At 38.2% G+C, this 70,943-nt stretch overlaps 5 protein-coding genes and 1 long non-coding RNA gene across 9 annotated transcripts in view; 2 read left to right on the forward strand and 4 right to left on the reverse strand.

Moving 5' to 3' along the window:
* Positions 1-3,042: 3,042 nt before the first annotated feature.
* LOC143877614 (Thioredoxin superfamily protein) lies at positions 3,043-6,976 on the reverse strand. The gene is made up of 2 exons (XM_077379762.1): positions 6,214-6,976; positions 3,043-3,467 (listed from the first exon to the last, which is right to left on the reverse strand). The coding sequence occupies exon 1, from the start codon at positions 6,850-6,852 to the stop codon at positions 6,229-6,231; it is 624 nt and encodes a 207-aa protein (XP_077235877.1). The 5' UTR covers positions 6,853-6,976; the 3' UTR covers positions 3,043-3,467; positions 6,214-6,228.
* A 5,215-nt stretch (positions 6,977-12,191) lies between these two features.
* On the forward strand, positions 12,192-13,015 carry LOC143876959 (uncharacterized). The gene is made up of 3 exons (XR_013250495.1): positions 12,192-12,242; positions 12,797-12,870; positions 12,975-13,015. It is a non-coding gene; the product is annotated as an uncharacterized LOC143876959 (long non-coding RNA).
* An 11,821-nt stretch (positions 13,016-24,836) lies between these two features.
* On the reverse strand, positions 24,837-30,977 carry LOC143877615 (pentatricopeptide (PPR) repeat-containing protein). 3 transcript variants are annotated; one of them, XM_077379764.1, is made up of 4 exons: positions 30,049-30,977; positions 27,883-29,509; positions 25,537-26,271; positions 24,837-25,207 (listed from the first exon to the last, which is right to left on the reverse strand). In XM_077379764.1, exons 1-2 carry the CDS (start codon positions 30,872-30,874, stop codon positions 27,894-27,896), a joined length of 2,442 nt encoding a protein of 813 aa, XP_077235879.1. In that variant the 5' UTR covers positions 30,875-30,977; the 3' UTR covers positions 24,837-25,207; positions 25,537-26,271; positions 27,883-27,893. The 3 variants fall into 3 exon arrangements, with proteins under 3 accessions (XP_077235879.1, XP_077235878.1, XP_077235880.1); XM_077379763.1 differs by having other exon boundaries at positions 27,879-29,509; XM_077379765.1 differs by having other exon boundaries at positions 24,837-25,210; positions 27,879-29,509.
* A 10,079-nt stretch (positions 30,978-41,056) lies between these two features.
* LOC143877617 (glucomannan 4-beta-mannosyltransferase 9-like) lies at positions 41,057-49,185 on the forward strand. The gene is made up of 9 exons (XM_077379766.1): positions 41,057-41,683; positions 41,789-41,887; positions 42,567-42,819; positions 45,544-45,654; positions 46,416-46,552; positions 46,713-46,826; positions 47,299-47,498; positions 47,659-47,853; positions 48,590-49,185. Exons 1-9 carry the CDS (start codon positions 41,372-41,374, stop codon positions 48,750-48,752), a joined length of 1,584 nt encoding a protein of 527 aa, XP_077235881.1. The 5' UTR covers positions 41,057-41,371; the 3' UTR covers positions 48,753-49,185.
* Positions 49,186-53,035: 3,850 nt separating this feature from the next.
* On the reverse strand, positions 53,036-57,014 carry LOC143876377 (putative FCP1 homology domain-containing protein C1271.03c). Its single transcript, XM_077378084.1, has 6 exons — positions 56,654-57,014; positions 56,469-56,550; positions 56,285-56,351; positions 55,576-55,761; positions 55,368-55,428; positions 53,036-53,106 (listed from the first exon to the last, which is right to left on the reverse strand). Exons 1-6 carry the CDS (start codon positions 56,895-56,897, stop codon positions 53,036-53,038), a joined length of 711 nt encoding a protein of 236 aa, XP_077234199.1. The 5' UTR covers positions 56,898-57,014.
* Positions 57,015-59,716: 2,702 nt separating this feature from the next.
* Positions 59,717-70,943, reverse strand: part of RAD5 (DNA/RNA helicase protein) — a 16,615-nt gene continuing 5,388 nt past the window's right edge. For both annotated transcript variants that reach the window (XM_077379768.1, XM_077379769.1), the window contains exons 11-21: positions 70,470-70,625; positions 66,048-66,115; positions 64,600-64,722; positions 64,430-64,529; positions 64,113-64,225; positions 63,480-63,758; positions 62,995-63,195; positions 61,898-61,991; positions 61,702-61,773; positions 60,909-61,007; positions 59,717-60,204 (exon numbers count right to left, since the gene is read on the reverse strand). In XM_077379768.1, the coding sequence (XP_077235883.1) occupies positions 60,082-60,204; positions 60,909-61,007; positions 61,702-61,773; positions 61,898-61,991; positions 62,995-63,195; positions 63,480-63,758; positions 64,113-64,225; positions 64,430-64,529; positions 64,600-64,722; positions 66,048-66,115; positions 70,470-70,625 (1,428 nt within the window). In that variant the 3' untranslated portion in view covers positions 59,717-60,081. The remainder of the gene's footprint in view (positions 60,205-60,908; positions 61,008-61,701; positions 61,774-61,897; positions 61,992-62,994; positions 63,196-63,479; positions 63,759-64,112; positions 64,226-64,429; positions 64,530-64,599; positions 64,723-66,047; positions 66,116-70,469; positions 70,626-70,943) is intronic.

The following is a 70,943-nucleotide window of genomic DNA, read 5'->3' on the forward strand; positions in this document are numbered from 1 at the left end:
TTTCGATGGTATGGAGTTGGAAAGAAGTACTGGCGCCACTTTTCTTGCTCTTTTGCCCAAAGTTAAAGGTGCTGTGAAAGTTTCTGACTTCAAGCCTATCAGTCTTGTGGGTTGTCTTTATAAGGTGTTGTCAAAAGTTTTGGCAGATCGTATAAAGGTGGTCCTTCCTCTTATTATCTCCGAGATTCAGTGTGCTTTTGTTAGTCAGAGACAAATTTTGGATTGCTCGTTGGTGGCAAATAAGATGGTGGATTGGATGGCAAAATCAGGTAAGGAAGGTGTTATTTGCAAGTTGGATATGGAAAAAGCTTATGACAAAGTGGAATGGCCCTGTTTAGATTATTTTCTTGAAAGGATGGGTGTCGGTATGAAGTGGCGGGGTTGGATTAGAAGTTGTTTATCTTCGGCATGGTTCTCCATTCTTATTAATAGCTCTCCAAAAGATTTTTTCAAATCTTCGCGAGGTTTACGCCAAGGGGATCCTTTATCTCCCTTTCTATTTGTGATTGTAGCTGAAACTTTGAGTCTGCTGATGATGAAAGGAAGATCGTTGGGTCTGGTATCAGGGGTTAAATGTAGCCAGAATGGGATCGAGGTGTCGCATTTACAATTCGCGGACGGTACTTTACTTTTTAGCCCCCTCAGGTCTCGAAGATTCTCAACCTTAAGGCGATTCTCCGATGTTATGAAGTAGTGACAGGGCAAAGATCAAATTTCTCAAAATCAAGGTTGTATGCTGTGAATGTCGAAGAGACAAAAGCCTCTACCCTAGCCAATCTCATGGGTTGCCCATTGGAAAGGCTTCCTTCTTCTTATTTGGGCCTTCCTTTGGGGATGGGAAGACCTCTCAAATGTGCATGGGATCCCATTGTGGAAAGAATTGAAAGAAGACTTGATACTTGGAAAAGGAATTTGGTCTATAAAGGAGGAACGTTAACCTTGATTAAGGCTGTTTTGTCTAATATTCTCATTTATCAGTTATCTTTATTTAAATGTCCTGCGAATGTTGTTAAGCGTATTGAACAGATTCAGAGAAGATTTTTGTGGGGGAGGGGGGGGGGGTCGGAGTCGAAGAGGTCTTTGGCTTTAGTCAGTTGAGAAAATGTTTGCAAGCAAGTCAAAGGAATAGGCCTCAATATTAGAAGGATAAAGCAGATTAATCAAGCTTTAATGGGAAAATGGTTGTGGAGGTTCGGGGAGGAGCAATCGAGACTATGGGCTAAAGTGATATCAGGAAAATATGGTGCTGCACCAGGTAACTGGGTTTCTTTAAACAGTTTTTGTAAACTTGGAGTGACAATTTGGAGGGATATTCTCCGTTTAAGCTCTAGTTTCGATCGCGGTGTCAATTATAGAGTGTATTCTGGCGATAGGATTTCTTTTTGGTCCATGTGATGGTGCTCTATTTCCCCTTTAAAAGTTTTATTCCCTGATCTTTTTTTAGTTGCTGGTGATAAGTTAGCATTAGTGAAAAATTATTTTGAGAGAATAGCTGGTAAAGTTATTTGGAAACCTCTGTTTAGGACGAATTTCTTTGAGAGAGAAATGCCTTCGGTTCTCAGTTTCTTCCAGGTCCTAGAACAGACTTACATCAGTTTATCAGGGGTGGATAAAAGGCTTTGGGTCTTAGATTCCTTATCAGGAAAATCCAATGGCAGCAAGGGTGTGGAAAATCAAGGCTCCTCCAAGAGTTTGCTTCTTCGGCTGGTCAGCGATATGCTAATTATTGATCATTGTGCTTTGTGTATTGCATCAGGGGAGACGGTGGATCACATTTTCATTCACTGCAAAGTTGCTCGTGAGGTATGGAGCCGGATGTTAGCAAGATTTGGAATGGAATGAGTTTTTCCTTCCACTCTTAAAGATTTATTTGAAGGCTGGCCCTGTAATCAATGGAGGAAAAAAATGAAAGGCTTTATGGTGGCTTTCATTGATGGCCACATTGTGGGTTCTGTGGATCGAAAGGAATAATAGAGTTTTCGAAGGTAAAGCTAAATCTTCTTATTTTTTGTTTATCAAGGCCATTGCGTTAACTATCTCATGGGCTAGGGCTCTTCCGCTTTTCTAATTTGTCTCGGCTTTCGATCTGTGGGAGGGTTGGAGAGTAATCTGTAATAGTAAGGAAAATGCTGATGTTATTATTCAGGCCTGGCGTCCTCCCCCTTATGGGCTCTTCAAGTTAAATTTCGATGGCTCTAGTTTGGGTAATCCTGGCCCAGCTGGGATAGGAGATGTCCTGAGAGACTGCACCAGAGAGGTCTTTAAAGCTTATTCTGGTCCGATCGGAACAGCAGATTCGAGTGAAGCAGAGGTAAGGGCAGTTCATCAAGGCTTTTTGTGTATGGAAAGGAATAGGTTAGGTAGTTGCATTGTAGAGGGTGATTCGCTTAATGTTATACGATGGCTCAGGGGCTCTTTGATTCCGCCATGGAGATTTCTTCGTTTATTTGATGAGATAAAAGACATATCGGAAGGGCTTTCGGTGTTATATCAGCATGCGAGAAGATCTGCAAATGCTATGGCAGATAAGTTGGCAAAAGATGGAGTTTCTAAGCAGGTTTTAGAGCTTTTTGATTTTTTACCGCCTTAATTGTATAAATGCGGGGTTGTCTCTGCCTTTCTTGGTTTGTATCTTTGTACTTGTTGGGGGACCTTCTCAGTCTTCTTTTAATGAATTCTGTCACCATTCAAAAAAAAAAAAAGAATATATTTTCCCAAGAAAATTCTTGTATTTCAAGGATTTAGAGGGAAATGATGAATTAAAGTGAGATAATTCTAAATTAAATGTCACTGTAAATAAAAATCGATTTGAGTGGTTCAATACTTACTCTTGTTTTTTCACGTGTAATCAAACAATGGAAAAGTAAGATATTCTTAAGTTTTTTCAGACACAACCTCATTATTTCATCCCCCAAGCAACCCTTAGGTTCTGCTCTCATTCTAAATCTTGAGAGTACTCAAGAACTCTCTGAACTAGAAGAGTCTATCTGCATGTGTGTATAGAATCAAAGGAATACTGCTCGTCAATTTCAAGGGAGCAAATTTGTGATGTTTGAATAATTAATCTACGAGTTAAAAAACGCTTGATCAACTTTAGATTATACAACAACTGTCAGGGCTTCAAGTAAGAGGAAAGAAGATAAAGATAGTTGTAACCCTTCCATGCACAACTTCAATTACCACCCCAGCAAAAATCACGATGCCTTCAAAGGGTAGCAGAAAAGAAAAAGATCAATAGTCCTAGTTGAAATTGAAACTACTTCAAACTTTCGAACTCGGTGCTCAAGGATCAGAAAGCTCAAAGACACGACTTAAGTGTTGCATCACATTTTTTTTGAGAATTTTCAGAAATGGGGCACATTGAACTTCCAGGGCCTAAGAGGTCAGTAGAAGCAAACAAAACGGATAGTCCTATGTATTGTTCATACCATAAGATGCTCAATCACACTATGGAAGACTGCTTTGTCCTGAAAGACAAAAATCATGCACTAATTGATGAAAGTTTCATATCCACTAAAAATAAAGTATGCGTCTGAATTTTACATCAAATGCACTCACAATAAAGAAAAAACCAAAGAAATTTACAAGGGCCAACATTTCTCTAATAATTGGTAAAAAAGGAATATGTGTAGAAGCCTAGATCTTAAGTTTCATTTGAAGAATTCCTTCTAATCTCTCTAAGAGAATCTCGCAGATGAAGAAGATTGAACTTCTAACAATCACTATATGGTTCATGAAGAATCTATATGGTTCATCATGAATATATATGTTTCAAGCACAATCTATAGTCAACACCAATTATGATTAAGGTCTTAAAAATATAAATATCATAATACTCCAAACTAAAAAGTAAAAAGTGGGGTGGAATAAGATTTGATGTCCGATCAAGCTTCGAATACCAAATGCTTTCGGTGGATTTCAACAGTGACGATTCAGAAGGCCAGCCACTACCTCCACACCCATATAGTGTCACTCATTCAGTAACTCAAATCCAGCCTTTTGGATCCGGTTACAGATGAAAAGAGACCCAAAACTCCCATCCTGAGAATGATCCTAACCCTTCACCTTGCACCCTCTAGATGGGCATAAAACAATGATCCACATTCATCAACACAGTACCAAACAGATCAAGGGTTAGGCATGGCCCAACCGTATATGAATGTACCATTCAAATCAACATGCCACTCCTGTATCTTTGCCCTCTCAAGTACTTGAACAGAAAAAAAGGCTGATGTAAAATAAAAAGTAGAGTCGGTCCCAGCTATTTGGACAATCTTACGCACACATTCCTTGGTACCAGCTGTAGATTGGACCTGATCTAAAACTCTAAACCATAGGATGATCGTGGCCCTTCAATATATTTGGGGGCACAGCATATCTAATGCAGGGAACACAAAATGACAAATGAACGGTTTAGATCATCCAAATATGTGAGCCACTAGTTTTTCTCCGTATATTAACACCTCATAATCGTGTAAATATGTTTTCCTTTTTCATTTTATCTGTCACAGAGGAAGCGCACCTCCCATTTCTCAAACAACTTTGCCATTTCTAATAACTTCCACCCATGGCCAAAACAGGGACTATAAAATATCATGAGCACATGGTGAGCAACTGGATTAGGAACAGAAAACCCAAAAAGATGCTCAAAGATTTATGTTTGTTTTTTGAATGGTATTCAAAGATTTATGCTAGAGTGGATAATAAAAAAAGGGAAATGATTTCAGCACAACTATGTTTTGATACATGCGCTCATGTATCTTGTCTTTTAGCATTTAATTGTTAGGAAAGTGCTTTTTGGGGACAGTAAAAACCCTTTGACAGCTCTTTAAATATAAAAGACAAGAATCTCTGAAAAATGTAACATTAGTAGCAAAGACATTTTCACAGCGAATTGCATGAGTAATTTCTGAGAGGATAAATAATCATGGGAGGATAAATTTCTACAAAGTTCTCTATTCATGGGAGGATAAATAATCCTTGAAGTTCACTCTTTATAACCACACAAAAGACATGGTTAGAAAAGAATATAATGGAGAAGAATTTAAATAAGTACACCTTCCATTAGCCGACCCCAACTAGCTTAGTTGAGTTGAGTTGAGTTTTGGAGTGGAAAGAGACAAGGCAACAGGCCCCAGACTACATCTCCATGGTATGATATCAAGATTTGAGGCAGGTGGTTAAAGGTGATGTTTTGCATATGACGAATGAGTTCTTTGCAAGACGGTGACTTAATAAAGAAACTATCATCATCTTCATTACTTTAATCCCTAAGAAAGATGGAGCAGTTGAAAGACCAATGATTTCCAACCCAATAGCCTCATAGAATGTCTCTAGGGGATTCTTGCTAAGAGGAATTCAATTAAAACTTGGAAGTGCATTGGAGATGGTTATTTCCCTTTTTCATGGTGCTTTTGTGCTTGATATAAAAATATTGGATGGCATTCTAATAGCAAATGAGCGTTAAGGTTCAAGACATAGGTTAAGAAGAAATTTTTGTAAGATCAACATGGAGACAACTTATGACTGCTAATTGGGGATTTCTTGATTACTTATTGGTAAGGATAAGGCTCGAAGACAAGTGTGGGACGCATTTCACCTTATGCAAAGTTTGTCATAGACTCCAACCAAGATGTATTGCACATTCAAATGATCATACAAAAAACACCAAGAAGCAATCCTAAGATAAACAACAGAACTCAAATCAATAAACCAAAATTTAAACATTTCGACATTTCACCTTTCTTCTTTATGCAGGTTTATCATAGACTCCAACCAAAATGTATTGCACATCATGGTTGAAAATTTCAGCCAAAATATGTCCTTTTGGCTAAAACATTACGGTTTCGGCCCTGAAAACAAAACACACATTGAATCGTTTTTTTACCAAATTTCGAACAAAATTTTCGTTTTCACGCCTATTTACAAGATTTCGACCAAAATTTCCACTGAAATTTTAGAGAGACTGAAAATTTCCACTGAATTTTATGAGATTTCGGCCGAAATTTCCACCTAAACCAAAATATTTTGATTTCAGTCGTGGCCTAAACCGAAATTTAAAACCTTGTTGCACATTCCAATGATTATACGAATAAAATCAATAAGCAATCCCAAGATAACGATCAGAACTTAATTCAAAAACCCAAAATCCAAACCACAGAAAAACAGAACATAAGAAACAACAAAAGAAACGAGATTGGGCAAGAACCCAACCTGTTCCACCAAAAATCAAAGCAATTTGAGCATATCCTCTGCACTGCTGAACGTAAAAGCCCCGCCCTCCTCCAAATTCAAAACCTTAACAACCCCATCATCTGCAAGCAGTGCATACCTCCTCGACCTAACCCCAAGCCCCACAGGCTTATCACTAAGATCAAGCTCAACCCCAATCGCCCTCGTAAAATCCCCATTCCCATCAGACAACAAAAGAACCTCATCCTCAATATTCAAATCCTTCTTCCAAGCTTTCATCACAAAAGCATCATTAACTGAAATACACGCAATTGTATCAATTCCTTTCGATTTAAGCTCGCCGGATTTAGAAACAAATCCAGGGAGGTGTTTTTGGGAACAAGTGGGAGTGAAAGCGCCGGGGACGGCGAAGAAAATGGCCTTTTTGCCCTTGGTGAGGTCGGAGACGGTGGTGGTTTGGAGTTCTTCGGCGGCGTCGAAGAAGGAAAAGGTGGACTCCGGGAGCTTATCTCCGACGGAGATTGTGGCGGAGATTGAGAAATATTTTGAACGGGGTTTGAAGCGGAGGGAGGAAGGGAGGGGTGAGATTTTAGTTGGGGATAATCGGACGGAGGAGAGAGCGAAGGCTGTGGTTAGAGAAGATGAGATTGCTCTTGCCATTTTTTCCTAGGGTTTTGATGTTAGAGGGAAATGCAAGTTGGGAGTGAAAGAAGAACAGGGTTTTTAGGGTTTTTAAAGAGAGGAGGAAAAGGTCTTATCTGGTTGGGTATGTTTGGACGGAGGAGACGAGGAAGGGAGGGTACGTGTCACGTGAGATTTATTCTCAATCTTTTATTGCCTAGACCAGCGCCTTCTAGTGTATTGATGACTACTGTTTTACACTAAATGGGGTGGATGGAGAAGAAAAAGGGGGAGAATATATTATTTCTTTGTTTTTTGTCCCTAAAATGCGGAGGGTTTGTTTTGGGTAGCGGATTTTTCTATATAAATCCGAGGGCTAAGATCATCTTATGAATTTAGGGCACTCCCTATGTATTTTTTTTTTGGGCTGCACATACAGTGGGTAAAACCACTCTACAGGATGATCCAAACCATTCATTTGTCGGGGCCCAACATAAATAGGTTGTGCTCCAAAAATCATCTCCATAGATGAACATAACCTTCCCATCTGTTCAGCATTCTATAGTGTGCCATCAGTAAATAATTACTGTGGGCCCCATTCCGCAGGATGATCCAGACCATTCATATGAAGGGCACCAACATAAATAGGCACTGCTCCAAAATTCATCTCGGATGTTCCCAACCCTCCGGTTTGTTGAGTTTTCTATAATGTGCTACCATATGTAAACATAATAGGAGGGTTAGGATAATCCTAAGCAGATGTTTCTTTTTCGGGGCAGATCTTATTTCGGAAAATGATAAATGCGCCGGTTTTCATTACTTCGGACACCCGGCTGCAGTGTACCAGGTCGGTTGAATCCTTCCCATGTCAAGTCCATCAGCCCTTCTCCAGTCATAGATACTGCATCCAGGTGTCCGGAGTAATGAATAGGGGCACATTTATACGTTGGGGTCTACCAAATGAATGTTTTGGATCATCCATCCTACCAAATGGGTTGGGGGTGGGGCCTTACAAGTAACAACCACACTCTACACAGCGATTTTCTTTTTAAAAAAGAAATAAAAAAAAAGTAGATGCGTGCAACATGGTTCTCATCTATGCTTGAAGGGATTTGGTAGGCAGTTTTTCGCGAAAAGCCATTTTGAGGCTCACTTTCGCAGAAGAGAAGAGCCACCTCAGATGAGTTAAGTGAGTAAGAAAAAAATATGTTAAAAAGTGAGGATGTGGGGCTGCTCCTCTGCAAAAGTGAGCGGCAAAATGGCTTTCCAAAAAATTGAATAGCAAATCCCATGATTGAAATCTTTGAAATATAAACTTTTTAATTCCTTGTGCATGTATCACGCAGAGGTTTGGCATGAGAGTTGGAGAGCGGGTTTGCCTAGTGTGCCACCTAAACTATTTTTAATCTCAAATCATTTGAGACCTCTAGACACTAATTTTAATTAAATTTTGCTTAAGTAAACCCCATCACATTAAAATATAATTGTGGGCCCACAACAGGCCTACTAATAATAGATTCATTCTCTGATCAAAACTTCGCACAAGGTATTGATGAGATCTACATGATATAAAATGGACGGTTAGGATCAAACTCAAATTAGAGAGATCTCCTCAGAAAAAAAGGAAACGTCTATGGGCACGATGATTCAACTCAACAAAGCCTTTGTCCCAAACTAGTTGGGGTGATGTGATAATTTAGGTCATAGATGGAAAGCAAATTGAATGATCTTGACAATTGGGCCCGCATGATCTAAAATGGACAATCAAGATTAATCCACAAAACTTAAGACTAATAGTATAATGACCATGCAGTCATGTATGTTGTCTTGGATGATGATTTGCATGAGGCTTTCCATCTTGGAGAAGAAAACTACTATCACATGACGAGGTCTTAGAAAATAGCTCACTTCCCATGAGACAAAAATGAATTTCATGTGACTAATAGTGTTATAAATATCAAACCACTCTTTTTTATAGGGCCTCGCTCAAACCACTATATTCTTGTTTTCATTGTAAAGATGAGAATGTTACATTTTTTAATCAAATTTTCTAAACTTTTTTTTGATTGGATAAGCTGCATCAAGACTTCTAGTAATTAACACTTGTGTCAATTCTTTTGATTTCTACTCAGATTGATGAATTTTACAACTTTGATGGATAATATTTCGGAAGATTTTTGGGATGGATTGGAAAATAATCTGGTTGGTTGATCTATTGATTGATTGGTGAGTAATATGTTGGCAGATAGACCTGGCAAAATGGGACCCGTACCCGCAGGGTACACCCGGCCCGCAGGGGTATGGGTACCAATTTCATTACCATCGAAAAAAAAATACCTGCACCCTACCTGTACCCGTGACCCACGGGTGGGTCTGGGTCAGGCGTTGGTGCCCGCGGGTTACCCGCCATTCAGTTTTCAACTTTTTATTCTTAAGGCCTAAACACTAAACAATAAAAAATAGACTATGTGGGTGGGCCAACAAAACAAGTCAAAGCAATCAGACTATGTAACTGGTATCTTTGGTTGTACCAAAACAAATACTTGTTAAAGTAAATGAAAAATTGTATGATGAATGAGCGTATAAACATGTACTCATCATCCCATCCTTGATATTTGATCCAACAACAACCGACTTGTTAAGAAGCTGCTGTTGGATTAAATATCAAGGCGTGTACATCCATCGTTCCGCCTTTTTGTGTTCATACACCCATTCATCATATAATTTCTTTTGGTAAATATATATATATATATATATATATATATATATATAATTTCTTCTTTAAATTTGCCGGGTTACCAACGGGTATACCTGTACCTGCCCGAGTGGGTTCCGGATTCATGAAAGGCTACCCATACCTGCGCTGGTATTTCTTACCCATACCCGCCGGTACCCGTACCTGCGCAGGTTACCCGTTTGCCAGGTCTATTGGCAGATGAGTAATATGTTGGCAGGTATATGATATAAAAGACATATTGACATACTACAAGGGACGAGCAGGAGGAGAAAAAAAGGTGAAAGATAAGATAAGGCTCAGGTCATGACTTCCTGCCGTCCAAGAGAGATCTACCCCGAGGCCGACTCATATAAATAACAAGACCAAAAAGAAATAATGCATGAAGTGGAGTGTGTGCATGCCTTTGTTTTAAGCACTTACTTGGTGCTAGGGGTGTAAATGGATATTCGAAAATTCGATTTCCGTCCGCATCCGAATCCGTTTAAAGCGAATATTATCCGAATCCGTTTCAAGCGGATATTATCCGAATCTGTTTAGGAGATATCTGGATCTTAGCGGATGCGAATCTGGTAAATGGTACATCCGATCCGTTTAACATCCGAATCCGAGAAGTATATCTGTTTATTCCGAATATCCGCATCCGTATCCGTATATCCGAATTCGTATATGTATCCGGATATCCGGATTTGAATTTAAATTTGATATGTATTCAAATTCGGATATCCTGATTCATTTATTATTTTTTACATAATTTTTAAAGGGTATTACATTTCCTGAAATACTCCTAAAAACTGAGTAGAAGAAGTAGGGTCCACGTATTTGACGCTCACAAGTAGGCGGCCTCCTGTTGAAGGGTCTAGATCATGCTAATACAGGGAACAAAAGTCTACTTATACTTTGAAAAATTTTCTCTCTATAACAGCAGATGAAATCTACATTTCTTTTTCTCCTTCATTTTTATTAGAATTAATTTAAGAGAAAGCCAACTTGAAATACCAGAGAAATTATCTGATACCCGACCGTGATGTCACGTCAAGGTGGTACGCCAGAGGTATCACCCTTGATATTTGATCCAACAACAGCCTCTTAAAAAGTGAACTGCTGTTGGATCAAATATCAAGGGTGGCACCGCTTTGACGTTACTTCACGGTCGGGCATCATATAAAAACTCGGAATACCATATGGGTTTTCAATTTTCTAATAGGGAAATGTTATCAGCACTATGTATTTTGATGAGGGCACTCCTCACTTTATTAGAAGTATGGTATGGACAGCACTATAGGATGATCCAAACAGTCCATTAGATGGGCCACAGCCTAAATAGGTTGTGCCCCAAAAATCATTTCCATAGGTTATAACCCTCCTATCTCAATGTTATAGTGTTGATCCTAACCCTCTGTAGATCGGAGGGTTAGGATCAACCTATGGAAATAATTTTTGGGGCACATTCTATTTAGGCTGTGGCCCATCTAATGGACGGTTTGGATCATCCTATTTTGTGGGCCACACCGTACTTCTAATAAAGTGAGGAGTGCCCTCATCAAAATACAGTAGTGCGGATAACATTTCACGAAAAATAATCTATCACATTGGACAATGTAAAATAATATCTAATTTCTTAGATGTGAAGGGGCATTTTGGTTAATTTCAATGGCAAACCCTAAGTTGGCAGTTAGAAAGTTTTGGTTGATGGGTGGGAATATATTGGAAAATGAGTCTTCCTCATTTGGCTAGTTCATTTTCATGGATTTTTTTTTTCAAAATTAAAATTTTCCTTATTTTCTAAGAAAACACATTCCTATAAAACTCTATATTTTCTTCATGGAATTATTTCCCATAATTTTTATGACTTTCTTGCATTTGGCTAATTCATTTTCATGGATTTTTTTTTTCAAAATAAAAAATTTCCCTGTTTTCTAAGAAAACCGGATTCCTATTTAAGTTCTAAAGTTTTTATTTTTCATGTAATTATTTTTTCCATGTATTTTTTTCTATAATTTTTTCCTTAGATCCAAACGACAACTTTGTAGAAGATCCTAGGGCCGATTTGGCTTTTGAACTGGGGTTCTTTGATGATCCAAAACCGTTAATCATAGCCATTGAGGGTTTCACACTTTCACTCAAATGAATGACTCAGATCATTTCTCTCATTTAGGGTTGCATAAAAGTTAAAACCGTAAAATGAGTTTGCTTTTCATTTGGTCCCTCATTTATGATTTTTGCTGCTGCTAGGGTTTCCAATGAAGATGAAGAAAATGAGCGATCGTGGAGAGAAGAAAAAGGGGTTGGAGAGTAGAGGGCAAAGAAAATTTTCTTCTTCTTCTCCGTCGGAATAACCGGAATCCGGCACCATCGGCCTCATGAACAGCACCACCACCTCATCCTTTCCCTAACTCCTTCCTAGATCTAAGTCTAACATATCTTAAACCAAAACCCATGGATCCCATCTCCATCTTCTACTCCATCAGATCCAAAACTCCTTCTCTTCTTCAAACCCTCTTCATAAAACCCTTCTGCAAAACCTTAGAACATGACATGTTCAACCCTAGCTAACTTTGGTTAGTTTCCATCCAGATCTAGACAAGCTAGTCTCGAATCCATCATTTCTGAGCATCGATTTGAGCTTTTGGGGCCAAGATCTCAAGGATCTTCTTCTCCAAACCGATCTGAGCTTTTGGGGCAATTTCAAGAGGTAATTTTGACATCATTTGACACATGTACATCTTTTACATTGATGATTGAAAGTTTTCTTAAATTTGTGGCATCTTGACAGATACTGAATTGTAGCTCTTATTTTACAACCATCTACTACTAGTTCTGCATTTCACCATTCCAAGCTCCAAAGCAGTGATTGAGTTTGTATTTGACCACGCGATATCAAGTAGTTCTTGGATGTGTAGGTACACATGCTATTTATCATTTTGTGAAGCTTAAAATTTTGCAATTAGATGCTAATGATAAAATGTCTTTTCAACTTGGACGTTCTCATCATAGAGCAGCTGTAACTAAATTTTTCTATCACAATCTGATTGGTTGCAGATTGGAATTAGTAAAAGCATTGTTTCCTTGCTTCACATGATTATAGTTTTGAAATATTCCTGATTTATCCTTCATTAACTCAAACTACTTAAGCATTAATCTATTGGTTAACCGGCGTTGCAATTTCAGCACTTCTTCCTGTGTGCAGCATATGTCGGTAATGTATTAATTTTGTTCTCAATGCACATGTCTCATTTTTGTTTACAGATTCTTGTAGCAACAACATCTACGGATGGAAAATGCAGAATTTTTTCCACTTTCATCAAGGGTGTTGATTCAAGGTATGTCGAAATAAACTGTGTGGGCATTTTAATTTGAATCTGACTGAATATTTTCATTATATATTTTGTAATCCAAGCATCTAATATTGGTCCTATTGATTCAGGGATTCAGGAACAAGCCTGCCTTCTGATTTGAAATTTGGAGAGGTACCATTATAAATAACCTTTCCTTTTTGCTATTATAAATGTTGTGTTCCTGTTCATTATTTTGAATAAGACATCGAAACATGTGATCCTTCTTTATGAATTATGTATAGTTTATATAGAATGTCTTCCTTTATAAACTGATTGCATATTTGGAGTTGTGTTTTTTGAAACTTAACGAACAAAGGCAACGAGTATGAAAATAGTAACTCAAGGAATGCATGAACCTGTCCTTGTCTATTAGGTCTGTCCATAGATGGTTTGTCTCTATTATCTTAATTAGTTTCTCATTATCTTTAAGAGTGGTAATAATTGTGTTGATGGTAGTGCAATTATTAAAACAGGGTGTAGACACCCCATTTTGACCGGACCCAAGTTCGCTATGCTTGGGAGAAACCCCATCCGATCATTTCCGCCATGTTTCGCATTTTTCCGTGAGAGGTTGAGAGAGATTATTCATAAGAATCCAAGCGAGGGAGAATTTGGACCCGTTTGGTGGGCCCGCATTGAACATTTGTTTAAAATTCGAATCAACCGAGGGCCCACATTGTGGGGCCCGCGTTGTGGGGCCCGCGTTGTGGGGCCCGCGTTGTGGGGCCCACATTGTGGGGCCTCAGTAGGGCCTCTTGTGAGGCCTCTTATGAAGAACAATAATGATGGATTCTCCACTAAAGAAACATGATGGGCCCTCCACTAAGAAGAATGATGATGGATTCTCCACTAAGAAACATGATGGGCCCTCCACTAAGAAGAATGATGATGGATTCTCCACTAAGAAACATGATGGGCCCTCCACTAAGAAGAATGATGATGGATTCTCCACTAAGAAACATGATGGGCCCTCCACTAAGAAGAATGATGATGGATTCTCCACTAAGAGGGACAACATGATGAGCTCTCCACCAACACATCTCTCTCTCTCTCTTTCTCTCCCTATATATATATATCTTCCTTCCCATCCATAAAAGAGGAGGAGAAAAAAAAGGAGATTTACCTTCCATTATCTCTTTCTCTTCCATTATCTCTTTCAATCACTCCCTCAAATCCCTTTCCCTATATTCTTCTTCCATTATCTCTCCCAATCACCTCCCAATCCTTCCCTCTAAGAGAAAGCGAAAGACGGCGGATCGGATCGGCGGCGGCAAGATCTTCACCACAGGTAGGTGCATTTTTCTCAAAATATTTCTGTATTTTTCCGAATTTTTCTGATTTTTTCCGCAAATTGTGTTTTAAAAATAGAAAACTCTTCAAAAAAACATCTTTTGACGAAGAAAAATTAAATTATATACCAAACAGATTCCAAATTTAATGCAATTTCGTGGGAAATTAATATGGTACTGATTCATTTTACCATGAATTTTTAAGGATTTTTGGAGTTTATTTGGTATATTATTTAATTCTTTCTTTGAAAATTATCAGATTTTGTGAGACTTGTTACTGACATCAAATCACCCTTAAAATTCTTAAAATTTTTACAGTAGTCTTATCTTCCATATTTCTTGTTACTGTAAAATTTTCGAGTGATTTGGATCTGTTTTCATATGGGATGTAGTGTTAATTCTTAATCTGGTCTGAAAATTGTAAAATCCGAAATCGGTAGTAAATAGTCTTTATAATTTATGAAATTCTCACCGCATGCTCATTTTATTGATATCTTATTTCTGTAGAAATTTCATAGAATTTATATGTCTATTTCTTGTAGTTTCTGTGTTAATTTGGCAATCTGGTCATTTAATTGTTAAATCAAGATTAAATATGAATTTAATGTAAAAATCTGCAAAACTCATCTATTAAGCTACATACATTCCCATCTTGCTGCTGTAGAAATTTCAACTCATTTCGAATTCGTTTGCAATAATTTCACTTGTAAAATCATTCATATGCTTAAAATTGATACAATCCATTGAAAATTCGAAATTAATTACTACCAAGTGATTTTCAACATTCGAAATTCGAAATTAAAATTGATAAAATCCATTGATAAAATCACATTTACTCAAACTTAATCTAACAAAACCTGAAGGCATCATAGATTGCGCGAACTTATTGCACACACTTACATCACTTGCATCTAAACCCCTGCATCTCACATGCACACACGTCCTATTTTAGGAACCCGGAGTGTTATCTAGCATGGTTGACTGGGATTTCATCACCTGGTGCCTCTGTGCTAGAGAAGCATTCCACCCTTAGCCTAGTACCTTTATGGTACGTAAACGGATCTCTTGTTCACGTACTGATACGCCGGACACTGGTACAGTATATCGAACATGGATTCGCGCTAAGGGAACTCTTGGCCTTACCCCTAGATTAACCCACACATGCATGTAGTATACGAACACATGTGCATCACGTGTGTGAGCCTAGTTTAGGATATCCTACCCATTTGTGTCTAGATTAGGCCGTAGTCAATCTTCCAATGGCTACGATCGGTCCTAGGTACACAAACAAAGTCATGAGTCGAGATCCTCTCTCCACTCCGCTAGATTAGGGTTAGGGTTGATGCCTTCAGGTAACACTGATAAAATGTGTGAAGATTAAAAAACTTTTCCTTTGGGGTTAGGATGTAAATCCCATTCATTTCCAAAGATCTCATAGGATTAGTCATTCATGATCCATCCGTTGAAAGCAATCTTATGCTATCTCATCTCATCTTGATCACAGATTTTCAATCTTCTATTATATGATTCGATCGCGTTTCCATATCTTTTAGAGAGTCTTTTGACTCATCTGTCTTTAGCTGTTGTCAGTGGAGTCTTTGACTCGTGTTTTCTTTTCCTTTAGAGAATCTTTGACTCATATATCCTTTAGTTGGTGTTAGTGGAGTCTTTGACTCGTGTTTTCATCTCTTTTAGAGAGTCTTTGACTCATTTATCCTTTAGTTGGTGTTAGTGGAGTCTTTGACTCATGTTTCTTTTCTTTTAGAGAGTCTTTGACTCATTTATCTTTTAGTTGGTATTGTTGGAGTCTTTGACTCGTGTTTCCATTTCTTTTCGAGAGTCTTTGACTCACTTCGTTTTCTTAGTTGGTATCATTAGAGAGTCTTTGACTCATTTGTTCTTTTGTGATATTACCAGGGAGTCTTTGACTCGTTGGTTCTTCCGTTGGTGTTATTTGGGAGTCTTTGACTCATTCCTCCTCTAAGTTGTAGTATTAGAGAGTCTCTGACTCATTTGTTCCCCTCTTTAGTGTTGTTAGTTCGGAGTTTCTCCTTTAGAGTTGTTGATTACTTCGCTTTTGATTAGAGGCTAACTCAGTCTTATTAGAGCTTTGCTTGCTTGGGATCTTGGATCGTTTTCTCTCTTCTTGGGACGCTATCTTTCTTGTTGTGGTTTGTCTCTTTGAGACGCTAATTGCTTATTCGGGGTTTCCCCTTTTGCTTTAGGGCTTTGCCCTAGTTTGTGGTATTACTAGCGTGTTCCCTTTAAGATTAAAAATATTTTAAGGTCCTGAGCATTGGAAAAGCTTTAAAATCCAAAAAAAATTAGAAATTTAAAACTCAAAAAACATTTGAAAACATCAAAAACCTTAAAAAATCTAAAGTGTTGAGTGTTTTCTTTTATAAGCGTAGTTTGAGAGTTCGTTTCGAACTACGTTGGCTTGATCCTCTTCCACGAGGTACGTAGTGCAGCTTGGGATCCACATCCCAAGTCCAGCCAAACCTTTAAAAATAAAAATTTTAAATCTTTCAAAGTTACAAAAATATTCAAACCATTTTCAAAAAGATCTTCCTCTAGAGTTAGGAGTATGTCCTAGCTGTTTAGGTAGTGTTCTAGAGTTAGGAGTTTGTCTTGATTTGTATTGATATGGTATGTCCTGTCGTGTGAGTGTCCCTAGAGTTAGGAGGCCTCGAGTCGATCGGTTAGACATTTAGTCGAACCGATGGCTAGACTAGGCATATAGTCATCCCGTAGTTTTCATTAGGTTGCACGGCCTAGTTACACATAGGATTGTAGGAACCACCTGCATTAGCTTAAGGCTAATCAATCTGCATTTAGTTAGGGCATATAGGATGTCCTAAAATCCACCATTCATTGGAATTTAAATAATAGTTCAAGAAGCTTTAATAACTAGTCCGGTCTTTTAGATCGAGTCTAGGATAGAGGTCTAGGTGTCTTAGGCATCATAATTTTGAATAGGGCATCGAACTACGTGGGCTCCGATTCTTCCCGAGGCCGGGATACGTAGTGCAGCTAGGATGGATGGCCATTCTGGTCCGAGTCCAGTCCTGCATTAGAGTTAGGACTTGTCTTGTCCCGTCATACATAGCATAGATTTGTGTCTCATGTTTTGATATGTTTTCTTACTTTCTTGTACTGATACTATACCTTTGGTTGTACCTTGCATGTGCGTGTCCACCAGAAACTTAGACACCCATTAGGCATGTCACTCATAACCTAGCTTTGCTTAGGTGACACATTTTTCATTTCATTTTACGTGTTTATTTCTCCATTCTCAGGAAATGCATGCTTAGGTAGACGATTCCTGAGGATTGTTCCCATTTCACATGATTTTTACTCAAACTTCTTTGGAATTAATGAAAATGGCATAAGAGACCAAGTGCTTGCACTCGGGCGAATTGGGGGTGCTCTCAGACCTTCCCCATTCGTAACCAGGCACGAACCCATATATATTTCTGGTTATCCATTGCACAGAGGATTTGATTTTAGGGTTCCATGGCCTATCCATGGATGGCGACTCTGAGTTATTATAGGTATGTCTCGGTTTCGAACCCCGGTTCCGGATCAAGACATATCTCATTCGTTTTGTATCGCCACTCGTGCTATGCTGTGAGGGTGGCATCTGTTTCGAGAGTTCCTTGGCAGAGCTCTCCTTCACATTGTGGAGATCTTAGAGGATTGCTGTGGGGACCTCGCGTCCCTCGCCGCACTCGTCCTCTCCGGATCGGGGTCCACACAGGGTAGTGCTCAACTCTGTGCCTTTTAGGCCGCTAAGAACGACCTTACCCAGCATAACAATGTCTGATCCTCAGAATTTGGCTACTCCTGTGTCTAGTAGTGCTGATGCTACGACCCCTAGTAGAAGTGTTCCCCCACCTGCCACTGATGATTCTGATCCCAATCCTGAAAATGAACTAAAGCGTCAAAAGACTACATCAGTTGTATGGACAGAATTTACTAGGGAAGTAAAGGGTGGTGGAGTTATTGATGCCATTTGCATGCATTGCAAGAAAAAATTTGATGGGTCAAGTTCAAAAGGAACAACTCATTTGAAGAATCATCTCAAAACGTGTACTAAAAAGAAGCAAATGAACGACCTTACCCAATATTATCTTGGAAAGACTAGCAGTAGTAATGACCCATCTCCCAAATTAGCAGTACATAAATTTGACCCAGCAGTTGAGAGGGCCTTGTATGCTAAGATGATTGCGAAACATGACTTTCCTTTTCTTATGGCGGAGTATGAGTACTTTCGGCTTTGGATTTCATATTGCATGCCTTCTTATAAATTTCGTTCAAGAAATACTGTAAAAACTGATTTGGTGGGTGTTTATAATGATGAGAAGGCAAGAATTTATAAAGAGATTGAAAACACATCCTCTAGAGTTAGTCTCACTATTGATGGGTGGAAAGTGAACATCAAAATCGTGGGTATTTTTGTGTGACTTTTCATTATATTGATGAGGAATGGAAGTTGCATAAAAAATTAATTTCTATTCATGTTGTTGAATACCCACATCGTGGTGACCGATTATGTGATTGGTTGAAGAATCGTATTTTGGAATGGAACATTGACAAGAAGTTATTTAGCATTGTAGTGGATAATGCTAGTGCGAATGGAGGGATGTTGGATGATGTTAGAGCATGGTTGAATGGCAAGGGATTACTTGTACACTATGGTGACATGTTCCATATTCGGTGTTCGGCCCATATCGTGAATTTGATTGTGAAGAAGGGGATGGAGGTTATTCATGGGTTAATTGAGGAAATTCGAAAAATTGTCAAATATATAAATCACTCCCCATACAGAGATGAAAATTTTTGTCTTGCATTGAGTCAAACTCGGTTAACTACCAAAAAACGTGTGGGTTTGGATGTTGAGACAAGATGGAACTCTACATATGAGATGCTACGAGATGCTTTGGAGCTCAAAGAGGCATTTGAGCGTCTAGCTGACTTAGATAATGAGTATATCCAACTGCTAACTTTTACTTCATTGAGGTGTGCAAAATTCGATTAACATTGAAGGAGTGGCAATTGAGTGATGTTGACTCCATTCGCAGGATGGCATTTTTGATGCAAGATAAGTTTGATAAATATTGGGATGAATGTAGTTTGGTGCTAACAATTGCAATCATTCTTGATCCTCGGTATAAGATGCATATTGTTGAATATTTTTATGAGAAAATCTATGGTAGTTGTTTTGAAGTGTACAAAAATAAAGTCCGTAATGTCCTCCTTGAACTTTATTCAGAATATGAGGACTCTTCACTTGAAGCTCCTTTTGGTTGTGGGGTTGGGGATCAAGTTGAACCTTCATCTGGTATAGTTGAAGCTTCTACTCAATCAAGCTTGGATTTTGGAGATTTAGGAGGTTTGTTAGAGAGCGTTACACTTTGTCATCTTTTGCTAAAAAGACAGAATTGGAGCAATACCTAGAAGAATCTTTGTTTCCATTCAACGAGGACGAAGCTCTTTCATTTGATATATTACAGTGGTGGAGGCACTATGGAAAAAATTTCCAACACTTTCAAAGCTAGCTCGAGATGTTTTGGCAATCCCAGCTTCCACAGTTGCATCGGAGTCAACTTTCAGTAAAGCACGTAGAGTAATTGAGGATACACCTGCCTCATTAAATTCTGAAACGGTGGAAAGCTTACTTTGTACGAAAGATTGGTTGCCACAACTAGACGGGCAAGTAAGTAAAGTACTAATTTAGTTTTTTGTTCTTAGTTTATAAGATAATTTTAACAATGATTGATTTTTTTTCTATTTTATAAACCAGTTTCAGGCTCTCAATCTTGATTGATGTTTTGGTCCATGCTTTTGCAAGTGAATTTGGACAGGTATATTCTACATTTCTACCTTTACTTGTTATTTTATAAAATTGCTACAATGTGTTATATTCTACTGTAACACATGATGCTTGCATCTCGATTAAAGAGATTGTATACTTTGGAACATGATTCATTTTATGTGTTAGGTGTTTGTTTGGTCTTGATCTCTTAGGTGAAATTTAAAGGATGAAGAGGTTTTATATCTATTTTCCAGGAGGATAGGATGGTGGGCTTGTGATTCATATTGCTTCTTTTCAATCAAGTCCCTTTTCATATCAATGGTGGTCTCTCTCTCTCTCTCTCTCTCTCTCTCTCTCACACACACACACACACACACACACACTCACAACTTAGCTGCTCTGTCCTTTTTTTTTCATTTCATATATAAGTAACTCTGTTCCTTCTTCATGGCTATTGTGATTTGTCTTCATTCATTGAAAAAGTTCTATTTATTTTACCCATTGATCTTTCTAATGATGGGATCTGATAATTTTTGCAGTGGAAGAAAAAGCACATGAGGAGGCTCAAGAGGAAGCGACGTAAGATAAGGGCCATGAGGCAAAGATCCAAGTAGTTTGACATGAGCATGTTTTGCAACTTTATGTGTTTTGGGAGTGGACCCTTTGAGTTTTGATGGTTGAACACTTGAACTGCTACTTTTTTTTGTTATATTGATTTGATGATTTCCATAGAGGATTACTGGATTAGAATGCAATGTTGTACTAAAGGAAGTGATGGGCGTAGGGGTGTAATCTCTTCTTCTTTTTTTAGAGTGGTTGAATCCTCCTCTTTTATTAATTTCTTCTTGAACTGAATGTTTGTAATTTCTTTTAAATGATTTCAGAGTGGTATCTGTAAACACTTGAACTGGATGTTTCTAATTTCTTCTTTATAATAGGTGTTCAGATTCGGATAATATGAATCCGGTTATTCGAATTCGAATTCGGATACAAATTCGGACATTGGATATGATTTATCCGGATATGAATTCGGATAAGAATTCAGACATTCAGATATGGATTTGGACACTGAATTCGAATTCGGATATCCGTTTATGAATTCGAATTCGGATTTGAATCCGGATAAACGGATACGTTCGAATTCGGATTTAGATTCGGATATCCGTTTATGAATTCAAATTCAGATTTGAATCCGAATAAACGGATACGGATAATATCTGAATTCGAATAATATCCGTCGGATGCGAATTCGGTAACAAATTTTAATCATCTGTCGAATTCGGATATGGATACGGATATTGAATTTTGTAAACGAATTCGAATTCGGATATAGCACTATCCGATTCGAATTCGATCCGTTTACACCCCTACTTGGTGCCATGGATTCTAACAATAAGGTTTCTATTTTTATGATTTTCACCCAAATTCCTTCAAAATTAATAATAATGGCATTTTTTTACAGACAATATTATGAGAAATCCCCAGCAGTCGCCAGCCTGTAGAACCCGATCCAGAGGCTGCTGCTCGAGGGGCCTCTCGATCTCCCATACTCGGAGAGCTCCGTTGTGGCTCTCTCATAGCATAAGTCATGGCGGGTGCGATACTTATTGATTCTACTCAGAACTAAGACGTACATAAATATAAAGAAGAGTCGTCATCCAGGGATTAAGGCCTGGAACCCATAAAATATGCTCTGTGCAACAGATAACCAGAGAAGAATATGTCCGCGCCTTGTTGCGAGTGGGGAAGGTGTTAGGCACGCCACTCACCCGAGCGAACTCGGTCTCTTATGCCATTTTTATTAATTTCGAAGAATTTTGGGTGAAAGTTTATCTCTTTTATCTCCCTATCTTTATCTCTTCTTATCTCATCAAAACTCCTCTTTCTCTCTCTGTCTCCACTACATTCAGGATTTTGAGGAAATCCAAGATTCTAAAATTGTATATCCAAAATAGCCCTTTAAAGTAATGTATGTAATGGATATAGTGAAGACGATTTTTGGGATGATATTTAGGCGATATACAATAAATTCTAAGAAGGTAATATCTTTCGGTTTTAATGAATTTACAATTGAATATTTAATTTTCCTTCGGCGAATAGAACTCTGAGATGAGGCCTTCATCATTCACCCAATCGCTTTTGAGTTTAGAATTTTGATTTTTTATCTATCCTATAGAAATGAGTCTGGACAGTGGAGATCAATTCCTATGTAGAGAACTAGAAAATTAACTTGCAAGTTTGAATAACAAGAACTGGGATAAGTTCTAGTAACTAGAAGATTCATATGACGATCAAACAAGTTGCACCCAATCGCTTTTTAGTTTAGAATTTTGATTTTTTTATCTATGCTTTTTAGTTTAGAATTTTGATTTTTTATCTATCCTATAGAAATGAGAGTCTGGACAGTGTAGATCAATTCCTATGTAGAGAACTAGAAAACTAACTTGCAAGTTTGAATAACAAAAATTGGGATTAGTTCTAGTAACTAGAACGATCAAACAAGTTGGAACGTCCAAGAAACATTAGCAATAAGTACTAGTAACTAGAAGATTCAATCAAACAAGTTGGAGAGTCAAAGAAACATTGGCAACACCAAAACAAGATAAATAAAAACTTGAAGGGAATTGATATTCCCCCTAAACCGATAAAAATCCGCCCTTTTAAAAGTTTTTGTGATAATGGTTCACTGCTTCAGGATAATTTCACCCCATTTAACTCTTTTATTTTTTTATGCCTTTAAAACTGAACAAATAACGTTACAGGTGGAAAACTTAACTAATAACGTTAGAGGGGGGATTTTTTTGTCAGGAGGGGAAATTATCATCTTCCAAACTTGAAATATAGAGAAGGGCAGTGATAAATCGACTCCCCATATATCTATCTCTCTCCTCTTTCTCTCTCTAACCCAGAGGAGAGAGAAAGACACATGGGGAGTCGATTTATCATGTTTGGGAGCCGATTTATCACTCACCTATTGAAAATAGTCTTAGAAATCATACTACCAAAAAAGGGTGAGGATTACCGTCCAGGATAATGCGCCCCCTTTAAAGTGATTTGAGATTTAACGTCAAAAAGCGTCAAGTGCACCTACAATGCACGGGGTCGCATTATCGTAGAGGAGCGAAAAAATCATCTCTTACGTTAAAATTTCATGAAAAGCTCAACTAGAACTTCAATGTACTCAGTAGCCATGGTTGCAAACAAGAAAAGTTATTCAATAAATACTCGTGGGCCCAATTGTGTGACAGGGGGAAGGAGAGAAATGATTGGGCAGGACTGGATAGAGCATAACAAATTCCTAAAAAACTAGGGAAAATTACCTATAAAAATCAGTTTTTTAGGATCTTTTTAATGCTCCCCAACTCCCTGTGTCAAGTCTCTAACTCTCCCGCCTATCTCTCACAAATAGTCCACAAATATTCCATCCGCCCGTCTCTCACAAATAGTTCTCAATTATTCCATGGAATATTTTTTCATGGTTGCCCAAAATTGCCTAATTCTTCTCAAAAATTTAAACGAACCTCAATTTAGTAACTAAAAACTTCTCAAAATCTTTGAACCTCCCTCGTGGATGTCTTTCTTTTATATTGAATTGTTCAATACCAGAAGTTGTAAGTTTATGGAAATTTGGAAACAAAGTCCTTATGCACCTACAATTTAATAAAAATCCTATAATTATTAGGGATTTGCTAGGGACCATACCACAAGGCATTTCACAAACAGTTTGTCGCATGTCAAACCAGCCACCTCTAGAATGATGACAAAATCTGTTGAAAAGTGAGTCTCTGTGGCTGGTCTGACCTGCGACAGACCATCTGCGAAATGCCTTATGTGATGGTCCCTAGCAAATCCCTAAATATTATGACAGACAACAATGAGATTCCATGAATTTAATGGAATTTGGGCATGGTGGGGGCTACTTAAAGATGTTAGCAGAGTGCCTAGCATGAAGTCACACTGAAGTCCTAGATGGATACGGTTTTTGGCCAGTTCCCGGCCATTCTCTTTTCATTCATATGTCAGTTCTTACTGTTTGAGAAAATCCGCTGGACAATCCGATCCAATCGTGCACAAATTAAACGAAAAGTAAAATAAACCAAGCCACAAGATGAACACCAAGATTTCCGTAGTTCGGCCAAGCCTACTCTACCGGTGAGAAACACAATCTTCCACCATGAGAAAAAACAATATACAATGATTACAATGGATTAATCTCAAACCCACAAACACGCAACCCTTTCCTTGCTTCTCAAACCCAAGATCGTACGCCGAGAGAAATCCGAGAGAAACCCAAGAGAATAACCCAAATAGAAAACCCTCTATTCTTCTTCTCCCTTTATCTCTCTCATCCCTTCTTTTTTTTTTTCTCTCCACACTCTTCACAAGAGGCAGCCGGCACACCCCTTTTTTTTTCCTTACCGCACGAGAGAAAAACCTCTCTTTTACATATTTAGGTTTTCCCCGAACCTAAGAAAAAGACACCGTTTCTAACTTTGCCTCCCATAGTGCCGTGGGAAACAAAGTTGGAAATAAGGCAACTTTGCAACACTTACTGTGTATATTGGGGTGTACATTGGCATTAGAATATGGAAAGGATTGGGAAAATTTTGGGAAAAAGTAATTATTTTTAAAATTAAAACATAAATGGTTTAGTTATATACATATTTTTGTGCCAATACAACTAGAGTTCATGGTACATTGCTTAACCATCAACCTCCCAACAGGGCCTAAGTTTTTTCTTTTCTGCAAAATTAAACGTGAATTATTTGTAAAATTAGTGATTAGTTCAGTAAATTCAGTTTTTTTTCCTAGAAATCTGCTAATAATTCAATTATTCACGAACATTTCATAAAAACTCTACTTAAAAAAATGCAAAAGAAACAAGAATTTTTAGAACCTTGTATATACATTCACAATTGCAGTGGGCGACAATCCAACTAGAGAACATCTTTAGAACATGGGATGGGAGAGAGGAAGCCAATTAACAAACTTCACTTGTTCCGTCTTTCAACGGTTTTTGTCCCCAAATAGGAGATGGTCTTTAGAAGATTCGTACCTCTAGGGAAGTCAGCATTCGAAATTATGTATATCCATCTAGTCGGAGATGAACAGGTGACTGAATCCACAGAGCCTATAACATCTTCCTCTTACTTTCTTGTTCCTTTTGTTGGTTGCTTCCTTCAAGAAGCATCTTTCTCCATTTTTTCGAAGACGCCTGCTTATGAGAGAGGCAAAAAAAAGAGTAGAAAATAAGCTACTTTATTAAGGAATTGATCATAGAAGATTCATGAGATTACAAAAACAAAATCAGAACCCCGAGTACAAGATTTCTGCAAATGCGAGTACCCACCCATAATTGACAGCATGAAATAAAAAAAAGTAAGCTACTAAGGCCCAGTTTGTTTAAGATTGTGCCAACCGATTGTGCACCCCAAACCTATTATTGGAGTCCAATAATAGGTTTGGGTTGCACAATCGGTTGGCACAATCTCAAACAAACAGGGCCTAAGATTTGTAAGTAAGTCATGCCTAGTAAAAACTTACACAACTGCACGCCTGAATCAGCTAATTAAGATCTCAATAACTTGGAAACATGATCTTAAACCTCACATTGCATCTTGAGAAAGAAAAAAAATTCAACAGTGCAGTAGCGCAGATCATCACTTCCCAGACATTTTGGATCTTCCTGATCCAAGGAGCTGCAATCAATTCACTGTCCAATCTCCAGTCATAACGGATCCCTGTTTCTTGGGGTCCACAGGCTCTTGGATGGTGAAATTTAAATTTTATGGAGCAATGTGGAGTGATATGAATCAAGCTGGAGGTAGATGATCTGGAATTGAATGGGGAATTTGTGGCTGCAACAGATATCCACTGAGCCAGTGGAAGTTGCTTCAATGCTGAATACCTCACTCTTTGGAAGGGCCTAGCCAACCCAGTGCAGGGGACAGTAAAGGGAAAATGACGGGGGAATCGAGATCAAGACCAAGGGAGAAACCAACAATTAGCATGTGCCACGTGGTTAGGAAGAATCAGCTTCCTGATTTTCGATTTTGTTTTTATATTTAAATCCAAGCTCAAACATAAAAATGAAAACAGCGTGAATTGCTGGACTGTTTTCCATAGCCAGATGGCGAGCAGGGATTGTAGGGTCCGAATCTCGGTCATAGCCTTGGTTTCCCTAGAAGGACTCTTCTTTAAGTTCTTCCCTCAGAGATTCTTCCCCTGAATTCTATGGAGGCATTGGGTCATCATCTTCTCAGTCTATCCAGCATGTTCCTAAATACCAATCAGATCAAAGAATGGATCAAACTGAATTGCAAAATTGACTCATTGATTGTAAGTTTGTAACATCTATTACAAATATCATAAAATTAATAAAAAAAACTAAGAAGAGGAAACGTAAGATGTGAATGAAACATCCATATTGTAGCACTCCATGTTAAATCTGAACAATTCATATCATTCCCTGCCATTCCTATTTAGTATATGAAAGATATAGAGCATGCACATCAAATAGAAATAGGAAATAAATAAATTCTAGTATCATGTGATTCCACTTCATGACCCTTCATGTATAGTACAAACTAATCTTCTTCCCATTGGAGCGTGGGGTGGGGTAAACTTTAGTACTTTACTATATCAGTAAACCCAACTTCAATAACAATCACAGAATCCTACCTAGTTTTGAGCGACTGCAAGTCTGCAATGATTTATTTTGATTTTATGTGAAATAAAATTCAAGTTGAATCATGAATTGCTTCATCATATTCCAAGCACATTAAAAAGAGTAAAGAAAAAATAGGAAGGCTTCCACAGTGCCAACTTCATGGTATTCCAAGCACATTAAAAAGAGTCAAGAAAAAAAAGGAAGGCTTTCACGGTGCCAACTTCATGGTATTCCAAGCACATTAAAAAGAGTTGAGAAAAATAGGAAAGCTTTCATAGTGTCGATAAAAACAATTAATTTTTTTTTAATGGCATAAAAGCAATGACATAATACACATGTTTGCAGCATAGAGGTCGTGACAAACCTATCTTATACAAAATTCGAATACATTATAGGGTCGGCTTGAACTTGCATCCTTTGTATTTTATTTTATTGAGACATTCTATTGGCTTATAGCGCCAAATGTATGATGCCAAGTATGCTAATCTTAATAGCTTCTTTAGAATTGCAAGAAGTTGGGATTCAATGTTAAGAGAAACCAAACAGCTCCATGTTTGGCAACAATGATTTTTTTTTTTTTCATGATAAATTAGTTTCTCAAGTGGTGAGAGAGGGTCAGGAAGGGTGGGAGGAGAGACTTGATAGGTCATGAATGAGCAGAGGGTGAGAAGTGGCTAAAAAACAAGGATAAATTAAATCATATTTTGGGTGGACTTTTGTTTCCTTGTTTTTCAGGCTTGTCCTACCCTCTCCTCACCATGCCCTACATAAGTGTTGCTAGCTCCTAAGATATAGTATCCATTTATACTGAAACCTGGGGTTTGCCCAATGTAACTGTCATAGTGCTACTGCAACAGGTGCCCATTTCTGCAACTTGTCAGGCAAGTTTAACTGATCAAGAAGTGACCCATGATATTAAGAGTGGGCACACGCACATTTTAGATTGAGAAACTGATGTTAAGAGTCATGATTGCAGTCGGCAAATAAGAAAGGGTTAAATACCTAAAATTACAAGCAACTCAAAGAAATATGCCCCACAGAATCTTGCAGAATATAAAACTATAAAGAGATATACATTAGATGCATGAAAATAAATAAATTGCATGTGTTCTTTCAACGAATGACCAAATAAAATGGTATCTCAAATAGCATACCTGTTCCTTTGGCGTATCACTAGATTTATTAACACTATATACGCAAGGAGAGAAGAACATACCTACCCTGTAACTTCTTAACAATGGGAGACTGGAACTGAATGTAGCTTCATTGCCCCATTTTCCCTCATTTCATAGAAGAGAATCTCAGCCTCTTCTAACTTACCCTCGATTCTGAGGCCATTTAACAGTTCATTGCAAGTATAAACACCGGGAAAGAAACCCTTCTTAACCATTTCCCTGTAAAATTCATATGCTCCATCATAATCATTCAACTTGCAGTGACCGTCAATCAGCACACTATAAGTAACAGTGCTAGGAACCAATCCCTTCACCTTCATATCAACAAAGAGATCGTCTGCTTCTCTCAACTTCCCTTCTCTACAGTGACCCATAACCAAACTTGTATAGGTCATCTCATCAGTTGCCGTTCCCCGCTCTATCATCTCTCGGTGTAGATAAAATGCCTTTCGGACATCTCCAAAATTGGCATGACATCGGATCAATGCATTATAGATAACCCGATCTGGAAGAAGATTCTTCTCTAGCATTTCTTTGTACAGCTCATCTACTACTTGAACCCCTCTTTCCTCGACAACCCTGCTCATTAGTGCGTGATATGTAAATAATGTAGGTTTGATACCCAACTTTCCCATCTCTTGGTATAGCTGAAAAGCTTTCTGGGTATTGCCGAGATTGGAAAACCCTGTGATCAGAGAGTTGTATGTGATCACATCAGGACTCAAACCTTCACTCGTTGCCCTGCGAGCCAATTCTTCGGCTTCTGACAACCTCCCTTCTTTGGACAGACCATTTATCATAGTATTGTATGTTATCATATTTGGAGAAATCATTTTCCCCACCATCTCCTCGAACAACCTGACAGCATCTCGCAACTTACCCAATTTATAGTGACCATCAATAAGAATGTTGTAGATCTGTATGTTGGGCCGAATTCCTCTCACCACCATATCACTGAGAAGAATTTCAGCCTCTGCAAGCTTACCATTCTTGCATAAACCATTTATAAGAGAACCATAACTCACGACATTGGGATCAATCCCCTTCTCTTTCATTTCCTCAAAAATCTGAAAACACCGTTCGAACCCACAAATACGTCCATGCCCATCAATCAGGGTGTTATATGTCTCAACATTTGGTGGTATTCCCTTCTTCTCCATGTCCCTCACCAACTCCTCTGCCTTATCCATCTCCTTCACCTTACAAAACCCGTTTATCAACGAATTGTAAGTGATACAACATGGTTTCACCCCACTGATTTCCATCTGTTTAACGACCTCGAGAGCGCTATTCATATCACCTATCCGACAATACCCATCGATAATCGTGTTATAGATTAAAACCGTAGGAACCAGACCCTTCTCCACCATCTTCTTAAGAACCTCTTCCGCCGCCGACACCTTCCCTTCCTTACAAAGCCCATTCAAGAGAATACTACATGTGTAATCCCCAACCCAAATATCCTTCCTAACACTCTCTTCAAAAATAGCAAGTGAAGCCGCCGCATCCCCACACTTCGAATGTGCGTCAAACAGAGAGCTGTAAGTAAACCCATCAGGAACAAACCCATCAGCCTCCATCTCTTCCAACACGCCCTTCGCCTCATCCATCCGTCGGGCCCTGCAGAGCCCCGTGATCAGCGAATTGTACGTGACGAGATTGGGAGCCACGCCTGCAATTGAAGTATAAATGATTGAACAACACCAACTCTAACAGCTTAAACTTTTTGAGTAATTGGTTGTTTCATATGATATCAGAGCCATTGCCTCGCGGTAGGTCCTGGGTTCAAAACCCAACAACTATTTGATATTAAAATCAAGTGCAAGGTCTACCCGCCAAACAAAAAAAAAAAGAGAAAAAGAAAAAAAAGAGGGGCCACACGTGAGGGGGGAGTATTGAAGTATAAATGATTAAATAACACTAAGAGCCTGTTTGTTTTGGATTTTGACAACAGATAGTGAGTCCAAAACTGATTATCTGACTCAAATCATAAATAACCTTTGTTTCATACTACTATCTCGATACATAATCTCATGTTATGTCATAAAAAAAAACAATAATAGATTGCTCATACCGAACTCGAAGTGCCATGCTATTACTAATTTTGACTCCAATAATACATTTTTGACTCGCAACTGGTTCACAAAATCCAAAACAAACAAGGCCTAACTCTAACAGCTTAAACTTTTGGAGTACTTGGTAGTTTCATACCTGCCAACCGCATTTGGTCTAGAACCCTAAAACCTTTGTCCACCTCCCCCACCTTGCAATACCCATCAATCATTGTATTGTAAGTAACCCGATTCGGCGCAATTCTTCTCTCAAGCATTTCATCGAACATCTTCCTCGCATCAACCACCCGCTTCTCCTTACAAAGCCCTCCAATAACGACATTATACGTGAACGAATCAGGCCTCCTCCCACGACTCTCCATCAATTCCTTGAACCCAATTGCCTTGTTCAAATCCCCCAATTTAACCGCGGACTGGACGGCCTTGTTGTAGGCGAAAGTATCGAGTCTTAAGTTTGTTTGAACCTCAGAAAAGAGGTGTAGGGTTTCTCGGTATTTGGAAGATGAAATTAAGGACTCAAGAAGGAGATTGAAGGTGTGGAGAGAAGGGAATATGTTGTCTTCCTTCATGAGGGATAAGATTTCAATGGCGTGGATTGGGGATTTGAGATCGGTGTATGCGAGGAGGAGGAGATCGACGGCTGATATTTTGGTGGATGGAGAGGAGAGTGAGAGAGAACGGTAGAGAGTAGAGGGAGAAGGGAAGAGTGTTTTGGAGAGAGCGAGAGATTTAATTAGGGTTTTGGCGGAATCTGAGCGACCTTTTTGGAGGAGGATTCGGAGCTTTCTCATCTGCTCTTGTCTCTGTTCTTTGATGAGATCGTTTTCTTTTTGTTCTGTGTCTTTTCGTCCTTGTTGGAGGTTGTGGAGATTTTCGGGCGAGAGGTCGGAGCTGAAGGATCTGCAAGGAGGGGATGGGAAGGGAATTTTAGGTTTTTTTAGGGTATTTCTGAGTTTGGTGGCCATGACTGGTTTGAATTTTTGACTGTTGGAGTGTAAACTGGGGATTTAAGCAGCAAAAACCCTGATAAATTCGAATCGTTGCGTTTCACGTATCGTGACTTTCTGATTTTTGGCACACTGATGGATAAATTCGCTCGCACTGTAGGATGAGACACACCACCGTAGCATGAATTGACGTCAAAAAGCGTTAAAGTCTGACGCTTTTTGACGTCAGTTCACCTTCCAAGTGTGCGAATCATCCTGCAGGGGGTGCGAATTTATCATCTCCCCCAAAACAAACAGGGTCTTGTAAATGTTGTACCCTGTTTGTTAGGAACGAAAATGATACATGGGATTTCAAGTAGGGATGCAATTTGAATTGTGGATCTTCTGGTATAGGATGAATTGGAATTTACCCGAACTATTCCATTTTACGGTAAAAGCTCAACCCTAATTCCCAAAAATAGATACGAGATGCAATGCTAATTTCAAGGGTTAAAAATAGGGAAGTGATACTGCTAAAGAAATTGACTGTGAAATCAGCATCCCTCTTCCAGCCTTGAAGATATTCCTCTATCCGGGTGGAAAGAATGTTCAGGCATGACTGAGGATCAAAGATCATGGCAACCGGTTCAAAAAAGAAAGACTAAGAACCCCCTTCTCTTCCTAGCTTCCACTTCTTGCAGGCTCCCTTTCATGCCCAAGAATTCATAAGCAGGATCATTCTCTTTGTTTGATTTGAGCTGGGATATCGTTTTTTCGGTTTTGAGCTTTGTGTTTGGCCTCTACAGTTGGGGTTGTTTATTTTGTTTTAAGGCTTGCCTTGGTGCCTCCTCTTCTTGAGGCTGTTTATCTTCTTTTTTTCTTTTTGAGCTTCATGTAATTCTCCATTTTTATCAATGCATCTGGTCAGGGTCCTGCCTAACCCCAGCTTACCCATAAAATAATAATAATAATAATAATAATAAATAAATAAATAGGGAAGTGATATATCTGCCCCTTTTGATCATCAGGAACACCCCCTATCAGTGTTTGTGGCAATCAGGAGGCATTGAATTCTTATGACATAAGTACAACAACCCCTCTTTAGTGATTGATACACTGATAGGGGTGTTCCGGGTGATCAAAACTCAAAAGGGGCGGATATATCATTTCCCTAAAAATATGTAAAGAAAAGGAAAGAATTACATGAGCACACGTATAGTAGTTTTTATACAAAGAGCATTTTTCAAAAGTGTAGTGGTGCCCACATTGTTCAAAGATCCAAGTCATTCATTTGGGCTGCCCCAACCTCAATAGGTTGGCCCTAATGTGCTACAGTTTGGATCATTCTTTGGAGAAGTTTTTTTTTTTTTTTTTTTTTTTTGACCGGCATACTAAATGAGTGGTTTAGATCTTCGGAAAAGGTGGGCCCTATTATAAATATTTTTTAAAAAAAACGTAATGATATATTCATCACTTTTGCATACTTGGGACATTCACTTGTGGTGTAAAAGTGATGTAGATCTGGTCAAGCCTTGATGTAGCGTGATCGTTGATCAAGGGCCAAGATTGGCTAGCATGGTTTAGAGAATTAGAGACGAAGAACCCATAATCTGGCTTGGGCATGTAAGTTGTGATGTGGTTTGGTGGTGGCGGATGTGTTTAATTTTGTATTTACAAGTGAAAATATGTGAGCGAGGCATGTGTAAGTGTGTGGATCACTAATGTGTGGACCACTTAAAGGGGCTGAAATGTCTAAAAATAGGGGGCTTGGGTAGAGTTTTAGGGAGCTTTTGAAAATGTAATTTTTGGAGATTTTAGAGTTTGTAGGGGGCTTGAAGGTGTTCCAAGAGAGGAGATGGAGGTTTCACCTATTAGGGATTTGCACTGTCATGGAGTGATGTGCATTTCCTCTTCGGATCGTCGGTTCATCTTGTCGAGTGCAAGATCCGACACCTTCATGTAGAAAAATCTTGTCGAGTGCAAGATCACATGGAATTTGTAATTTCCTTTTCCTATCATGGAATTTCTATCCAATTTTCTCTATGAATTTCTATTTGAGTCTTTAATTTCTGATTATAGATCTTGCTTTCGATTCGTAGTTTGTTGAGAGAATAAATTTCCAGAACCCTATTTTAGATATCCCTAACCCTAAATTTCTTGCAAATCAGCCCACTTTTCATGAACATTTCTACACATTGTAGATTTCAGATCTAGATCTAAAAATTTTCAGTTCACTTTCCCCATTTGCCCTGCGTCAAAAAGGGGAGTCATAAATATAGTAGAGGAGGCTGGCCAGGGAATAAAAGGAAGCAAATATATCACTTCTCCTTTTTAAAATACGCAAGCACACCCGGTCATCACATCACATGCAAGGTTTTAAATTTCGGTTTTGGCTATAATTTCGGGGTTCACTGAAACCGAAATTTCGGTTGAAATTTGGTAGAAGTAATCGAAACTACGGATTTTTCTCCCGAAGTTTGGTATGTTTCGGAAATATCGGTTTCGGTGTTGACCGAAATCCAAAATTTTGAAATTCGGTCGAAATTTAAAACCTTGGTCACATGTACGTTTTTCTCATTGTCACGACATATGAAAATGAGAAAAAACACCATTTTATACTGTGTTTTGCTTTGAAAAAAAAATAAAAAATGTTTTGAGCCTCTTCTGTATATGCCTTTTAAAACATTTAAGTGAGAAAAAATTGTGTTTTATACTTTTATTGAAGAGTCTTAACTCTGCCCTAACATGTTTTTAGGGCATTTTAGGTTAATTGTTCACCTTGTTTCTTAATGTTAAAGTCTTAAAGGGAATGTTAATTGTTGATTTTGTTTCTTATTGTTCATTCTTGAGCTTCCTTTCTATCAATTTTTCTTCCCATTTTTAATTTTTTTTTAAAAACCAAAACACATTAAACTCATTTTATTTATTGGACCTTTTTTTTGGGGTTTCCATTTTTTTTACTACATTTTTTGAACTAATACGGCAATACCATATTAAACCTGATTTTTTCCCGTCCCTTTTTTTTTTGCCATATCACATTTTGCTAACTACTCACGTGTCATTTGAAAACGGGTAAGAAGTCCTGAATTTACTTGGAAGTTGTGGCAGACAATTGAGTTTAACTAGACAGGTGAAACATAGGCATTATCAACTCAGAGGGGTGCCATTTCTAAGAAGTGTAGCATTTAGGGTACTGATTTGCTAGGAACCATCGCAGAAAGGCATTTTGTGTTTATTATTTAAAGAGCTGTCAATGGTTATTATAGTTCGGATTGGGCCTCTAGCTCAATTGGTTAATGCTTTGTTCTTCAACTTCCCGGTCAGAGATTTAAGTACCTTACCAATATGCCCAAAGCTCTAGAGCTGATGGAACGGATTAGGCAAGGCCTTTTAAACCGGTCCCAAACCAGGCTGGGTCCCACCCAGTCCCATACTTAGGCATGCCCCCACTCAGTACCGTAACATTCCACCAAGCTTCCGTATCCGCCGTCCTCGGTTGCCTAGTGACGGCTTTCACTTTGGCCTTTTTTCAAGGTAGCCATTTCCACAGGTCGCTCTTTTCGTGACTTGACCACGAGATGTAGTCGCTGCTCTAATACAAAATGCTAGGTACTTTATCAATACGCCAAAATCTCTAAAGCTGATGGAACACATTAGACAAGGCCCTTTAAACTTATCCCATACTAGGATGGGTCCCACCACTCCCCTCCCCCACTCAGGACCGTAACAGAGGTTCAATCCCACCTAACCTATCAAAGAAAAGAAGGGTTATTAGCGTTCCCAAAAAGCTCTTACCAACCAATTAAGAAGACAAGCTCGTTTGTGCAAATATTAAAGAGTCTGTGCAATTATTAAAGAATGGTTGTGCTGATATCATCCCCCTTAACTAACCCCTTTTAGTTTGTGTTTGAATGATTATACAAATCATCAGGCTTCATTCCATGTCATCTTTCAATCTAGTGTAAGAAAGATGGGGTGGGCCCCATTGCTCAAGCGTGGACGGTGCATCGTGTCACATTCAGGGAGGTCAAGGGCATGGGTCCCAGTTCATCTACCTAAATAAAAGCAACATAAAGACCGGGGAGAGTAACACAATGCTTTAAACACGGAGCTGCCGCAGCTTATATCGCGGCACCTCTCACGCCATAATCTACTTTATAAACGAAAAAAACGAGAAACATTGGACACTCAACTTTTTCTTTGAAAACGATTTTGTCACAGTTTACTCACTTGAACCAATCTCTTCAATGAAAAGCAAAAATTGGTCTATTCTTTACATTTTCCATATGGGTCCCGTCCTTCCAAACAATTTGGAGCTAGTGAACTACAATTTTCAAAGGGGAAGTGATATATTCGCCACCTTTTTTTACCTTGGGACAGCCCCCTCTAATGTATCTATGAGACTATGACTACTCTTTTACACTAGGGCTCTGTTCACTTGTTTCCCCGGGAAAGGAAAAGAAAAGGTTTCCCGGGATTTTGACGTGGCATTAGGAAAAGAAATCCAGGAAAACTGTGTAGGAAAAGGTTTCCCGCGCCTGTTCACGTGCGCAGGATCTATGCAGGAAAATGTTTCCCGAGAGACTGCTTGCCCACCTTTTATCACTAGTTTTCCCGGGAAAGCAAATCCGACCAAAATAATGAGATTTGGTTTCCCACACTAGTGAGAAAAGAGACATTTCCACGTCATTTTTGACAATTCCATGTCATTATTTGACATATTCCACCCAGGCTTGTTATTTTCTCAGGAAAGTAAGTGAACACCAGAATTATGTCTTGTCAAGGTCTTGTCAAGAAAAAAGGAGTCTGTTTCCAGGGATTTGCTTTCCCGGGAACGCAAGTGAACAGAGCCTAGAGGAGGTTTTCCCACGTAAAAAAGGGGTTGAATATTTCTTTTTTTCTTTTTCAAGGTTCTCTTTTGCCTTTTGTTTGTTTCCCGTGCTCCACAATTTAAGATCCACAACTTGATAACTTTAGGAGTTCAAAAATAATTTCATTGAAAAAATTATTGTAGTAGCTGAAGAAAAATTATTTCAGAACTTTTCTAAAGAAAATGAGTGGCTGACTTTTTCTACCTTTCAAATTTCTTTGATTTTAAACCCTTTTAATACTTATGGCTATGACTAGAAGAAAATAGATTCTTCAGAGAATTTTATATAATCAACAGGAAAAACCAAGCTTGATGGGTTCAGTCAAGAGAAATTAAATCTAAATAAACAGCTTGAAACAAGATATCATTTCCCAATAGTACAGTGGTTTTGAATAAGATTACACAAGCATGAGCAAGTAGGCTAGAACTAGCACTAATACAGTAAAAACCCCAAAGTAACCATGCATGGACCTAATGTTTTTGACAATTTGGAGGAATTTGTGCACTAAAAAACCTAGTTTTTCATTGTCCTTTTCACCTCTAGATCTATCAAGGATGAGGATGGTGGTGTGAAACAACCAGTTACTCCAAAAGCTTAAGCTGATGGAGAAGGCGTTATTTAATCTTTTATACTTTTAACTGGTGGAAAGCCCTTGTTAATGAGGTGATTTTCAAAGAAGGTGTGCGGTTGATTTCTTGATTTCATAGAGTAGAAGCCTCTAAAAAAGCAAGGTGGGTTTATTGAATTATTGAAATACTTAAAATAATTTCAGGTCAACATTAGGAATTAAGTTTAAAAAGGGGTGTTAGATGGGAGAGTGGTGTAGTGTCCCGCTCAAAACAGAGGGGTTAACCATATGAACATAAAATAAATAAATAAAGCTAAGTTATAAGAACCCTAGTAGATATATGAAAGCTTCACAAGGATCTCATTGAGATCTCATTTAAACTGAGACATCTTTTATCTAGGAATCCACAACCTAAATTTGCCCTAAAGACATAGAGTGAAGGATGGTGTTTCTTGTATTTCATTTTTTTTTGGTAAAACCCTACCAAACACTCTCTACTCCACACAATACAAGACATTATCTTCCTTTATTTTGTGCATCTCTACTCCACACAATACAAGACATTATTTTCCTTTATTTCTTTTGGGAAAAAAAACCCTAACCCTAATGATAAATTGCTAATCCCTACTTGAGATACAAGTTTGAAACTCCCTTCTCCTCTCTCACCAAACTCTTTTCTCAGCATCATAATACCAATATTTCCATTTTAGAGATAATTTTCAAACAATTAACTTTTTGGTCATTTCATAATTTTCGATGGCTAATTGCAAAATGTATTATTTTCTTACAGGCAAAATGGAAAATCCCCAAAAAAAAAAAAAAAAAATAGATAGAAGGGCACTTCTCTATATATTTAGGGTTTATTTTTCATATGTGCATGTCACTAGGATTATGTCCCAAATAGAAGGGGCATTTGTGAAACTACCCCTAAGCTGAGTACCTGCTGACAGTGGTCAAGGGGCAATGGAGACAGCCTGAAAAAACTCCCACGTGGGAACATTTCTATTGCACACAAAATCCTTCAAAAAATTTTAAAAAATGGAAGTAGTCTTGTTTCTATCCTTGGATACCGAATATTCCATCATCCCTCCTAAGCTGAATAAACTAAACGAAAAATATTATTATTAAAAAAAATTGCTGATTATACGGCTCAACGGTACGGGCAGCCGTTAGATGCTGCCCAAGATAACTGCCCCAATAAGAATAAGAAGAGAAATCGTTGTTACTACAATGACCAAAATGCCACTGACAGTACAAAATTGTGGGAAAAGTTTCCAAACTGTTCATTTGCTGGGCCACAAGTAAAATAGGGCGTCACTAATAAATCATCTTGATAGGATTAACCGATCCGTAGAGGACTGCACATTATAAAAACAAAAATATATCAGATCAGAGGGCTAGGATCATTCTACGAAGATGGCTTACTGGTTACGATTGGAGTTGATTTATGGGTTACATCCGATTTACATTCTGGCCCAACAAATAAACGGTTTGGATCATCCTATGAAGTGGGTCCCACTGTACTTTTTTCTATTAATACTGGACTTAAACCCAACCACACCATATACGATCTCATTTATAGGTATCTCATATTGTACTCGAGAACATGAGTTACCAAAGAAAAAGGGCAGTGATAAATCGACTCCCCATGTGTCTATCTCTGTCCCCATGTGGCTATCTCTGTGTTGAAAGAGATAGACACATGGGGAGTCGATTTATCACTGCCCAAGAAAAAGTGTGTGATAAGATGCAAATAGGTTTACAAGAAGGGAGGAGATATGTTAAGGGGCGATTAGTAGTCATGAGTATACACTACAATGAAGTGTTCTCTCCAATAATAAAATGTACTTTCATTTGTGGGTTATTCGCTATGATTGCACTATATGATTTGAACTAGAGTAGTATGATGCTAAACCGACATTCAGACAGTGTGTCCTCGCAGCTGAGTACGATAGTATTATTTATTTCAGCAAATTAGAAGATGACCATGTGAGAGAATTTAGCATGAAAGATTTGGCTGCCACACAGAAGATTTTGGGGACACGAAAAAAGGGGACAGAACGAGTCAAACGTGATTGTCCTATGGGAACTAGTTACAGACAGTTCTTTAGCGTCTTAAAATGTAAGATTCTAGGCCAGTCACTACTCTGTCACTGACTCACTTGTTTGGTAGGAAAATCGACAACAATGGATTTTCTGGATTCATCCGAAGCACTTCATGCCCCAGCCTCATGAATTTTTGACCCAGGTAAACAATTGAGTAATAATAGACACAAGGGGTTGTTTGGATCCAGGGGAAGTTATGGTTTCTTGAAAAAAATTCATGGGGTTTTTTGTGGATTTTCTTTTTCTACTGTTTGGTTCACATCGAGGGGTATTATTTTATTTTTTCTGGATTTTTTCAATAGTTTGGTTCCCCTATTTCAGATTTACCTTCCCTAGTGTATGGGAAGCATAGAAGGCATATTTCTTTGGTTCCCCCAACAATCTCCCCTCCATCAGAGGCAATGTGGACAATCTCCTCCTCCACATTGCCCCATCCACACGGAGGCAACGTGGAACCACAGGATCTTCCCCAAGGGATTTTCTACATCCTTGGGGAGATACCATGCCCCGGCTCTAGTGCCACTTATTGGAACCTGTGTACAACTCACCCTTAAAAGCTAGAAATTAAGAGGAGGGTGGTCAAGTCCTTATAAGCCCATCCACATCTATTAACTTTTCCGATGTGGGATCTTTGCTTTTGCGTGGAACCCCCAACAATTTCCACAAACTCGAAAAGAATAGCTCAGAACTAATCACCCGCAATTGTTTCAGTCCACGAACATAATCACATAGATTTAAAAGTTGCAGAAAGAGTATTAAATTGGGCTTGCAAAAATTCGCCTCCTAAGCCTCTTTTGATCTTTTCCATTTGCATCCCCATTTTCTTTTCTTAGCAGGCTTCCCTTCTTCACCTTATGTAGAAACTCCCAAATAGTTTGAAATCTCATCTTCGGCCTATAGACGTGATGAAGAAACCCTTATGTTCATTCGAAACTCGTTGGTATTGATGCGCTGTGTAGGAGAAAAGAAACTAATGTTGCGGGAAACAAATCCTGCAAGGAGGAAGAAGAAAAAACATGAAGATTGTAGTATGTAGATGTGCGTGTAGGGAGGAAGAAGATGACAGTTCAAAGAAACAAATCGCCACCTTTGGAAACAACCCCGAAAATAGGAATTTACTTTCTAGGAAAATAAATAGGGAAATGATAAATTTGCCTCTTTTCATTACTCGGGACACCCAGCTACAGTGTATTTATGAGTGCAAAGGGGCTGATGTACTTCACATTTGAAGGAATGAAGTGACCTGATTGCGATGTACACTGGGTGATGAAAAGGAGCGCATTTATCATTTCCCTAATAACAACTCCCTCTCCTTTGGCTCCATTCTTTCTCCTTTTTTTAAGCGATATTTTTTCTAGAACCAAAAAATCCCCATTAAATGAGATTACCAAAGTTGTAAAAGTTAGTTGTTTGGATTGCATGTCTTTTTTGGGAAAAGTGTGGAAATGAAAAATATTTTTAAAATTTCTTAATGTTTTTACACACAAACAAAAGTACAAAACTTTACTCTAACCAACCCTAATCAATTTTAATCTCAATTTATGATGATATTCCCCACTAAATTAATCATTGCATATGATTTCCTTCTATATTTTTAAAGAAAAAACTTTCCTAAGAAAAAATATTTGATGATCAATCTTTTTCTTGCAACGGCTAAATTGAATTTTTTTTTTCCAAGGAAAAAATAAGAAACTTCTCTTGCATGGCCTACGGCCGTACTTTTTGCAACCGTAGAACCTAACCTCTCCTTTCGCAATTTAATTTCTTAGAAAAGAGCCTTTCTCGTCCCCACTGCTCCCAATTTACCACGCTACCCTTCCATTTAAGACCAAAGATAAACATGTCACTACCGCGTTTAAAGGCGACATAAACGGAATCTTTCCGAAATGACGCTATTGGTCTAGTCTTTATTATTATTATACTGTTTTGCAACGTCCTTTTGGAGTTCAACCATCGTTTTCTTTCCGAACAGAGGAAACAATCGTCATTCTCATAAATAACATAGAAAGAAGAATAAAATTTGTGAATAAAAATAGGGTATTTCCGTCAAAATACAACTAAAATAAGCTAGCGTCAACTAATTATCTTTTCCTGATAAATTCACCCCATTCTATATAAGTCACCCCCAATTTTTCATAATGGATGGTACAGCCCACACCATAGGATGATACAAACCGTCTATTTGATGGCCTACAACGTGAATAGGTGTTGCTCGAAAAATCATTTTCATAGGATGATCCTAACCCTCAGATCTATTGAAGCTTCCATAGTGTGAGCCCGCCAACGTCTGCTTCCACAACTCTCCTCCGTCTCCTTCGTTTTTCACCCGAACTCTTTCAATCGTGCCTCGATCAAACACCTCAAAGGTGTTGAAGGAAGGTACAACCTACACCATAGGATGATCCAAACCGTCCATTTGATGAGCCACGACGTAAATAGGTTGTACCAAAAAATCATTTCCGTAGAATGATCCCAACCTTCCGATCTATAGAAGCTTTCATAATGTGAGTCGCTCTTTAGATCGGAGGGTTACAATCATCATATGGTAACATTTTGTTCTTTAAATGTATCTTAGACAGGTGTATGTAAGATTCTAGTGATGTCAGTTGGAAATCAATTCAAGGACCAAAAACATTTATAAAAGGAAAACAATTAAGAGATAACAGTGGAAAACAGGGGAACTTAAGAGATAAACAGGGGGGAAATGCGGAAATTGAGAGAAGATACTCTTTTCAGTTTCTTCTTTTTTTGTCTTGTATGTGGTTTCAATTGTTAATTCTAACACCGACAGTCACGCCTGCTGAAATAGAAGACCAAGTTGTTGTGTGTAGAAACAAAGTATTTAAAAGGAGAAGAGGAAACAGAGGATTTTACTCCTTGGGCTTCTTTTTTTTGTGGGTTTTTGGGAATAAGTGAGTGAGTTCTGAATTGGGTTTTACAATTATACTATTTCGTACCTCCTCTGTTCTTCTTTATCGAGTGAAAGAGGGAATGGATCGTATTAATTCCACAAACTTTCTTCCTATGGATGATATTACAGAGCAAATTGGCTTGATTTGGGAACAGATCAAAGTGCCTATTATTGTTCCTCTGTTGAAAATCTCTGTGGTTTTGTGCTTGATTATGTCAATTATGCTGTTTGTGGAGAGAGTTTATATGGGAATTGTGATTATTCTTGTAAAGCTCTTTGGGCGAAAACCCGAAAAACGTTACAAATGGGAGCCCATTAGAGATGATGTTGAGCTGGGAAATTCTGCCTATCCAATGGTTCTTGTTCAAATCCCCATGTACAATGAAAAAGAGGTATTTTCTATGTTTTTTGCGAACTGCATTGTTTTTTTTTTAGTTGAAAATGTGGATTTCTAACTTTGTATCTTTTTTATTTGTGCTTCTGTGTTTTCGATGCAGGTTTATCAGCTCTCCATTAGAGCTGCATGTGGGCTTTCTTGGCCGTCCGATCGAATCGTTATCCAAGTGTTGGATGACTCCACTGACCCAACCATCAAGGTTTTCAGATTTAAACCCATTGACAGAAAAAAAAATCCAAAAAAAATGCTCCTCTTTTGGGAAATTTTCAAGTTCTTGTTTTTTAAGACCCTGATATCAAATATCCTTCACAACTCCATTGATAAAAACTTTCTCAGAGAAGGAAAATATTTCACTATTTTCCTTCTTTTTTTTCAATTTTTTGTATTGCTGCTCTGTTATGTTTTGTCTCTTACATTTAAAACCAAACTACCAATGTCCTTTCTTCAAGCCCATTTTTGTATTACAGTCATCTATTTTTCTTCTTATTTATTAAATCTTTATAGCTCTTCTTCTTCTTCTTATGTCTCAATTTTTTCTTTTCTAATTTCCAGTTCTTTTCCTATTTACCAGACTATCAACATCAAACATCTAATTTAAACCTACAATATCAGTAAAATTTTTACCTCTTTCGTATTCTCTCTTACAATTCCTTGTTAGTTCTACATCCTTATTCATAAAACCAACAATCAAATCGACCCAAATAAAATAAAACAAATTGAAAAATTAACATTTGTCTGCCTTTCCTTTTTCATTTTTGACAGACCCAGCTTTATATGTCCTTAGGCTATACCCTACTAAAAGAAAACTCTTAATCTTTCTTCTCTTCTCCCAAATAATTTTCAGTTTCTTTTTCTAATGTCTCTTCACAAAAACCCAGGATTTGGTAGAGCTAGAATGCCAGAGATGGGCGAGCAAAGGCATAAACATCAAATATCAGATCCGAGACAACCGTACCGGGTACAAAGCGGGTGCTCTCAAAGAAGGCATGAAACATAGCTATGTTAAACACTGTGATTATGTGGCCATTTTCGATGCTGATTTTCAACCAGAAGCTGATTTTCTATGGAGAACCATCCCTTTCTTCATGCATAATCCCGAAATTGGACTCGTCCAAGCTCGATGGAAGTTCGGTAATTATCTATCCCTCCTTAATTAAACCCCTAATTACCTTAATTATCTCACCTTAATTGTGTGGCTCCAAAAGAGTTATTAAAGAGGAGTGTCGGTGGTGATTTTTTCCTACTGTTTTTTGTCACTCTCTCAGTCCTCTCATTATGGCGAGATTTGGGGATGGGACCCATTTCCTCAATTAGGCAACGATGTGGACCAATTGGTTATTTGGTTTTACTAGGCAATTTTTACGCTTGCGTGCTTACAGATTTCTGGACCGGTGATGTGGGTCCCTGGCCCCACCACGAGCTTAACTTTCTTAATTGGACAATAGGACATGAGATGGTTTATCTGGACCGTACACATGTGTCTCTCTGAATAGTTTTGTTTTCCCTCCTTGATTTCTCGTCCTTTTTTTAATGTGCTCCATCCATGTAGAACCCACCATGTGGATGTTCTGAATTATGATTTTTTCCGATCATTAGGACCATAAAATAGGGCTGCAACTCGGGTCGGGCGGGTCGGGTTTTGGAGAACCCAACCCTACCTGAGAAATATCTCGGGTCGGGTCGGATTTTTTCACGTTGACGCAATTTTTTAAGGAAAATTCTTGTTTAGCAAGGCAACTCAACTCATAGAAATAGAAATTACACTGACATTACACTTGAATCAAACAACGATGTAATTACACTCACATTACACTTGACTCAAACAATGCTGTAATCAAACAATGTTGTAATTACAATCAAACAATGCTAAATCAAACACTTGAATCAGCTCAACTCAGCTCAACTCAACTCAACTCATAGAAGCAGAAATTACACTCACATACAATAACAGTGGGTGCGTGGGTTTTCACTTTTAACCTTTAACTAACAATAGAAAAAAATATACATACTATAACTTATGTAACTCGGGTCGGGTCGGGTCGGATTGGGTCGTGCCCCTTCAAACCTGGCTCGACCCGAGATTCATGCGGGCTTTTGAATGCTCAGCCCGGCTCGACCCGAAACCCATGAAACCTGAACCCAACCCAGGCTGTTTTTGGGTCGGGTAAAACCCGGCTCGAGTTGCAGCCCTACCATAAAACAAGTTTATCCAATGTAATCAATGCTGGGTTTTTTTTTTAATGATGATGGAGGGTCACGTATAATTTTGCTGGGTTCATCTCAATCCAGAGGTGTAGAATGACTGTGGGTCTAGTGGGCCCACAGTCCACTGCATTTTACCAAGGTATTTTGAACGTGGGACCCACTTGAAAACCACCCTCTTACACAAGGAATGGAAAAAGAAGAAGTTTATAATTGTTAAACATAATTAAATTAATCTTCGTTTGTTTGGGTTCCCTAACTTTTCTTGCTTTACATATGTGGGACTTCTTAATCTATTTATCGAAAATCTTTTAGAAGAATCTTCTTTGCCGTGATTTTTTCTATTTTTTATTCTCCACGTACGTCCTGAGCTTAATGCTTACACACCATTATCTTTTAAACAACTTCAATAGGCCAAGAAGACCAATGAAACTTATGAGAGTTGTTTAAGATGATAAGAAATAATAGCTCAGTGCTTTAGCTAAAAAGAAAAGGCAAAAGAAAAAGAAAAAGAAAAAGAAAAAGAAAAAGCTAGGAAAAGGGTGTAAATACCAGAACAAAGTTTGACTAAATATAGGCTCGTTTTCTTGAAATGACATTTTTACAGGATGGGAATGTCATTCTCTAGGTGTTTTTTTTACCTAATCGGTACTTGTTTTCACCACATGTTTGGGATTTTGTGAAGAATTAGAGGACATAGAAGACTTTTGATCTTGCCTACTTTGAAAAAGATATTTTGTCTTTTACTAATATATGCCGTCTCTCCCTGGCTTTTTTCGCTATAGATGCAGGAAATGACATAATCGTCCCTGAATAAATTCAGCCACTAGATTTCTAGGCCTTTTTGTCATCCCCAAACGGGGAGATCGTTGTCGGAAAAAGTTACCCAGCCCGCAGAAGGGTTTTCGCGGCTGGTCTGTCGCACATCAGACCAGCCACCTCGTTAATGAAGACAGACATCTTTTGTCTCCATTCACGAGGTGGCTGATCTGACGTGCAACAGACCAGCCGGAAAAGCCTTTTGCGGTGGAGCTTAGCAAATCCCTCTTTGATATTAGGAGATCAGTAAGTCTTTTGACCTTGCAACTGTTTGCAGTCCATGTGCAAAGACAGGTTGGTGGACCCATCGTCTCCCTGCCGGCACGAAATCGCTACGGTTACTCGCGCTTTTAGTCTCTTGCACCATATAATTTGTACAAGACGGGACTACTACTGATTCCACCAAACCACACGTGTATAGTCGGCAAATAGGGAAATCATATTTCCACCCCTCTTGTTTGTCTTTTCTTATTTTTACACTAAAAAATGTGTGTGCAAGACTTCTTTTACTACGAAGAACCGGAATGGTAGAATGAAAGGATAGATTTTGACCAATGGAGGGCCCTTTTGCGGTTTTGCCGCCATTTTTTCCAAGGGCACCTGTCATTTAAAGGGCGTGCAGATGTGATAAAATGTGGGCCCAGCATAATCACTTCTTTTAATGTGGGACCACATTGAAATCATCATCATTGTAAGAAATTCCTATTCTTGTTGGTCGGAGAACAATTTTCAAGAAGAAAATTTTAAAACGAAGAGATGAGTGCCAATATCAATAACAAAGGTCGCCTCAATACTATATGTAGCTTACGTGGCATTTTCGGGGCGGTTTTGCAGTGAATTCCAACGAGTGCCTGATGACGAGGATGCAAGAGATGTCACTGGATTACCACTTCACGGTGGAGCAGGAAGTGGGTTCTTCCACTTACGCCTTCTTCGGCTTCAACGGTAAATGTTTGATTATTAAATTAGTAATCCGAATACTAAGATTCTTAAGATTGTTTTAAATAATTATATGAAAAGGAAATGATCTATGGCTTATGTTAAGGGCATGTTTGGCTGCTGGGAATTGTTTTTCATGATAAATTGGCGTCTCCAAGTGAAGATGAGTGTTAGGCCGGCTAAAAATCAGGAAACAAAATCCTGAACCTAGCTGGTGTCATGTTAAAAATCCGGAAACAAAAAATTCTACTCAAACAGGATCAACCATTTCCGGTTTTTTAGCAACTACTTATGACCGGAGACACTAGTTTCCGGATTTTGTTTCCTGGTCTTTAGCCGTCTTCATTCTCATCTCCACTTCGAGAGGCCGATTTATCATGAAATAAAATTCCTGGCAGCCAAACGTGCCCTAAATAACACCTTCTCCAACAGCTTAAGCTTTTGGAGTAACCGGTCATTTCACATGGTATCAGAGTAAAGGTTGTGGGTGATGGGGAGTGTTTAAAGTATAAAAGAACAAATAACCCTTCTCCAACAGCTGAAGCTTTTAGAGTAATTGGTCTCTAGGTCTTGAATTCAAGTCTCAAAGCATCACTAAAGATAGAAGCTTTTGAAAACAAAAGAAGATTCTCTATTTTGAATCTTCCCTCCAAAATTTTGGTTCAAAAAGTAACTTTTGATTTCAAAATTACTAATAGTAAGTTGCCACTCTTACGCTGAAAGCTTAACAATCCGGTTTTCCGACATTGATTGGTTTCATAAAACAGGGACGGCGGGTGTATGGAGAATAGCGGCTATAAACGAAGCAGGAGGATGGAAGGACCGGACGACTGTGGAGGACATGGACTTGGCCGTCAGAGCCAGTCTCAAAGGCTGGAAATTTGTGTATGTTGGCGATCTCCAGGTACATTACGCAGAGCCTTGTTTCGGGAAATGATATTTCCACCCACTTTCTCGCCGTTGCCAGTCCATATTGGTGTTTTTATGTAGTGCGTGCGAGGCCAAAAACTAACAATTTGTTAGGTCAGTTTTGCTAATTTACTCTCCTCGTGTAATTAATGTAGGTTAAAAGCGAATTACCAAGTACTTTCAAAGCATTCCGTTACCAACAGCACCGCTGGTCTTGTGGCCCTGCCAATCTCTTCAGGAAAATGGCAATGGAGATTGTGAAAAACAAGGTCTGTTCTTATCTTCTATATTTTTGGTTTGGGAAATGACTGGATGTAAAATTCTAAGCGGCCGTTTGGATACATGGATTTTATAATCAAGGAGGATTTTACAAGCCAATACCTTGATTTTATAAGCTAAAACCTCTATTTTATAAGCCAATAATGTAAAATTCAGGTTTCAGGTTATAAAATCTATGGCTTAGCTTATAAAATCCAAGCTTAAGCTTGTAAAATTCAAGATTGTAATATAAAATCCGTATATCCAAACAGCCTCTAAAAAGAGGGGCCACACGTGAGGGGGAGTATTTAAGTATAAGAGATTAAATAACTCCATCTCCAACAGCATAAGCTTTTGGCATAATTGGTGGTTTCACATTTTGATCCCTTAATTCTGTAAGTTTCATTTATCTTTTTTATTAATTTTTATTCTCATTGCTAAGAAAAAAAGTTGGTAAATTTCCCTTTTTCATTTTAAATGCAGAACGTAACTCTTTGGAAGAAGATTTATGTGATCTACAGCTTCTTCTTAGTAAGGAAGATTGTAGGCCATATCCTCACTTTCGTTTTCTACTGCATTGTGATTCCAACAACTGTTTTGGTTAATGAAGTCGAGGTCCCGATGTGGGGGTTAGTTTACATTCCTTGTATCATTACCTTGTTCAATGCAGTTGGAACACCAAGGTATAAATTCACCTTTATTTTTCTTTTCTTCAGTAATTCAAGGCAGGAATGTTTATTTCTTCTCAAAAATTTCTTGGATGCCAATTTTTCTCTATGTTTTGTTTCTTAGAAAACAAAAGACAAACATTTTAAGGAGTTTCTGAACTCATCTTTATCACAGGTCCATCCATCTACTTATGTTTTGGATCGTTTTCGAGAATGTCATGTCTCTTCATCGGACAAAAGCTACCTTGATTGGTCTATTGGAAACAGGGAGAGTAAATGAATGGGTTGTGACCGAGAAATTAGGAGATACCCTCAAAACAAAGGCAGGCATTAAAGCAGCCAAGAAACCTCGAATTAGGATTGCGGACAGGTAAATTTTCATTTAATTCAGGGGCCTTTTGGATACGCAGATTTTAGAATATTGGATTTCCTCAAAATCCTGAATGGGATACGAGAGAAGATGGAGACTGTCTGTCATTTTCTGTTTTCTCGCTTTTCTTTCCATCAAGAGAGAGGGTAGGAGATCATCCGGTGTTTCCAGGTTTTAGAAATCTCAGGATGGGGGAAAATTTTCTAAGAAATCCAAGATAATGGATTGTAAAATCTAGAAATTTTACACCGGTTTCAAACTAAAACCTGGATTCTAAAATGCACGTGTCCAAACAGCCCCTAAATTCTATAAGAAGGGAGAAATAATATTCACACCCCCTTTAAGAGCTTTTCCACCCAGTTTTGTTTGTATTATAAATCTTGTAAACGACTTGGAAAGACAAACAAAAGAAGTGGAAATTAAACACCCCCATTTTTCCACTTGGTCTCTGTTTCTTTCGACATAAAATGGGCCTTAAATAAAATATTACAACCATTTTCCCCACTTAAAATGGGAGTAAAATTTGTTTTAAGCCCATTTTAAGTTAAAAGAAACATAGCATTGTAGAAAGTGTTTCGTTTTATATAGTGAGTTGTTGATTTATAAATGGATTCATGTATCATGGAGTGCATGGCTCTGCTTGGGCTCCATATCTTTTACCCCTTGGTCACTTGTTGCAATGTTAGAGAGACCCATTTGTAGTGTGTTGAATTCTCATTTTGGTTCTCCTCATCAGACTCCATCTATTAGAGCTCGGCGTTGGGGCCTACCTCTTCTTCTGCGCAACCTATGACCTCGCCTTCGGGAAGAACCATTTCTTCATATACCTCTACCTCCAAGCCATTACATTTTTCATCACGGGTTTTGGCTATGTAGGCACCTTCGTCCCCGGATCGTAATGTGTAGATCATGGTGGGATACAGAGCTTCCTCTTTAGCAGTCATTGCGTGTCTTTAATATCTCTTCTCCGCGATCTTATATGGTTCTTAGCAACATTCTTCTTTAGCATTTATTACTGTGTTATCTCATGAAGAAAGCATTTGTTACTGCCATTCTTTCATTGAGAGGAGTCAACTCATGTTACAAAGCATGAATGTAAAACTTTTTATATGAATGGATTATATGCATAAGGAAGAAGAATAAAGAAGCTGAAGTAGATGTAGCAGCAGTATAATCTCAGGGTTCTGAAGTTCAGTCAATGATGTACATATTTTTGTGAGTGTACTGTAATTTTGGGATTTTTGTAGTTTTTTGTTCTGTTTTTGGGTTTTGTTTGTTGAGAAGGAAAATGCTCAGTATAGGGAAAATTTGAAATCACTTCTCTTTTAGGTATTTTATTTTCTTTCTTTCTTTTCCGTTCACATCTTTTGCTAGAGGGAGAGGAGCTGAGGGTTGACAGTATGTAGAGGGATTTGCTAGGGACCATTGCACAGGGCATTTCGCGGGTCGGCTGTTGCATGAGGGAGCAGCCACCTCAGATGAATTAAAAGAATAAAGACAAACTCTGCTGAAAAGTGAGCCAATGTGGCTGCTCTCTCATGCAACAACTGCGATTAGCCATTCTGTGGTGTGAAACAATCATTTACTCCAAAATCTTCAAAAGAGGTCCCCCACTCGACAGTGCCAACTTTTCTATATAGGGTTAGAGACATGCCAACCCTTTCTGTGTGAAAACTTAATCACATTCCTCCATAACCCTAATCTCAATCCCACCCCTAACTTATCCAAAGCCGAACCTTGATTCCCTTAATTTAAGCGGCATCACTATTCTAGAACACCTATTGATGGGATGATGCTAGACCCTTATGCACGAACCCTAAAATTAACGGTTCTACAATAATCTCTCCATATTTCCAGTGTAATCCAATAGGGTATACTGATTCAAGATTGAGATTGAAAGACCTTTATTTTTAACAAATTAAAAGTTACAAGCAAACATTGAACAAGCCTTTTCTTTGTTACACAAATAAGTCAAGAAACAAAGCAAAAGGGTGCAAGGCTCATGGGATTTTATTCAACCCTCCTAATTAAATAGGGGGTCGAAATTCAATTCTTGACACCCCCTCCATAGCCTCTGCAGTCTGCACCCTTAGCAACCTCCACTTTTCCCACTATAACGCCCTCAACCTCAGTCTCCTCTTTCTCTTCGTCCACGTAATTAGGGTCACCTTCATCTATAGCAGAAGGTGCGAAGAGCTCATTCTCGGCAAGGTCCGATGGGCCCTCCCATGTGAGGGATGGGGGGAGCTAGAAATTTCTGCCACGTGTTTTTAGGAAGGATGGCCACGTGGGAAGTTGCTGTTTGATCAAGAAACGAGATTTTCGCCGATTATCTCTCCACGTTTGTATAGACTTCTTGATGCCTGACAAGAAGGAGTAAATGGGAAAGGTTCGTTCACGTGTCTTACACGTGATTTGGATGAAATCTAGGCCGTCTATTTAAATGCATATGCAATTCCTCATCAATATATGAGGAATGCTACAATGAAGGGCGACCTTGTAAAAACCAGCTACCCATCTGTTCCCATTGGACAATCTCACCAAACGGCATTTATAATGGCACAGATGAGCATATATAAAATTAAAGAGAAAATAAATAACTTTGGTGAGATTGAGCTGAAAAATAGTTTCTCAATATTAGATGAAGACTGAGATAGCACAGACAGTAGTAAAGTTAGTGCCAACCGAATTGAGAACTCAACAACAGAGTATCCGGAAGAGAGTGATGACGAAAAATCTGAAAACTACACCACTACCACAACAAAGGATTCCACAGAAGGTTCCAAAGAAACTCGAAGGAAGAAAGTATCATGAGCGGAGGAGCGTCATTTGGTCAATTTGATAGAAATTGGGCAAGAAGATAGTGAAGAAGAGGGTCCAAAAGTGGAGGAATCAAATGAATAATAGCACAAGGCTCGAAAGAAAATTTGCTTAAGACTTACCCAAAGATCCCAACATACTCCCGTCAAGCTAGCCGTTTATATAACTCACAAGAGTATTGAGCGGTTCGAACTCTTAAGTTCAGTGTTCTTCTATCCCGAGTTTTGGATCTGCCTCTATATTATGCCCATAAATGTAACATCCTTCTCTTTATCTAATATACTGATAGGGGTCCTGCCAAACCCCAGCTTCCCTACCAAAAAAAAATTAGAATTTTTCAGCTATTCGTGAACTTACTTTCTATAGCCTCTTTCTGAGTGTTTATTGTGCAACTAAGCGCCACACAGTGGTGCAAATTTCTGAAAAATTCAAGAGAAGAATGTCCCCTCTTACAATTAAAGCTTTCTTCACCATAAAATCTAATGGCTATTTCCTTGATTTGTATTAAGGCGAACGCACAAAACTTTTCAAATGAAGCTCTATTTGGATGCCAATTTGAAAGGATCCTCAAGCAATCCCTAGCAAAAAAATGTGTGGATTACTTGGTGTGTATGTCTGCTAAAGTAACACTTAAATCCTTAGAAATTACCTGACAACAAAAAGGTGTAATAATTGTTGGTGACACGGCGTCACTTCATTTTCCATATGAAATATCTCAAAAAGACAACATTTCATAGGTAATGTTCATCTCTCTCTCTCTCTCTCTATCTCTCTCCCTCTGCTGGTTAATTTGTATCCAAACAAAATAAAGCTCATTGTTTTCCCGAGGTTTAAATGACATCCAAAATCCCTCCCCCTTCCATAGACTTTACTTCCCCAAAGAATGCTTAAGCATCCGAACAGGATTTGAAACTATTGCAAATCGAAAATAACAAAAACTCGAAGACTTAAAAGTTCATCTTGTAAGTCAAAATATCCTATAACAGAAGTCTAAGACCAAAAAACAAGTCCTTTCTTGATTACTCACCAAAAAGCTAACGACGAAAATTTCTAATATGATCTTATCAACTGAAAGGCAATATCCAAAATATTCAATATATAGATCCTTCAACCTAAAGATAATCAACGAGAGAAATCACGGACAATACTGGAGTAATAGTTCCAGTCAGGATGAACAGTGGAGATTGCACGCTGGCCAATTGGATGAGCTTCCACATAAGCAGGGGTGGCAACGGGGCGGGTCGGGGCCGGATGTTGGGGTCCCCTTCCCCTTCCCCTCTGCGGGGAATTTTTCCCCTCCCCTTCCCCTTCCCCTCTGCGGGGATGGTGGGGAATCCCCCTCCCCTCCCCGCGGGGAATATCTAATCCCCTTCCCCTTCCCCTTCCCCTCCCCGCATCCTTCGGGGACAAAATCCCCGCCCCGCTCCGCCCCCTCTTTGGAACCCAATCAAACCAGCAAACAGAGCTTCTTTCTTCTACGTCCATTACAGACAATATTGTGATGAATGCTATGATTCTATTCATGTGATCAACAAACAGATGGACAAAATCAGAAATGCATGGATGAGACAACAAACATAAATAACAACAGGACCTCATCTTTCAGCAATTTTCTGCATAAATTATGGAATGATAAATAGGAAATGAGCACCAGGATTACCTTCATTAACAGACAGCCAATGTGCAAAAAGTAACTATTTCAGTAGTCACAATGAACTTTAAAAGTCCATAAGTGGGCGCTCACACACGCAAAATAATGTTCATTAGTTAATTCTGTATAGCATGTTAACCCCCAGATGAGCATGAGAAATGAGAATGGAGAAGAGAACAAAATCAACAAATGACTTATTTCTTTAACTGCAATTCAGTCTAGTGCTGACATGAAACAAATTTCTAGTAGCTAAATTTTTCTTGTTGAAAATTAAAACCTGCAATCCAACCCTAAAATTTTGTTGGCACTACGATTTTTTGATAATTGCATACACTCAGCGTCTCAGGCTCTCAGCTTGTCTTTATTATTTCAACATCTGTGAAAATGTTATTATAGTTCCCAAAATGCTCTCAGAAGCTAATTAAAAGGAAAAGACAAGCTAAGTTTATGTTTGGGGGAATCTTGTAGCCGATCCACAGAGTTTCTAGTAGTTTTCCTTAAAAAAAACACTTAAAAATTTACAAAAAAATGGCATTGATTAGCGGGGCGGGTCGGGGTGGGGCGGGGCGGGGCGGGGCGGGGCGGGGACAACTCCATCCCCTTCCCCTTCCCCTTCCCCTCCCCGCACCGGGGAATTTTTATAATCCCCAAACGGGGCGGGGCGGGGCGGGGCGGGGCGGATCCCCGCTTTTTCGGGTGAAATTGCCAGCCCTACACATAAGATGGAACATCACTAGCTTCCGCTAAACCGTCGAGAAAAACCCATAGAGCTTCACCTGGTGCTGTTCAACAAACAAAATTCATCCTCCAAGTTTTAAAAAGACGCATTCATAGAACTCCATTGTGTATAATTGGAACATTTTTAGGGGGGAAATGATATAATTGCTCCTATTTCTTACTTGAGCCACCGGCTTGTAGTGCAAAAGGGTAATCATAATTCATAAATACACTAGAGGGGGTGTCCCAGGGAAGAAAAGGGGCGAATATAACACTTCCCTTTTAGCGATATCATTAGGGGTGGCAATGGTTCGGTTTCGGTTCGGTTTGACCCCCAAACCGAACCAAACCGAAATTTGAATCGGTTTGGTTTTACCAAACCAAAACCGAACCAAAACTGAATTTTCGGTTCGGTTTCGGTTCGGTTCCGCCAATTTTGCCACCATTTACTCATAATAATTGCAAATATTCGGTTTCGGTTCGGTTTGATACCCAAACCGAAATTTGAATCGGTTTGGTTTAACCAAACCGAAACCGAATTTTCGGTTCGGTTTCGGCTCGGTTCCGGTTCGGTTCGGCCAATTTTGCCACCCCTAGATATCATGTTTGGAAGCCTTGAAAATAATTTGGGAAATGAAATATTCGCCCCTATTTTTTTCTCTTGGGCCACATGCTTGTAGTGTAAAAGGTTAGTAATAAATAGATTAGAGGGGCTGGCCCAGGGAGGAAAGGGGGATTAATATATCACTTCCCAAAATATTTCATGGAATATTAGTGAGCCCAGTTGTGAGTAGGGCTGCAACTCGAGCCGGGTTTTACCCGCCTCGCATCGACCGACCCGAAAATAGGCTGGGTTGGGTTCAGGTTTCATGGGTTTCAGGTCTAGCCGGGTTTGAAGGGGCCCGGCCCGACCCGAGTTACATAAGTTATAGTATGTACTTTTTTTTGCTATTGTTAGTTAAAAGTTAAAAGTGAAATCCCACGCACCCACTATTATAGTATGTGAGTGTAATTTCTGCTTCTATGAGTTGAGTTGATTCAAGTGTTTGATTCAGCATTGTTTGATTGTAATTACAACATTGTTTGATTACAGCATTGTTTGATTCAAGTGTAATGTGAGTGTAATTACATCATTGTTTGATTCAAGTGTAATTTCTGCTTCTATGAGTTGAGTTGCCTCGCCAAACAAGAGTTTTCCTTAAAAATTGCGTCAACGAGAAAAAACCCGACCCGACCCGAGATTTATCATGGGTAGGGTCGTGTTTGGGAATCGTGGGTTTTCCGGAAAAAAACCCGACCCGACCCGACCCGAGATATTTCTCGGGTAGGGTTGGGTTCTCCAAAACCCGACCCGCCCGACCCGAGTTGCAGCCCTAGTTGTGAGAGATGTGCTGAGAAGTAGAGACTTGAGATGGTGGGAGAATGAAAACCCCCAAAAAAAATGGGAAAAAAGAAACCTCCATTTGAAGTAGGGTGTTTTTTCACTGTTTTATGGGGATCTTCCGCACTCTATCCATACCCTCTCCCAGACCCAGTTTGCCATCTCTTCTTTCACAAATGGAACCATGAAAATTCCAAGGAATAATTTTTCATGGTTGCCAAACGTGCCAACATTTAAAAACGAGGAGTCTAACCACCATGGAGAAAGAGTTAGTTACACCTTGCACAGAATAATAGGAGGCTAAACCGTGGCTTAAAATCATTCTTATTTTTTGTTCTTTCTTAATCTCCTTCACTAAAAAAAAAGGCCACTGATATCTGCACTACCATGTTTTGATAATTGTACTAACCCACCATGTCTTTTCTTTTTTAATTGGCTTTTGTGAACTTTTAAAAGTTGTGATAACATTTTATACAGGGGTGCAACTCGGGTCGGGTTGAGGCCAACCCTAACCCAACCCGAGATAGCATTCTCTCAACCCTAACGCAACCTGAGCCTTGGGTTGAGGATGTCAACCCTAACCCAACCCGCGCTCCAAATCGGGTCGGTTTGGGTTCGGGTTGAGTGAGGTCGGGTTGCCAAGGCCTCAACCCTAACCTAACCTAAAATTAAATAACCCAACCCAACCCAACCCGAGAAAATGCCAACCCAACCCGAGCCAAAATCGAGTTGAACCCAGCCCAAGTTGCACCCCTACTTTATAGCTTGTTAAATAGTAAGAGACAAGGTGAATCAGTGAAACTATCAGAACATGGTAGTGCAAATATCAATAGCCAAAAAAAAATATGGCTGATTTTGGTGCAACAAATCTCCGTTGGGACTTGCGACTTAGCTGAGACCACCTCTTAAAAAACTAAGGGGTGCCTTAAAAGAAAAAATACACACCTAAAAAGTTATCATTGATAGCTTCTGCCTTGTATGGATGAGGAAAGATAGCTGTATTTGGCTGTAAAATATTACAGAAAGCCACTGAGTGAGAGGCTAGGGCAGCTAATAAACGAGAAAACAAAACAAAAAAAGTACATAATAGCTACTTAGAACTGAAACATTATAAAGCCAAAAGCTCAACCACCCATTTCTGCATTAAAATTACCGGATTGAGAAGGGCTTTGTAAGGATCATCCTCAATCAACAAGGTGTTTGATGAAGAATACCGTCCCTTTGGCCATGGAAGATCAAAAGATACTTTGTCCCACAGTTTCCTCAACTCCTTGAGAAATATGGGCTTCTCCTTGTTTTCCAGAGTCATCAATCCAGTTTCAGTGCACTTACTCTGGTCCTGAACAATCCATTGGCCAACCCAAAAATTTAAGTTACAGATAGGATAATTTACTTATTTTTATCAGTTGTCATGAATTAGGAAAAAAATTTCTAATGCACTTTGACTTTTAGCCACTTATTATAAATGCACAGCCGCCCCTAGAATCCAATGGGGGTGCCCCTTCACTCCATTTTTACTAGGCCGCCCTTCAGTTTAGAATACCTCTTATGCTAATAATACAAGGGCACCCTCCATTTCCAATAAGTTCCTATATGCTACTACTTACGCTAATATACATTAGATAGTAAATTTTTTTTACTAGTATCAATAAGCACGATTTGTCTGTGCATTATTTAGGGTTTTTTTTTAATAAAAATTTTGAAAATATTTAAAGTTTTTGGCCGTTTGATAATGATTATCAATGGCTAATCAAAAAAAAAATTTGATAAGTAAGCTGGGGTTAGGCAGGACCCCTACCAGAAATTATTCAGAATAGGAATTTACACGTAAAAAACCATAATAAATTCATAGCATTACTCACCCATGTAAACACTAGTCTCCTTCTCAGAACACCCATTACAAAAGTTATGGCACCATCGACATTTCTCCTTTAAACGGGAAACAAAAAGCCATGAAAGATTAGAAGAGTATCGAATTAGAAATCTAATGATTAAAAAAAAAAAGAAGCAAAAATACAGTAAAAACCATTGATTTATATTACTGACGTCTTAGCAGAAGACCATATGCCCACATCAAATCTCTCGAAGCAAAATTTCAGAAATTCAACACAAAAAGGCCGATTGTAGACTGAGAAAAAACAAGAAAAATAAAATCAAATTATGAAAAATAAAATATAAATAAAAATTAGATAACTAGCAAATTTAAAATAACACTATCTGTTAAGACTAACCCAGTTTTTTGCCTACACTTCCATCAGGCCTACGATGTTTGGGGATTTTGTTCCTCACAGATGGAAAAAAGGTATCTGCAATTAACCCATTTAGGTCAATAACAAGTAGTTTTTTCCTTGGACCCATGCTCAATTTCTCCAATGGAAGTCCAACATCATAGTCTTCTCTTTCTTCTTCACCATCATCATCACCATGTGTACCAAAAGCCATCTTGAGTTTTCCGTGATCCATTTTTCCATCCATAAGAAAATCCAACTGAATTTTACAAGAAAACTGATGCTTTTGGAACACCTTTCTTCATCTAATCTATTTAATTTATACCTGTGGGACTTTCTTTAACGTAGAGAAGTTTAAGTATAGAAGAGCTTGGAGATTATCAAACGTCATTTTGCTATGTGGGGAGACGAAACGTACGGGAAAAAACCACATCACGTATTCACATCCATTGATTTTCGAGATTTTGCATTTACTTGAGACGGTCAAAATAGATCACCAACTAGTTAAGTGGTTTGGGAAATGGCACTATGGATGGTCGGGATCCAAGAATTTCAATTGTTGGATGATCTTGTCCCTCCAATTTATGAAGATTTTTCCTACTGAACATGGTTAGGTGTGTGATAAATACATCTCGTTTTGTTAATTAAGAATAAAATGAAGGGCGCTGAGATTCCCCCCACTCCGCTTAACGGCTGGCTAACGTTACGTATATGTCACGTTTCCCATTTGACCGTTGGTGGAATGGTGGGGCCATCTTTGAACAACGTAGGCCCCGCCCATACCACACCATAGGATAATCCTAACCGTTCATTTGATGGGCCATAAACGTAAATAGGTTGCGTCCCGAAATATCATTTCCATAGGCTGATCCTAGCCCTCCGATCTAAATAAAAACTACATCTTATGCAACCTCTATAGATTGTAGGGTTGTGATCATCTTACGGAAATGATTTTTGGGGCACAACCTATTTACATTGTGGCCCATCAAATGAATTGTTTGGATCATCCTATGGAGTTGGTTGTACACTAACATTAAGGCCCGTCCACAACATAGGATGATCCAAGCCGTCCATGGTTTGGATAATCCTATGGAGATGGTCGTACAGTAACATTAAGGCCCAATCGTAGGCCCCGCCAATATTTTTCAAATTGAAGCGTAGTTCACAAATTAAGATGATCCAAGCCGTCCATGGTTTGGATCATCCTATGGTGTGGTTCGTACAGTAACATTAAGGCTCAATTTAGGCCCCACCCATATTTTTGAAAATGAAGTGTACCGTCCAGACCATAGGATGATCCGAGCCGTCCATTTGATGGGCCATAACGTAAATGGGTTGTGCCCCAAAAGCCATTTGCATAGGATGATCACAATCCTCCAATCTACAGACATTTCCATAATAAGCAGTTTCTCTTTATATCTAAGGGCTAGGATCATCATATGGAAATGGTTTTTTGGGACACAACCTATTTACAATGTGGCCTAGCAAATGGACCGCTTGGATCATCCTATGGTCTGGACAGTACACTCTCTTAGTGGGTTGGATTTTGGCACCAAGGAGGAGAATTTTGGGTGCCCATCAACAGTTCCGTTGTGGAGAGAGAGAGAGAGAGTGAAACGTGCATTGACATGATTGGGTGAGGACACACTACGTCATCAAAAAAAAAAATTTGGATTCAAGGTGGGTGAAGACACACTACGTCATCAAAAAAAAAAAAAAAATTTGATTCAAGGTGGGTGAGGAGGACACACTACGTCATCAAAAAAAAATTTTGATTCAAGGTGGGTGAGGACACACTACGTCATCCAAAAAAAGCCGGGGGGGGGGGGGGGGGGGATGTAACCTCCGTTTTGAGTTAGCCGTTAAAGCCTAACGTTTAGCGTTGGCGGCCGTTGGGTGCGGGGTTGAATATCAGCACCCTAAAATCAATTAATATAATATTATGGTTATTGGAGACCCCAACCCAGTTTCTATATCATTATTCAAAATTAAAAGACGATTTTTGCGTACAAGTGTGAATATGATTTAGGGAAAAATACGCTTAGACCCCCTTTGGTTTCTGACATGTTCAACTTAACCCCTAATGTTTAAAAAGTTACGAGTAGACCTCCTGTGGTTTCAATTTGTATAAGGTAGGCCCCCTCTTTTGAAACACAATCAATGCTAATGAAGACCCCATACACCCCTCCAAACCCCATACCTGAATCCAAATACTATTAAAAACACAGTGGGCCCACATTGTTTGGATGATTCAAAGCATTCATTTGATGGGCCCTGACATAGATAGGGTGTGCCTAAAAAATCAGCTCCATAGGATCATCCTAACCCTTAAATCTGTGGACCAACCATCAACTAAGAGGGTCTACCTTATACAAATTGAAACCACAGGGGGTTTAGTTGTAACTTTTTAAACATTAGGGGTTAAGCTGAATCAGCCCATACGAAGATCGTGATGGATGGGAGCCAATGTATAATGTGTTGCCCGACGGCCGACGTTACTCAAAAATGGTTTACGCCAAAATGAGTTGCCCTCACTAGAACGGACCCTCTTGTCATGTAAAGCCCATGTTTTATGTCAATCAACTGCTTTTTTTTTCTTTTTTTTTTTTTTTTTTTGGACATTAGTAAAGACGCCATGGACAAGGGTGGGGTGTGTTTGGATTGCTGGAATCAAGTATAGGACTCAGAATCGTAATTCCAATTCCACTGGAATCAAATTACCACCTCTGGGACGGGAAACAGATTTTTTTTTTTTTTAAAGAATGGTTGGGACAGGAAACAGATGACCGCACGAATTCCTCCATCTATTCGACCACGGTTCCAATCCACCACCTTATTCCCTTCATTTATGTGAACAAAAACCCAGAATCAGACAGAATCTGAATAGGATGTCAATTCCGATTCCTGATCCCAGCAACCCAAATACCCCAAGGAAAGTCTTTAAAAATACCACCTGAATTGGTGGTTTAATGTCTATTTCAAACAGACTCGTCCACAAAAATTGCTCATCGTCTATCCTAAACACGAATCAAGTATTTAAGTATGGCAGATAAATAACAAACAAAATTAAATAAACACAATTCAACTGATAATTTAAACTATGATCAATCATTTGGGTACAGAGACCAAAAAAAAAAAACTCTCTTCCCTTTCCTCGATCCAATATATTGTGATCACCTACATGCTTTCTTTACCCATCAGGATACTGGCATTTCGGTGAAGAATATACAAGAACAAAATTACAAAGGGCATAGAGGGCATGCTTCCGCCGCTCATCTCAGCAAATATTTGTACAGAGCTGTCTATATTTGTCATCTTGCGATGGAACCCAATCGATCGATCAGTCTTCTATGTTCATCACCTTGCCACGGAGCTTTCTTTCACTCAGTTCTTTAAGGGCTAATAAAGAACTATCCAACAAGCACTTACAGTCAAGTGAAGAGCATTTTGAGTTCCTCTATACGTGCAGTACGGACTTCTTGATCAGTTAGGGCCCCTGAAATCATCCGCTGCTTTCGGGCCTGCACAGCTTCCATTCTTTCCTCGACTGTTCCCTATTATCAAAATTGAAGGACATAATTAAAGCGATGTTAAAAAAAACCCACTAATGATATAACACTCAGCCAAATCAATTTAATTTTGCTGGGATTTAAACAGTGGGTTCAATCCCACTGTTTCAGAAAGCAAGTACTTCAATTTGCTGATCCAAATAGAACTCTAAATCAAAAGATTGATTTGAAGGTAGTTGGAATTGTTGCACATTTATGGGAACTGCGTCTTGCACATGAGGTAGGTGGGCCAAGCCAACTCAATTGTATTGGTTCAAATCTGCAATTATCATATTATAGCATAGTTTCCCAAGTTCACCCTAACATCACACTATCTGCAAATGATCTAGCAAACTACTTAGCTGGTTTAGACTCTCTTAGTTTCATAGGGAACCACAGACATGTAGGTCAAACTGACTGTGGATCAGGTCAATATTTTTTACACAAAGGATCAAAAGTTTAAATGCATTTGACTAGGCCTAGCTCCAAACCTTAGTAACTAGCATGAAACAAGCATTGAAAAGATAAATAGTACAAGATAAGCTATTTTGGAACCCAAAGCCTTTAAGAATTGTGAGAATAAATGCTGGGGTACTCCTTAAATAGAGCATTCTTAGTCTTACAACTATGTGCTCAACCTTAATGACTACAACCAAATGGTGATCAAGGAACTCAAATCATATGAAGTAACAAGTTTAGTAAAAATGTACCTTGATAATGAACTGTTTGATTGACACTCTCTTAGTTTGACCAATACGATGAATGCGCATGACGGCTTGTTCCTCGACAGCTGGGTTCCACCATGGATCCTACCATAAAGACCAACATTGGAAAGACAACGTCATTAGCTAGCCATGTCAACACAGGCTTATAGAATGTTTGGAGATCACAGAGCATATTAGCACACCGTGTCAATCTGAGTTCACTTCTTTTATTTTTTAAATCATAAATTAGTGAAGACCATTCTTCATTAAGGTCACGTTTGGATACCTCATGTTTTTGTATTTGGATTTGAGTTTAACATCAATCATCCTCATGCTCATGTTGTACGAGAGAGAGAGAGAGAGAGAGAGAGAGAGAGAGAGAGAGAGAGAGAGAGAGAGAGAGAGAGAGAGAGGAGATGTCTTGTTGCTGCTGCAGCAAGGTCGAGGAGCAGCGAGGGTGAAGTTAATTGCCAAAAATATTGATTTCCAAATAATGTCTTGCAGAATAGATTTGAAAATCGGATTTTTTTTCACTGTTGTAGCTAATTTGGAAATCTAAAGATCTGATCCAGTTCCAAATCTCAACTGCAAATGTGAGAAATCCAAATCTAAATCTTGTGGGTATCCAAATGTGGCCTAAGGGAATTTAGAGTTACATTCCATTTCTTCTCATGCTAAATACCACAAATGAGAAGTTAGAAATTTGTTAACCTCTATCCATGATTTTTACTTGTTAACATGTGACCAGGAATAGGGATTCCATTCCATAAGTGAGAAGTTCAGAATTTTTTGCATTTACCAAGACAAAGGCATTTGATGCTGCAGTGAGATTTATTCCGACACCACCTGCCTTCAGTGACATTAACAACACCTATGGCATGAACGCCCAAGTTAAATAAACAAAGAGGGTAACATGCATTGCCTTTTGTTTTTGAAATGGTACATGCATTGCCTTATAAAAGTGAATTCACTCAACCAAAACTTCTATCACTCACCGAAATTTCACTATCCTCTGTAAATTGCTTGATAACTTTTTCCCTTTGTTGTAGGGTGAGAGTCCCATCCAGACGAACAAATGTAAAATTACTCCTGGAACCAGAAGCATTATACTCAAAGAATAAGAACAGCAACATTTCAAACCAAGAAAAATCCAGTTAGGAAACCAGTTAGAAATTTCAGGGAAATGAATGTCGAGGGATTAAGGGAAATGAAAGCATAGTAAATTTAAATGGAAAAACTGAAACCTCGAATTAGGCCAACGAAAGTTGGACTGGCTTTAGAGAATAGGATTAGTATTTGCAGTTTAGAGATCAAAGTATAGGGGCATATATATCTTCGTCTGAAGCATATTTAGAAGGAAAATTATTTGAGGACACCCACGAATGGCAGCATTCCCGAGACTGCCACTCCCAGCATGTGGGCAACCTACACAATCTGGCCCATATGCAGAGCATGTAGGGAGTGACAGTCCCATTGGCATCACCCTCCTTGGTGTCCTGCTAGCACTTCTCTATTTAGAACTCCATTCTAATGTATGTAACAATCAGATTCCACCTTTAAGAACTTTGCTATGTCAGACATGTTAGACTCGTACCGAAACATGTCAACATGGCTTTTAGGAGAAGAACCTAGTTTTTCACTTTTTTCATTGAATTTTTTATATAATATTTAATTTGTCCCCGTATACTTTAACCACAGGTAGAATTCAACATTTCCCTACCATATGTAATAATATATTTGCCATATCCTATATAACACTGAATGGGTCAGAGTATCTGGCTTTCAGAGGTCACTGTGGAATTCTACATATCCCTAATATATGTAATAATATATTTGCCATATCCTATATAACACTGAATGGGTCAGAGTATCTGACTTTCAGAGGTCACTGTGTGTCTCAGAGACACATCCAAGTGCACGTTACATCAATTGAAGGTTCTGAAGCAGAAGACATCTTCAAGCAAATTACCCCGTAACTACAAGGTGTTCCCAGATCCAACACAAATGCAAGAGGGAAAAAAAACAATAAAATGCATTAAAACAAGAACTCCGTCCATCAATAGATTAGTTATCTCCCAGTAAAAGAAGTTACCGAGAAAGAGGTATCTGCAGAAGGTCTAGAAAGGCAGTCCACTGGCTAAAAACGATGCTTTTAGAGCCTGATGAGCGAAGGTCTTCCAATTGCCTCAGAAGAGCAGAAACCTTGGAGGATTCCACCCAGTTCTTCTTAATATCAATTTGGAAGCGGCTATCAGTTGGAGCAGTAATAAGCTCTTGCTTGTTAATGGTTTTCCTATGAACAGGGGAAAGATCCTCTGAGGTTTATCCAGGTAAGCTAATTTTACAACCTATATATATATATATAAGAGAAATAATATGCCGTCCCCCTTTCCAGCATCCTCACCCCTTCTGCTTGTCGTTTCCTTAAAATGACTGCCATTTCAACCCCCTTTTGTTTGTCATTTCAGGAAAAGAAATTTAAAAAGGGAGTGGAATGATGGGAATGGAAGTAGCATTTCCCCAACAATAAAGGCTGGAAATGATATGAAATATAAGCAAGAGAAAAATGGAAAATACCTACAAACGGGACAAAGGCCAGACATAGCATTTCGCCAACTTGCCAAGAGGCATTCCCGGCACAAACGGTGAGCACAAGGTGTTAACACCGCATCCTCAAAAGCTTCTAGACAAATTGGACACTCTCCTTTTTCTCCTTTACGCAGCTCTTCCACTACCTCTTCAATATATGCCCTTGAAGGTCCATCAATGGATTCCCCATGTACAGCATCTTGACCACCTTTAAGGAAACGTTTTGCAAGCTTATTCAGATCCGAGAATTCTTGAGTATCGCCCCGACTGGATACATTGGAATTATCTATCACCAAACATTACTACAGTACAATATTTGAAATGGAGATGTACATGATATGAAGATCTATAAGATAATTGAAATCCAACAGTAGCCAAACTACATGAAAACAAATGCAATAACCTGGTTTCGCATGTGAAAACTATGAAGAAGTCAAAAGAAAACTATACATAAACTCAAGTCAACTCAACTAAGCCTTTGTCCCAAACTAGTTGGGGTAAAACTATAGAATCATACATATAAAAAAATGCACATGATTCCATGTCTTACTCTGCATGGAGCACTATGAGTTGGTCTATAAATAGCTTTAAATAAAACATATGACGGAAGCGGAAGCAAACCTCATTACAAGAAATGGATGATCACAACATTGGCGAAGACGTAAAAGCAACTCCAGAATGGAAGCATAATTATGAAGAACCCGTCCTTGCTCAACAAATTGGTCAAACTTGACCTGAAAAAAAAAACAGATTCTAGCACATTAAGAATATTGAAATCAAGAAAACTAGAAGATAAATTTTCATGAGCATTAATAAAGATTCCAGCACAGATTCTAAAGGATTTATTTAGCCGACCCCAACTAGTTTGGGACAAAGGCTTTGTTGAGTTGAGTTGAGTTGAGTTGAGTTGAGTTGAGTTGTATTAATACAGAACCTACCTTGGATCTTTTAAACAGAGCATCGTAGAAGTCCTTTTCAGCTTCTGTGAGCTCACAATAAACTACTTGAACGTCTGCTGGAGGGAGAACAAGAATCGGCCTACAAGAAACAAAAAGATAAATAAGGTAAAAGACAAAGGTGGTAAACATGCTTTCAATAGCAGGCATACCTTCCCTCTTTGTCTGTGCTGAATTTTGTTCTTCTTAGCATTATCGGCCTTAAGATGGATTGGACCAACTTTAAGCCACGTTCATCACCCTCCTCAAAAGGCTTTTGAATCAGCTTATTCCACCTTAAATAGGTCAAGGAAAAAAAAATCAATCAGAATTTCAATAGCATTCAGCCGATCACTGATAACCACATCCAGGGTGAAAGAACTTCAAATTCAACAGAAGTATTGGACCAAGAATCTTAATAATAACCACAAAAAAGAATAACAAGTATAAAGGCAAGTCACAAAATATCCAACACACTAATCAGTTCCATCAGTGATACAAAAATTATATCAACAGGTAAACAATTATGATTGATATTACAACAGGAAGACTCTAGAAAAAACCAAACTTGTAAACTGGAACTGCACAAGGTACCATGACTGAAGGTGGGAAAATGCAAGAGCGATGAGAAGAACAATGCAGATGCATCTCCTTTCCCTCTTTGGATAGAGATGAGAATAGGAGCAGTTGAAAGAGAAAGGAAAAAAAAGAAGAAGAACAACCAGTTTGGAATCCTTCACTTTTGTTTGTCAGGTCTATTTTTTCATTGAATATTGGATGCTGTTTGGCTTTGAAGTCCATTTTCGTAAGAAAGTGAGACTATTGAAGCTTCGGAAGTTCTTATTTCGAATTGAGGAGGTTTAAGTTGAAGTAGGAAAGTTGAATTATGACTAGTTTATAGTTAGAAACAGTTCAAGACAGAAAGTTGTATTTTTAAGAGGCTAGTTAAAATGTAAACATTGACTTAAAACTTTGATTACTCATGTATTATTTGCTTCTGTAGATTGGAGTTCAATTTCTAATTTTAGATTTCTTTAACTCAAAGAGCAGCACCCAATTAAATCAGCATTGGCGAACCCTTTGTTAATGCTCCCCAAAATGAACCAAGAGAGAACCTCAATAGAAATGTATGCTATACTGAAATTTTAAATAACAATCAAAATAAGTCAACATAATTATTATAAGAAAGAAGAAATTTCAAAATGCTGCGCCAGGGAAAATCATTCAGATGCACTAGAAGGAATGCAGTTCAAACTATAGGAAAAACATATAACATTTACGTGAGACAACTTAAAACATCCACAAATAGATCACATCTTCTTCTAAGAAACTAGCACTTAACGAGAATATATGCATATGGAGATTCAAAAGCATCTGAATATATACACAAAAAAAAAGGTGGCCCAGTGCACTAGGCTCCCGCCATTGCGGGGTCTGGGGAGGGCTAGATGTACGTAGCCTTACTGCTGCTTTGCAGAGAGGCTGTTTCCGTGACTCGAACCCGTGACCACCAGAATATATATACACATACATTAAATTACTTTTGCAATTAAAAAATATATATAAGCACAAACATATATGCATATATATGTGTGTGTTAACTAACTGTAGCAAAACTTACAGGCCCCAGTTGCTCCAAGGTTCCACCCTCAAAAATCGAAGGAGACTATAAATGTCCTCCAGGTTGTTCTGTCACAAACATAGCAATCATGATAAGTAAAAACATCAAGAAAATGGAACTCACAAGCTTAGAGAATCAATGAATCATTTATAACTGTTCTTAAAATAAAACTGTTCTTAGAATAATTTGCAATTAACTGTTGACTGTTCATAGTTAATGAGAAATGTATTACATTCAATGTTTATCTCATCACGGCATATGTGCATGTCAGACAATGAATTTCATTGTGGAAGCAAAACATTCAGGATTTGAGACAGTGTTACCTAGATGAGGAATGATAGACTGAAGGGTGCCCTTGCACAAACCAACAAGGGCACCCCCATTGGTCCATCTCAAGAAAGTGGCACAGAAAAATAAGGAAATGGGGTTGATAGATACAAAGTTAAATGAACAATAAATGCACTTTGTTGACAATGACCAATAGGGGCACCCTTGTAACTGGCTTTTTGCAAGGGTGCCCTTCAGTCTATCATTCCTCTACCTAGACATGATAGGGGTGCCAAGTGTTGTTTCCTCAAGAATTCAGTACTGCTTACTTTAAAATTCAAGACATGTGGACACTTCTATACAATAATAGATAAGTCAATGAGACAATGAGTAATATAAACTCTAATAGAAGATAATAAAATAAAATAAAGCAAAATTTTGAAAATATCAATTTAATTCTAATCATTGCCAATTTAAAAAAATCTAAACTAGGTAATAATCATTCAATTTTTGTGTCAACACCACTTTTTTAGCAGTTTCACCAAGACACGTCACCCACGCATGTCCAGAAGTGTCATGTCCTATCGAGAAGTGTCCATGTGTATATGCAGCGAAAGAACGAAAAGTATAGGTGTTCAGGTAACACAAATGAGACATGATCCCAGCGTAATATTATGTGACGAGGAAAAGCAGGTCTAATTCTAGGTTAAAGTCTGTCACAAATATCTCTGATATTTTCAAAATATAGATCCTGAGATTTTAAAAAATATAGCGATATTTTCATTTTATCATAAAATATCCCGATAATATAGCGATATTATCCCGATAATTTTATTTTATATTTTTTCTTAAATTTAATATTTTTATATATTTTTAAAATAATTTTAATTTTACCGTTTATTTCCCGATATAAACCCAAAAAATTTAATATATCCCAAGATTTTCCCTTGCCAAGAAATTCCCGAGAACGACATTTGTGACATAGGTTAAAGTTAGTAACATAGAACCACAATAATGTTTGCAATGTTAAAATGGATGCAGGCGTAAATATGAAAAGTACATGTATGAATTAATAAAATTGATAATTACCTATAAAGCCGACCCCAACTAGTTTGGGACAAAGGCTTAGTTGAGTTGAGTTGAGATAATTACCTATAAACTATGGGGAGATTAAGGTGACCTGACATAGATCTATAAGACAGAGGGAGAAAATGAGATAGAAAAAGGGAGGAAGGGCACGATAGCTGAAAGCCTTCAACTAACAGGCAACCAGAACCACAATGGTTGCACTAAATCACAACGTGGAGTCTAAAATTCTTCTAGTCAACTTGGGTGTGGTCTAACCTAGTCAATCAAAACTCAAACAACCCTAGCCAAGTCAACAAAAACATGACCAAGCCAATTATTGAATAGGCTGCCACTTGCCGACGCCTATTCATTAATCAAAATATCAAATATTAAAGTTAATGCAAAATTTTCTAAAGTTCAAAATGAAAAAATAAATGATTAATCATTTGATCATTTAAATGATTAATTGCATAAATGAAGAAACTAACTAACATCACTTTTCTTGTCAATAGAACATAACTACAAATACACATCAACATTACATATACACTAAGATGAAGTGTGACAAATAGATAAGTTTTCACTGAAATGTACAATTAATAACTTAAATAAAGTAACTAAATAATATAAACATACATATATATATATCTATATGAGAGAAGTGTTCCTGCACAGCTGCTCAGTCCCTAGAACTTCCTACATAAATCCAATTTATTGCTTCTGAATGAGCCCCTCTGCGTATATGTATATATGTACATATAGTATATACATAGGTACATGCACTAAACTCAGAGTGACTAGTGACTAATTCATGAATTGAAGAAAATGGGGCCTTTTAACTCAGTGGTAGAGTAACGCCATGGTAAGTCGTAAGTCGTCGGTTCAAATCCGATAAAGGGCTTTTTCACGAAGCTCCACTCTTAGTCTTCATTTTTCAGCGGAGAATAAAAATAGAGATATTTTTTTATTTGTAAGAAAAAAACCTGAGCAGCTGCTTCAAAAACTCATGTGGCCCCACATTTTTGGGGTGATCCAAAGCATCCATTTGGAAGGCCCTTCCATGGATAGGGTGTGTACCAAAAATGAGCCCTTTAGGATCATCCTAACCCTGCCATTTGTGGAGGGAAAAAATCGTCAAAAACAGTGTCTGTCCATTTTCCTCTCCACCTTTGATTGGGTTAGGATGATCCTATAGGGCTAATTTTTGGTACACACCCTATCCATGGAAGGGCCTTTCAAATGAATGCTTTGGATCACCCCAAAAATGTGGGCCACATGAGTTTTTGAAGGAGCTACTCAGATAAGCTATCTGAGCAGCTGAGCAGGAACACTACTCTCTCTCTCTCTCTCTCTCTCTCTCTCTCTCTCTATATATATATATATATATATATATATATATATATATATATATATTTATAGTTATAGTTATAGTTATTAGTATGTAAGTAAATACATACACTATAGAATTAAACGGTCAATTTAGCATTATAATTTGATCTAAGTATCAAATCAAATCAACTTCTTATTCATCTTGTTTTTCTTGATTCAATTTCTTCCTCCTTTTCTTGGAATTAATCAATTAAGAACAACTTAATTGATATTCAAAAAATTACAAAGAAAGAAAAATAGAGAATGGGGGAAATTAAAAGAAAACTTTAAATACGCATTTCATCCTCTTCCTATAATTAATCAATTAAGAAGTTATCCTCTTCTTACAATTAATCAATTAAGAAGTTAACAACTGTCACAGATGAATATTTTATTATTTTTCTGAATGGTACGGAGTCTTATCAACAAGAAAAAATGAAGCCTCAGACCGACGTGGTCAAAATCAAAGAAAACAGGGATACAAAGGAGCAAAGCAAAAAACTAAGACATTACAAAATATAACCACAAATGAATATTTATAATTCAATAAAAAATTAAAAATTAAAAAACATGATAGGGTCAAATGAACAAAAAGAAAAGAAACAAAAAAAATACAAAATAGAATATGTACTTCCCAAAAATGAGAAAAATGCTTCCCAGGTTTTTAGGAAGTGTCGCATTCCCACTTCCTAAGGCCACGTTTGGATTGCGGGAATTTTTCGAAAGAATGTGGAAAGGAAAAAGGTTTTAAAATTTCCTGCCTTTTTTTTACACATGAAAAAACATAACTTGAACCCCTATTCAATTTTTATTCAGAGGGGCCTTCAATTTATGATGATATCCCTCTAAATTAACCAATATCACATCATTTCCCTCTAAATTGAGGAAATTTAAAAAAAATCCCATAAGAAAAGTTTTTCAGGCAATCCAAAAATGGCCTAAACACGATTCCCTGGAAGTGTGTTTCCCACCTTCCGGGGGAGTTTTCGGTAACCTTGCATTCCACATCAAATTATAGTCAGCATTTCATGGCATCTCTATGTACTAATGAACTACAGTGAGGAGACGCCAATCTTAGTAATTTACATGCTGTTCCAATTCATCTCACTCCAATTCATAAGTTTAAAAAGTTTGAAGTTTAAACCATTAGCAATCACCACACCCTACACCATTACATTTTAGAGGGAATTAAAACTAACTCTAAAGTTATTTCTCAAAAAACAAGTAACTCTAAAGTTCAAACCATTAGCAATCATGACACCCTACACCATTACCTTTTAGAGGGAATTAAAACTAACTCTAAAGTCATTTCTCAAACAAAAAATAAAATAAAAAATTAACTCAAGTTCAAAATTCAAACCATTAGCAATCATTCCACCTTTAGATGGAATTGTACGATTTTTGTCAAAGAGGATTCAAGTCAAACAGTAAATCTTTTTTTTTTTTTTTTTGAGAAACAAAACTCTAAAGTTCGAACTACAGCATCACATTTGAATCATAAAGCATAGGTTGTAGCAATAATGCCAGATATTTCTAAGCGTGAGTCTGGTATATAAATAGTTGTCAATAATTTCTTAGCAGGAAATGAATAAGATCAAAAATCAAATTTCACTGAGGATTAAGGAGAAGAAACTAGCGAAAAATTCCATCATAAATGGAGTCATCCCAAGAGAAGTAAACCATGACAATTCAATATCATAGATCTGAGTATATCTTCACCTGAATAGGAGTACCAGTAAGACACCATCGACATTCCGCAGTTAGAGCAGTTGCAGCCATAGAAATTTGGCTTTTGGAGGATTTTATGGTATGAGCCTCATCAAGCACAACCCTGAACCACCGAACAGAATAAAGTCCACCATTGTCTTCCATGTTCTGAAAGCAAAAACGGGCAAATTAAAAAGAGAGGACCATGTAACCTTTTCTGTACTTAACCAGGATGCGGCACTTTCGACACATACAAGCGTGTCGAAGAAAGGGACATGTCTAATCTTTCTAAAAAATATTATTTATTGGAAGATTTCATTTTATTTGAATAACTAACAAAGTTTATCAATGTAAAACAGTCGGATATTTGTTTCCTTATTTTTTAGTACTTTATTTATCTGCATAGAATTGCCGCTGTACCAATTATCCTAGACCATGACTGGGCTCATATTCTGGAAAGAAGGATTGATAGTACAATGCCTCAGG

Source organism: Tasmannia lanceolata, unplaced genomic scaffold (assembly GCF_043159265.1).
Source record: "Tasmannia lanceolata isolate RefF3 unplaced genomic scaffold, GAP_Taslan_0.1 ptg000005l, whole genome shotgun sequence".
In the NCBI taxonomy this organism is placed as follows: Eukaryota; Viridiplantae; Streptophyta; class Magnoliopsida; order Canellales; family Winteraceae; genus Tasmannia; species Tasmannia lanceolata.

What these genes read in the sequence shown, in the direction of transcription:
- LOC143877614 (XM_077379762.1), bottom strand. Translation starts at nt 6,852, where the DNA reads ATGGCAAGAGCAATCTCATCTTCTCTAACCACAGCCTTCGCTCTCTCC.
- LOC143877615 (XM_077379764.1), bottom strand. Translation starts at nt 30,874, where the DNA reads ATGGCCACCAAACTCAGAAATACCCTAAAAAAACCTAAAATTCCCTTC. An exon ending in AGACCAAATGCGGTTGGCAG is followed by an intron (nt 29,510 to 30,048) that starts GTATGAAACTAC and finishes CTTCAATTGCAG; the next exon opens with GCGTGGCTCCCAATCTCGTC.
- LOC143877617 (XM_077379766.1), top strand. Translation starts at nt 41,372, where the DNA reads ATGGATCGTATTAATTCCACAAACTTTCTTCCTATGGATGATATTACA. An exon ending in CCATGTACAATGAAAAAGAG is followed by an intron (nt 41,684 to 41,788) that starts GTATTTTCTATG and finishes TTTTCGATGCAG; the next exon opens with GTTTATCAGCTCTCCATTAG. An exon ending in CCAAGCTCGATGGAAGTTCG is followed by an intron (nt 42,820 to 45,543) that starts GTAATTATCTAT and finishes GCGGTTTTGCAG; the next exon opens with TGAATTCCAACGAGTGCCTG.
- LOC143876377 (XM_077378084.1), bottom strand. Translation starts at nt 56,897, where the DNA reads ATGGATGGAAAAATGGATCACGGAAAACTCAAGATGGCTTTTGGTACA. An exon ending in ATATGGTCTTCTGCTAAGAC is followed by an intron (nt 56,352 to 56,468) that starts GTCAGTAATATA and finishes TCCCGTTTAAAG; the next exon opens with GAGAAATGTCGATGGTGCCA. An exon ending in TATCAATGATAACTTTTTAG is followed by an intron (nt 53,107 to 55,367) that starts GTGTGTATTTTT and finishes TTTGTTGAACAG; the next exon opens with CACCAGGTGAAGCTCTATGG.